We start from the raw sequence: 72,089 nt of genomic DNA, 5'->3' as shown, positions 1-72,089 counted from the left end.
ATTAATATAAATGTATATCATCATCATAATCTTTATCACCATCACCGCCACCACTGATATTGGGAACACAATTCTTTATTCTGCCCATTGAACGGACGTATCTTGTTCCTTTACAAAGTGCAGCTATCCACCACGTACAGCACAGCTGTTTTTAGACTAAGTGTCAGTCCTCCACCCTTGAAATGTAAACTATGTGCTCTTTGGCAAACTTACATAACCAATGATATGCAGGATCCCATCTAGCAGTGGGATTAGGTGACTTCTCAGGATGATCTAATGTAGGACTCAAAGGTATGGCAAATATATCTTCATGTACACAGTATGTACCTCCAGGAGTCCCCTGACACATGCCCTTGAACATGTGATGTTGTGTAGCGTTCTCTGTTGGAATGCTCTTCTGACATATTCTGTGAGGCAACAGGTATTTCAGGTCTCCAAATGACTATATGTCTTCTCATAACAGTAACAGGTTTAATTAAACTCTTGACAATAGCTGTATTTCAGAGGGGACATATTTTGCAGCAGCCTCAAGTAACTTTCTAACAAAATCCTACCGGTCATTTATTGGTGGTGGTCAGGGTCTTATTCCAGAGGCTCCAGCCCACGTAAGTGCAAGTGGCTGTCATTTCTAATGTTGTTGAGCTCTGACAATATGTGGCTTCAAAAAGGAATTGATCGGGCAGTAGACATTTGAAGCTCTAAGGAAGCCATTTTTGCTCAGAGTTCCATACCAAGTTAGACTGTAGGGTAAGAACATTTGTGACTATGGGGCTGAGAATATTGCTAGTTGTGGATTGTGGTTTCTCCAGAGACCAAAACTCTAATCAGTCTTTGTGCTAATTGTTTTCCCTTGGATCTTTTAAAGAAAACAGTTCTTTAATAAAAATGTGAAAGGTCTTTAGTACCAGTGGCCCAAGTAATGCATTCATCTTTTTTTTTTCTTTTTCAGGTGAGTCAAATATAAGTCTTTTGTTATCATGTAGTGCTGATGAGGAAGATAACTCAGATATTTCTGTGGTTTAATGGTCATCATGCATTGTAATCTGTCCCACATGAATGCAATTTTTCTACTTTCTTCTGTAAAAAAATCACTAAATAGTAAAATGTATCAATTCTTCATGTATTCTTAATGTATGCTAGAATAACCTATTATTTTTATGTTTTGTAAGTAACAAATACAATGGTGATGAAAGAAAAATACCTTGGATGTGCCTCACTTTATACAAAAATTAACTTGAAAATTGATCATAGAAGAAAGAAAGAAAACATATAGGACATCTATAGGAAAAATATCTGCAAACTTGGAGATGGTGAAGGTTACTTAGCCAGGACACAAAAGCATTACATATAAATAATAATAATAGAACAAAAATGAGCTTCATCAAGTTTACAAAGACCTAGGGGCGCCTGGGTGGCTCAGTCGTTAAGCGTCCAAATTCGGCTCAGGTCATGATCTCGCGGCTCGTGAGTTCAAGCCCCGCGTCGGGCTCTGTGCTGACAGCTCAGAGCCTGGAGCCTGTTTCAGATTCTGTGGCTCTCTCTCTCTCTCTGACCCTCCCCCGTTCATGCTCTGTCTCTCTCTGTCTCAAAAATAAATAAATGTTATAAAAAAAGTTTACAAAGACCTACATTTGGTTGTAATTTCTTTTTTTCTTCGCAGAAAAAGAAATGGCATGCTTCAGAAATTAAGAGAAAATATCTAGAAACATATTCCTTACTAAACACTTGAATATAGAATACAAAGAAGAGAGGAAAACTATCACAAATGAATGAGACAACATTCTAATAATGCAAAGAATAAAAGACTGAAACAGACAATTCACAACAGAAAATACATGCATGGCAACTAAGCAGCTGAAAAGACATTCAATATCATCAATCATCAAGGAAAAAATTAAAAAGCCCAAGATATCATCATCAGCCCACTAACATGGCTTAAATAAAAGAAAAGCAATGCCAGATGTTGGTGAGAATGCAAAACAGCTGGAAAGCATTATGATGGAAAGATTGTAAATGGTATTTTCACCTTACAACCATAGGACAATTTCTTATCACATTAAACACACATCTACACTTTGAGCCAGAAATTTGACTACTAGGTATTCCTCTGAGAGAAATGAAAACATATGTACACACACACACACACACACACCTTTACACAAATGTTCACAGAATTTTATTTTTAATTTCTGAAACTGTAAATAGGCCAAATAATGGTGCAGCCATTGTTTCATCATATAATGAAATATGACTCAGCCAAAAAAAAAAAAAGAAAAAAGAAAACGAAAATAAGCCAAAAAACAAAACAGATTGCTTATAGCACAACATGGAAGAAGGCTTTGTAATCATTTTCTCCATAAAGCCAACCTTAGTTTCGTAAAACTGTCTGGTCATATCTAACTCTATGCATCAGACTTAAATATGGCATTCCAAAATCTTGGCTATGCAACCAATTTTTCCAATTATGTTCTGTTCTAATGAAGGCAGATTATTATTAAATCCATGTAAATAACGGGGCACCTGAGTGGCTCAGTCAGTTGAGCGTCCCACTTTGGCTCAGGTCATGATCTCACTGTTCTTGAGTTTGAGCCCCACATGGGGCTCTGGGCTGACAGCTCAGAGCTTGGAGCCTGCTTTGGATTCTGTCTCCCTCTCTCTCTTCCCTTCCCCCCCTTCTCAAAAATAAAATAAGCACTAAAAATTTTTAAAATTTCATATGAATAATTATATTGCCATAGAAATAAGAACACTGAATAAGAGTTTCCAAATCTGGAGGGATCCAGTAGGTAAAAAAATAAATATTTCACTGCTGCTTACAAAATTTAGTAGTACAATCTACTAAATGGTAGCTGGTTATAGACAACTTATAAGAAACATAAAGAAGGGGGTTCCTTTTGTCCTGGAAATTGAACATTAAAGAACCAGCAATGTTGGAAAGAAAGCAATAACCATACTTAATTAGTTCATTCATCCCATGCAATTAATTTTTGTTATGTTTCATTTTAGGTTAGCAGTTTTATGGACACATCAGCTTCTCTACCAGTGTTCTGCAAATCCTTACTCAGTCCAGTGATGTAGTCTCAAAGTTATTATCATCAGAAGACTGTACATCAGAGTACCTATTATAGTTCTTTCCATGAGTCTCTGAAACAGTCCCTTTTTGTTGAAAGGAAAGCGCTTTGACCTGTAGCTAAGTGCAAATATTTTCGGGTAGGAATCAGTAAAACAAAAACTATCTATAGATGACAAAAAACTTCAAATGCCCTGGTTAAAGATCTAATGAGAGTTCATTTGAGAAGGAAATTTGGTTATTTTAGTGGCACACAATCTTTTAAAATAATAACCAGGTTTATGGCTGATACATTGCACCACACATCATGGACAGTGAGGTATTAACAAATTTCTAGGAAGTTTATATAATTTCTGAGATATTTATATTAATAGCATTTACCCATACAAATGTAACATAGGAAAGGTTAAGTATCTCATTATTTTATAAGGCTTTTCATGCAACTCAACATATAAACTTAATTTTTTTTTAACATCTCTCTTTCTATAGGTGAAAGAATGAATCATTTGGGATTTTTCTAAGGACCCTTTGGAAAACTGCAAGGTCAAGATCAAGGCTGCATCTAGGAGTTGTTTCTGTGAGAGAAAAAATGTCAAAAAAATATAAATGAAAACCACAATTGAATTAAAAATGAGAAATCTTGGTTCCCTGAAATAATCAAGGACATGAAAAGGTTAACCTAAAACACAAAAAGAAAATGTGACATTAATTTGGAGGAAATTCCCAGTCATTGTTGCTCTGTTATTTTCTCTCTTTTTTTTTTTCGTGGTATCTCATTACCTACACTTTTGTAGTTATCTCAGGGTTTTTGGATATCAGATTTGTTTTAGCCTTTATTTTGTTTTTCAGTTTTGGAAGTTCAGAGATTTTTCTCAGCTATATCCCATGTCCTAATAAAAGGCATTCTTCTTTTCTGTTGCAGTGTTTTTGATCCTTAGCTTTCAATTTTGATTCTTTCTTAGGTTGCCGTCTCTCTGCCTACATTACCCATCTGTTCATGAATGTTGTCTACTCTTCCATTATAGTTCTTAACATATTAATCATAGTTTTTATTTGTTTTCATTTTTTAAAGTCCTAGTCTGATAATTCCAATATTCCTTCCATATTTGACTTGGGTTCTAATACTTGTCCAGTCTCTTTAAACTGTGTTTTTGCAGGGCACCGGGGTGGCTCAGTCGGTTGAGCGGCCGACTTCGGCTCAGGTCATGATCTCACGGTCGGTAAGTTCGAGCCCCGCATCGGGCTCTGTGCTGAGAGCTCAGAGCCTGGAGCCTGTTTCAGATTCTGTGTCTCCCTCTCTCTGACCCTCCCCCGTTCATGCTCTGTCTCTCTCTGTCTCAAAAATAAATAAATGTTAAACAAAATTTTTAAGAAAGTGTGTTTTTGTCTGTTAGCGTGCCTTGTAGTTTTTTGTTGAAAGTAGACATAGTGTACTGGTTAGAACGGAGAAAACAGGCATCAGTAGAATATATTATTAGTACTCAAAGGTTTAGTACTTGTACCACGTTCAACTTTATTTCACTTAATCTATTGAATTTACTTATTAAAATTATATTTTATATTAATAATATATTTAATCCCACGATTAAAATTGTGTTTTCAACAATAATTCAAACTTCAAATTAAGATAAGTCTTCAGAAAGCCTGATCAACTTTTGAGCTGTTATAACACTATGAAAAATTAATCTTCAAAAAAAGTGACTGCAAATAGCTGTCTCTGTCATTTGAACTTCTTTATCTCTTCTAGTTAATTTCAGCCTTGCTTTAATACTGACATCACAACAGATCATTAAGCATTATTAGCAAGAAAAGACCTATGAGTGAGAAAATGGGACAGATTATTTTTTACTGAATAATTAAGATTATTAGTTGACAGTACAAATTGCAGTTAGCTTTTTATGTTCCAGTAAGATAATAATTCAATAAACATGAAAAAGATGATTTGACATTTAATATGTTTGAAAACATTGATGTCAATGAAAACAATCAATTTTATTTGGTATTTTAGTGTAATTTTCCTGTTCGGTCTTCTACTCAGTATCATGCAAGGGCATGTTGTCTGAAATAAGCTAGAAGATTTAATCAGGGAAAAGTCACAGAAAGCTTTGCTTATCATTAACTTCTTAAGAAAACAGATATACACCAAGAACAGAGCTGGTAAAGCTAATGTTTCTAAATATTGCTCAATACGCCTGTATTTGCCATAATAATCCCTTGATATAAATATAAAGTCTCTACATAAAATATGTTGCTAAATATGTTAAATATATTTTCAAATTAACCTGATGTCATATGATTAACAATCTCTAAAACATGATTTCAGAAAACTAAAAAAAGAATATGATTTAGAACACAGCACTATTCTAACAAAGACAGCTTACTAAACAAATTTAAGACTCCTTTCTGTAATGGCAGCTTAGGGAATGTTAATCAATTTCACTTTGGAGAAATTATTTATGAAGTGAAAACAATTATTTTAAAAAGTAAAATAACAAAGAAAGACATTAAAAATAATAACTGTTACGGGGGTGCCTGGGTGGATCAGTCGGTTAGGCATCCGGCTTCGGCTCAGGTCATGATCTCACGGTCCATGGGTTCAAGCCCCGTGTCGGGCTCTGTGCTGACAGCTCAGAGCCTGGAGTCTGTTTCAGATTCTGTGTCTCCCTCTCTCTCTGCCCCTCCCCTGTTCATGCTCTGTCTCTCTCTGTCTCAAAAATAAATAAACGTTAAAAAAAATTAAAAAAAATAAATAATAACTGTGACAAATTTGTAAACTCCCAAAGGCAATCGAAACTTGGAAAGGATTCATGTAAAATATCTAGTTCATGAAGAAAGAATGGCGTTTGTAAGCTTTTGGGCTAGGAGGTGGAAGAGGAAATAAAAACTAATGGGATTTTTTTTTTCTTCTTCTTCTTTTTTTTTTTTTTTTTTTTTGAGAGAGAGAGAGAGAGAGAAAGAGAGAAAGCAGGGGAGAGACAGAAACAGAGAGAGAATCCCAAGCAGAGCCCCATGTGCTGGATCCCAGGAACCACGAGATCACTACCTGAGCTGAAACCAAGAGTTGATTGCTCAACTAAATGAGCCACCAGGTGTCCCCTAAATGGGAAATTTTGAAAGAGATCTTTAGATGGGCTAAGGAAAAACATTCTCTACGCATTCTGGAATGGAGAAGCCAGGATCCCAGTGAAAACTGAAAGCCTGGGAGACTTGAAAACTTGCTGTGGTTGTGCACGTCTTCTTTAATCCACATACACCTCAATTAGCAGAAAGCCTAATTGGCTTGAAGAGTTGGAGCACAACGTTCAAAAATCGGTCTGACCCCTGAACCACAGAAGCACAGGAACTGTCCCTAAGGAGACAAGATAGAGAGACATCAACAAACAATTGTACACATGGGGGATGTAAATTCAAAATTTTGAGTCCAGACACATCAATTGTGTCGGAAATAAGAATTGGGTTACCTTCAAAGAACAAAGCAGAATCTAAATTGTGGAATCAAACTACAATTTATTGTAAAGAAATGCCCAGTCTTCAGCAACGACAACAAAAATTACTAAATACATAAAGGAGTAAGAAAGTGTGGCACTTATTCTGAAAAAAAAATCAGTCTACATAAACGAACTTTAATTAGGCCCAGATGCTGAATTTAGCGAACACTTCGTAGTTTCTATAACGGTATTAAAATAATTAAAGTATTAAATGATGAAAATTAATGCACACGTGGGAAAGCTCAACAAGAAAAGGCAATTAATCTTATAGAAAGTTTAAAGCTGAAAAGGACAGTAATGGATGTATTCATTAGAAGGGTGTAATAAAGATGTAGGATGGCAAAATAAAGAATACTTTCTCCTCAGGAATAAAGATCACCTGCTGCCTCGTAAGGTTTCAATAAATCATTTATTGAAAGTATGGAAGATGAATAAAGACCCAAGGAATTTCATTGAGGTGGGACTGACTTAGTGGGCATACGAGTTTCACTTAGGTTGTATATTCATTGTATGTGAATTCATGGGGGTGAAGATGTTACTAATGGTATTTGAGGACCACCACCAAGTACCTCCTTTGTTCTGTCATCTGTATAGAAAGAAAAAAGTGGTTTTGTTCTACCCTAAGCTCATCTACCGTCCTCTCTTTAAAGGTAACCGATATTATCAGATTCGTAGGTATGTGTGAAAATAATTCAATACAGGTACCTGCACCCAAGCTTTATTATTTTTTGACTTCACTGTGGCATAATTTACATAAAATAAAATCTTTTCATGGTAAGTGTTCAGTTTGATGAGTGTTTATACACACATGTAAAGAAGTATAGGCACCACCATTTTCTAGTAGAACATGGCCGTCACCTGAGATTTGCTGTCAGGCTCTTATGCAGTCAATTCCTCCTCTGGTCCTTAGACTCCGGCAATGACTGACCAGATTTCTGTCAGTGTACTCATGCCCTCTAGATAATCATCTATAAATGAAATCATACAATACATAGCTTTTGTGTCTGGTTTCTTTCATTTGTCATCATTTTTTAAAGATGTCTTCTTGTTATAGTGTTACCAGTAGTATGTTCCACCTTGTGTTTTATTGCTGGGTAGTATTCCATGGTATGGATACACCATATTTTGTTTAGTTATCATTTGGACATTCGTGGCTTATTTGTAGGAGGAGCTCTTACGAATACATTTTCTACGAGTATTCATTTACAAGTCTGTTTATGGATATACACTGTTATTTTTCTTGGGTATACGCATAACAGTAGAAATGCTTAGTCATCCAGTAATTGCACATTTCAGTTAAAAAGGGAAAACCTGCTGACCTGTTGACTGCACATTTTGCATCTGAATCAGTCAAATGGAAAAGACCAATATGGAAACTTCAAAAACAAAACTACCCAACTTTCTGAGGTACTTCCTGATGGTTTATAGGATTTGTTCAGCTGGGAACCTGGAAACGGTGTCATCTGGATATGACTGAAACAATATTGAAGGTTTACATCATTTTTGTGCATAGACTATTTTGATAGTGGCCTGAATTAAATGCTGCATGAATCAACTTCAACAGATATGGTCCCATTCCATGTCAGTTAAATTAAGAGTGTTGTGTTCACGCGAAAAATTTCCAGAAGCCAAGATGGTGTAGCTATGGCGAAGGTAAGTATTGGAGGAAAGACAATTTCCTCTCTGTCGTTCACATTACTGCAGCAAGAGGCATTAACAGATTTATTCCAGACTATTTTCAAAGCATATCTGGTATAGCAAAGAGCTTTGGAAGATAGAGATAAAGCAATAAAGCCTCTCAAAGGCACAAAGTCACTTTTGTTTCCTAACCAGGCCAATGAAGATTATGTCTCTGTCCACAGTGTCATTTGAGCAGGTTGGCCAGCAGCACGTTTATACGATTGGAGATTCGTTAAACACGGACTTTCTCAGCTGTAACATAAACCCAATGTGTGCAAGGCATCAACCTGTACAACCTCACATCAACCCCAGGATACTTGAGGGCACGGAGAATGGATGCAAACGTGTAACTTGAGCTGTCTGCTGTGCTCTGCGGAAAAATGCCTTTTTTCTCTGATCCAGGAGTGAATGTCTTCTGTCACCATCTATAAACTGGTGGCACAATAAACTTACTAGCCTACACGTAAAGTAAATTCTCAGCCCTTCTTGGTTCTTGGCATCATGATCTCATGGGGCTTGCCTTCCAGCTTAGGGAGACAGATACTTAGTACAGGTACACAGATATTAGCCTTCAGGTGATAGAGCACTATGAAAACGTACAATGCTTGGAAGGACAACAGAATGGTGATGAGTGCTATTTTATATGAAGTGCTCCAACATTAACCAGAGGTTTAGAGGAAATGAGAGTGTGAGTTAAGAGAATATTCCAAACAGATGGCTGCTTCTTTATGTAAATCCCCAAATTGCGTTAGTTGGAAATATTTTGTAGCAGTTGGATTTTTTGAATCATACGCAAGTATTAGCATTCTCCAAAACGCCCTAAAATTACACTTAGTTGAAAAAAAAATAAAACAGGTGGAAAAACTTAATTGAAATGGCTTAGTGGAGGTACAGCTAAGACATAACCATTCTAGATGACCACTTAAAGACATCCATGCAAAAAAACAAGCAAGTTGATTTTGGCATTGTTAAAAAAAAAGTGTGCTGATTTATATATTTTTTTTCGTTTTCATTATGTAAGATTGCTACACTCATACAAGACACACTCCCCTCTTCATGAGGAAAAAATCACATATGTTGAAATGAAACTAAAAAAAAGAAATAAAACTCAGTGAGAGTATGTTTTCTATGTTCTGTGGGGAAAAAGATTGAATAGTTGGATAAAATAATCTCTGATCCAAGAGGCATAGAAGCAACTGGATTACAAGTGTAAATTTCAGTACATTACCAGCATTCTGATATACAAAAGGTATTGCTAAGCTATTAATATTGTGGTTAACAAGTCAATTTTCACAATGTTAATGGTATTTTGTATCATGTATATTTTTGCCATGACTGTTTCTTGTTTTACTTTGTTTTAAAATAGTAAATGTACAAGATGGTTTATATGCTTAATTATATTATTAAATTCTAAGATAATTTTGCATTTTTTTCATATTCACAATGTGTGTACTAATTTAAATTCCTTTTTATAAATATTTGTAAATGTACACACTTGCTTAGGTTATTTCCATTGCAGTGTTTTAAAATCTTTAAAATTATTCTTGCTTAGGTTCTTTAAACTGAAGACTGTTTTTCATTTAACATATGAGGTGATAAGTTTATAATGAGAGGTGGCTGAGTGGTCCAGTCGATTAAGTGACTGACTTTTGATTTTGTCTCAGCCGTGATCTCACAGTCATGAGATCGATCCCTGTGTCCAGCTCTGTGCTGATACACACCGAGTACGGAAGCTGCTTAAGATACTGTCTCCCTGGGGAGTCCGGGTGGCTCAGTCAGTTGTGACCAACTCTTGGTTTTGTCTCAGGTCATGATCTCACAGTTGGTGAGTTCAAGGCCCGCATCAGGCTCTGAGTTGACAGTGCAGAGCCTGCTTGGGATTCTCTATCTGTCCCTATCTGTCTGCCCCTCCCCACCTCTCTCACTCTCTCAAAATAAATACATTTAATTAAAAAAAAAAACAGATCCTCCCTTTCTCTGGCCCTCCCCTACTTGTGCTCTCTCTCTCAAAAATAAATAAACAAATACATAATAAAATAAAAAGAATATAATGAGAATTTATATATATAAACAATTCTTATTTAAAAGGAAATGTTTTATGATTTGCGTGAAATCTGTTCTTCTAAAACACATGCGTTCAGCTGAAATGGAAGGTATAAAGCATGGTAAATTTTTTGCACTATGAACCATTTATATATTCAATCCGTCTTGATGATATGAAAATATGTCTTCCTTTTTACTGATGTCTTATTAAAAATGCTGCGGAATTGGGAAGTTTTAATACTTGAGTAGAACACATCAACCTCTTCCCCCCAACACACACACACACACACACACACACACACACACACACACTTAAATGCTTCAACAAAATTAACAAAAACAGCCGGTTGGTATTTTAGCAATGAACGCTACCAGAATTCAAGCGCTCATAATGTCCCCTAGCTAATTCAGCTGTGGAAAATCTGGCGTCAATGTGATGGTATATTTCCTTTCTTCTTTTCTTTTTTTTCTGGACAGGGACATGGAGAATGGGAATGATGCTGTGTTTTCTGCCCTAAAGTGATGAGGAAGCAGGCGATTAGCTGGAAAGGAAAATGCACACCCAGAAAGGTCTTGTCAGGACTCTGATCTATGGAGTTGACACGTTTCAGCTTTCGGCGTACTATCCTCTCTACTCTCCATACATCCAAGGATGACTGGGCACCTTCTGTATTATCGGGGCATCTCCAGGCTTTTAATAAATTTTAGTAAACGCTTTCTCTGGGTTCCTGTAATTGTGAAAGCATCCCAGTGTCAATAACAGATAGAGATAGATACTTGATTCTAAGTTATACTGGGTGGTTAGTAAGCCCCTAGGGGACGACAATCGTCCAGAGCTCTCTGTAACTGGCTCCTTTTGGGGGGCATTAACTAAGAGAAAACAGTAAATGGAATAGAATTCCACAGACAAACAGAGACGGGGCAAAATGTATACATTATAATCTACATGAAAGGAGAAGAGCTTTAGTTTGTGGGAACCAAGAAACAGCAGCTACAAAGGAGAAATTTTATATTCCTGGAAGGGAGATTTGAAATTCCCTGGAAAGGAGAAAACTGAACTGGGGTCTTTTGTGAAGAGAGCAACAAGCAGCAAAGTTTGTGTTACATCCTGAAGGTTATTCCCCTTTCTGTGTGATGACATTCTGTACGATTGAAGGATGCAGTGTTTTGCAAAAGCTTCATGGTCTTTTTATTGCTTTCTAGGTGTTGTTTAAATTACTGAGTAAAACTGAGCATTTGTTTTAAATTTCTGACAACGGAAAAAGCCTAACAAGCATAACGTTGTATAAATTTGGGAAAGCAGAGGAATTTTCGATTACATAAAAGAATAACCACATATCTACGGACATGCAATAAGACATACTGAAACAAAAACTGTTGAGTCAAAATTCTAAAATTGTAATTTATTATACATTTTTAATTCTACAAAGACACAAATAGCCGCTGAGTCATTTTATCAAGAAACAAACAAATAGGTGGGAGCCCTGTGTAACTAATTTATCAAATCTAAAATCTGACGACTAAGCCAGACTCTGTGGTGTGTGTGTGTATGTGTGTGTGTGTGTGTGTGTGTGTGTGTGTGTGTGTGTGTTTATACTTCTCTATGCCCACATGGTTCTGGAAGCAAAGTATTGATGTGAAAGTAGCACAATGCTGGGGGTAAGGGAACAAGGCGACAGGGATAAGGGAAGGTAACATATTCCTTAATAATTTTTTTCAATGCTAATTTTGCTGACTGAGAGTAAAGAAAGATTCCTATGATGGAGTTAAGAAGGTTAGGCTTCACATAAAGCTTAAATGTAATTGAGTTGATAGGATGACAAATTGTCCAATTACCTAAACTCTGCTCCATTCTGTCTTGTTTCCTCCTCTGGTTGATTCTCTGTGCCACAGCCCCCGTCAGCTTCTCTGCACTCCGCTCTCACTCTCCAAATTCAAGAAATAGCATCTTGTTTTTGTCCTCTTAATTTCATAGGAGTAATGGAATTCTGTTATTAGCCCCAGAAAAAGGCAATAATCCTTTTGGCTTAATAAACCCTACACTTTGATTTATTCAATGACCCTGCAATAACCCAAATGATTCATGTCCTCTGTATCTCGCCAGGACTGATACAGAGTAATGGACTGTGATATCATACATCCATGGCAAATTAAGTAATTTGGTCAATTAGGACATCAAATCAATTTGCAGAAAAGTTATTTTTTAAATTGTTCTGAGGGAAAAGATAAAAGAAATAACACAATAAAGTATAAGAAAAGCTATAATTTCTGTGAAGAATATTTTGGCTTATTATTTGTATTGTAGAGTGCCAATACAAATGACATGCCCCAAGTACAACTTTCAGTTAGGAAGATCATGTTATCCCTTTTTGTTTCCATAACTTCCTGTTTAATAAGGTGAGAATTTCCTCAAATATGATCTTTTCCCTCCACTTCAATGAGACCAGTCTTTTGATAATCTTACATTTCCCAATGAGTGACCTATTTATCCTATTTTGGCACAAAGCTAGGGGTGCACATATGTTTTAAACCTTACATTTACTTTGAAAGTTGAAAAATGTTTCCACTATTCACTATCAACATAGTGAATTTATGGTTCAAACCGTACCTTTCGCCCCATTTCAAAAATTGTCCAAACTTGTACAGCTATACTATGAAATAGATTATCCAAATGGCCAAGAAGCATGTAAAAGGGTGCCAGATGCCAACAAGAAGATATAAATGAAAATCACGATGTGATACGATTACACAGTGAACAGAATGCCTAACAAAAACTATCAAGTTTTGGAAGGAATGTCATTTATTTATTTTCCTCCTGATATCTTCCTAGTCCCTTCTCAGATTAAGCCAAATGAGGGAGGATTTTTTTTTTTTTTTGTAATCTCCACCATCATGACTGTCTCAAGAGAACAACTGAAATTAGGGAAGATAGTCAACCATCTCTTAAATGACTAACGGTTCCCTTTGCTTGGCACCTAAGATCATTTCTTACACACAAACACACAGAGAAACATACAGAGATACTCTTGGCAAATCTCGCTGCTCTGAGATTTAATCGCAAGTACCCTTATTTAATTGCAAGTAAAGTAAGGGAGTAACGCTAAGGTGTATGGGACCACTGTATGATACCCTAGAATGGAGAGATCTACCCAAGAAAGGACTTGAAAGAAGTTCAGACATGTTGGAGAAGATGTGGTTCACCTTAAACTCACTTGTTTGGTCAGGTCAGAGATGGTCCAGAGTTGTTGGGTAATCAATGGACCACCAGGAGAGTGTAGGTGGGGGAGAAAGCAATGTGAGCATGTGGTGGGAGACCAGGGAGGGCAGGACGCCTTCAGAGTGTGGGGTTATGTGGGGGCTGCAGAAGGAATGGCACCTCCACATGTGACCCCCCCCAGGCCACCAGCCTGTGGGCTCTATTGAGATCTACAGAACTCTCAGGCTGGTCAGGGGCTGTAGTCTTCAAGTAAAGAGGTAATGAAACGGTCAATGTCAGGCTGAGGCTATGAGGTGAGGGGAACCCAGATTATTGGCCTACCGGCCTCCACCAGATGCTCTCACACCCAGACAAATACACCTTCTCACTCTCGAAATGGCAGAACAATGTCTTTTTCCTGCAATGCCCTTCCTGGGGTCTCTCCTAAGAATGCTTAACATCTTGCTTACTGTAAAGGATCAACACTTTAAATAACTTATGTATCACAGAGCATGTATTGTAGGGTACACTCAAAACTGAGGGGCAACAGATTAATAACGGATACAGGGGGCCATCCAAAATTCTCAGTACTTTGTCAGTGTTGACCTGGAGGTAGCACTAGGCCATAGTCGTGACACTATGCTTGTCTGCTGGAAAGAACTAGTTTTTCCTTTGATATCTCTGAAGGAAGAAAGGGGAGAAGGAAAAATAAAGGATTAAGACACAGTGGAGTGAAAAGATGTATGTATTCTTTTGCGAGGGATGCCATAGCGAAATACCACAGACTAGGTGACTAAGTCTGGACAAATTCATTTTCTCACAGTTCTGGAAGCTAGAAGTTGGCCATCAAGTTGTTGGCAGGTCTCCTTCCTTCTGAGATTTCTCTCCTTGGCTTGTAGATGGTGGTGTTCTCTCTGTGTCTTCACCTGCCCCTGTCCCCACCCTGTGCAAACTTGTGTCCTAATCTCCTCTTTCTATGAGGATATCAGTTTTACTGGATTAATGGCCTCTTCTACGACCTTCTTTTACCCTAAATAGCCCTTTAAAGACTCTGTCTCCAAATACAATTACATTCTGACGTACTAGTGATTAGAGTTTCAGCATATGCATTTTGAGGGGATAAAATTTAGCCTGTAGAAGGATAGTAACTATTTCTGGCGTGATAGGTAATTCTTCTGTAGCAATTTATTTAATATATATTCAATAAGTCAGCCACAGGGATGCCTGGGTGGCTCAGTCTGTTAAGCATCTGACTGCAGCTCGGGTCATGATTTCATGGTTTGTGACTTCAAGCTCCACATCGGGCTCTCTGCTGTCAGTACAGAACCCACTTTGGATCCTCCCCCTCTCCTTTCTCTGCCCCTCCCCTGCTCTCTCTCTCTCTCTCAAAAATAAACAATAATAATAATAATAATTCAGCTACCAACTCATTCTGACTCTGACATCATTCTAAGTATTGGAATTTTCATCCCCAACTTCAATACTGCTCTTATGGTGAGAAGCAGCTTAACGACAGCCCTACTTTAATTGAGCTAGTTAGTATTCCATTATATTTAAGTCATTTTCTTTTAAAAATTACTTTTAGTTCATTTTTAAATTTATTTTCCTCAAAGAATGGGAAGATGTTTCCAGATAGTATTCAACTAGGATTGAAGAAGGACAAAAATCTAGATCAATCTTACCAATTCTCGTCATAAAAAATATTTGTCTATAATGTTCAGAGTACTAAAAGGAAAGAAAGTACAATTAAAATTATCTTAAAGTAATACATAAAACAAAATTTTGGATTTAAATGTAGGCTTGATATGGACACAATATGAGAGGTAGCTTTGCGGGAATATAAATTATATAAAAATTATATTATATAATAGCCAGTAATTAGTTAATCATTACAGAAGAAAAATACCTCTTCTGCATTTCTGGTTTCCATCATAAGGAAACTTAGAAGAAGTATATCTTCCTTTCTTCATCCCATTAAACTTCCATTGGAAGTAGAGGAAGTTAAATCTTTGTTAAGTAATCTCTATTGGTCCTATTGCTGGAGTTAATCTTTCGAAAGCTCCGGGTAGAGTATTTGATCTCCTTTTTGTTCTTTATTCATAGCATGCTGGGAAATGCTTCCCTGAACAAGTATTTTTTTATTTAGGGATTCAAACTTTCCCTCTAGTAGAATGTTCCAAGATTTTGCAGAAGTAAAAAGTCAGGAAGATTATTTGTCTCTTAAATAAGTTTACCTTTAAGTGTAGTGTTTGTCAGTATTAAAGAGGTATTTTTTTCTCTATATATTATTTTGTCTTATTTCTTAACTTATTTAGAATTCAAGCGGGGAGAAAACTTGCCATTTATGTACTCCAGGTTCCTAATAATTATCTACTATTACTCTGGCCCTGAAGCTAAAATAAAAATAAAGAGACCTATAATACATATAATTGAACAACAGAGCTTAGAAATTTACTGAGATTAAACATTCATTTTAGTTTTTAGTATACCACTAGGGTGCTATGAAAGAAACCTAGAGAAAAGTTGCAAAGCATAAAAATGATATGCTCTCTCTTCTCAGCAAATGTGAAATACGTCCAGTTTCCCTTTAAATGGAAATAGATGCAGTAGGGAGTGCAATTTTACGTCAATTAATTGTAGATGTCCGTTCATTATAGAACTTGAGAATTATTCGTTTTAGAGGTACATACATAAATATATTTACTACACAATACAAAGTTTTGTTTTGTTTTTCCACGTAGAGTATGTAACAATTCTTACCATTTATAAAGGCTGAAAGCTTTTCACTGCTTTTTTTCCTCCACAATAACAGCATTTCATGCAGAATTTGCAAGAAGAGGGTTGCCTGGGTGGCTCAGTCAGTTAAGCATCCGACTTCAGCTCAGGTCATGATCTCCCAGTTCACAGGTTTGAGACCCGCATCGGGCTTGCTGACCGCTCAGAGCCTGGAGCCTGCCTTGGATCTGTTGTCTCCCGCTGCCCGTGCTCTGTCTGTCTCTCTCTCTCTCAAAAAATAAAAATTATTTTTTTAAATAAAAATAAAAGCGTCAAAAGAATAAAAAGGCAAGCCATAACAGGAGAAAATATTTAAAGAAGATTTATCTGATAAAAGAACTCCTACCCAAGTATACAAAAAAAAAAAAAAAATCTTAACACTCCTATTAAGATATCCCAACATGAAGAACATTGACAATACCAAAAATTCCCTTGCTGATGGGAATGCAAAATGGCACAGCCACACTGGAGAAAATTCTGGCAGTTTCTTACAAAATTAAACAAGCTCTTAACCTACGATCCAGTGGTTGCACTCCTTAACATTTACCCGAAAGAGTTGAAAATGTATTTCTACACAGAGCCCTACACACGGATGTTTGTAGCAACTTTGTTCACAATTGAAAATCTTTGGAAGCAACAAAGATGCTCTTCAGTAGGTGAACGGATAAACTGTGTTCCATCCAGACAATGTACTAGGACTCAGGGCTACAAAGAAACGAGCTACCAAGCCACCAGAAGGCATAGATGAACCTTACAAGCATTCCTAGGTAAAGAAGGTCAACTGGAAAAGACTAACTGTTGTATGGTTCCAACCATATGAAATTTTGGAAAAGGCAAAAGGATGGAGACAGTAACAAGATCAGTGGTTGTCAGGGATGAAGAGGAGAGGGGAGTACGAATAGGCAGCACACAGAGGACTCTCAGAGCAATGAAACTGCTCTGTGGGACACTATTACGATGTCTGCTGTAACTAGGATGCTATCTTAGTTTTACATGTTATTATGAATTTTTCAAAACTTATAGAATGTACAACACCAAGAGTGAACCTTAACATAAACCTTGGACCTTGGGTGATCATGATGGGTCAATGACGGTCCATCAGTTATAAAAAATGAACCACTCTGGTGATGGATGTTGATAACGGGAGAGGCTATGTATGGGTGGCAGGCAGTGAATATGTTGAAATCTCTACCCTCTGTTCAATTTTGCTATGAACCTAAAACTGCTCTTAAAGTTTTCATCTAGGGGCGCCTGGGTGGCTCAGTTGGTTAAGTGTCCGACTTCGGCTCAGGTCGTGATCTCTCAGTTTGTGAGTTCAAGCCCCACATCAAGCTCTGTGCTGACAACTTGCTCAGAACCTGGAGGTTGCTCTGGTTCTGCCTCCCTCTGTCTCTGCCTCTCCCCCGTTCACACTCTGTCTCTGTCTCTCTCAAAAATAAACATTATTTTTTTCTTAATTTTTTCAACTATTGGGGTGCCTGGGTCAGTTCAGTCAGTTAAGCAACCAACTTCAGCTCAGGTCATGATCTCACGGTTTGTGGGTTCGAGCCCCATGCTGGGCTCTGTGCTGACAGCTCAGAGCCTGGAGCCTGCTTCAGATTCCGTGTCTCCTCTCTCTACCCCACCCCCGATATGTGCAATGCCTGTCTCTGTGTCTTAAAAATAAATAAATGTAAGAACATTATTTTAAAAATTTTCATCAATTAAAAAAACAATAGAGAGAATGCTAAATAAAAAACAAATAGACAAACAAACAAAAAACAAAAATAATGTGTGCACATATTAGGACATATTTCTCTACCCTACAAACACCTTTTTCAGTTCTGCTTCTTATGACATTAGAACACGTCCATGACATATTCATTCATGTTCCGTCTTATAACATGACATACACACCGAGAATTCTGGAAGCAGCGTGGGTCCAAAAGGTTTGAGAAGTCCTGAATTACCTATATTTAAACTTCTAGGTTAGAAACAAAAAGACTTTTACCTTGTTTGGTAAGTTTTTATTTTAGTACTCATTTTAAACGTTACCGACCCCCAAAAAGCTAATTGATTTTTCAAGCAATAGAAGAAACCATTTCTCTTTGGGTGTTTTATAGATATTGACAGTTTAATGCGTTGCTTACTAAAAAGCTCCCCCACCAGGGTGGTTTAAGTGTTAAAATCTGTTTAGTCACCTCACGTCCATATAAGGATATATAGGCTCCATATATATCTTTATTAAACCTTATCACACTTTCGGAGTAATTATTTTTATACTCACTTGTCACCCATTTTTCTCCTACTTTAATCGAAATAACTAATGAAAATACCAGTCGTCTTACTCATGTTTTCAATATCAGAGTCACTGACACAGAATTGGGATTAAAACAAACACACAAAAACGTTTGAATTAAATAGTCATTATCAAGTAGATGCTAGCAGTAGCTAAATAAGAATAAAAGGCTAACTAAAGAAAGCAGAAAATAAGTCATAGTTGAAAACTATTTTATCTATCTGGACCAATATTTGATCTATCTGTGCATGACGACAAATCTGACATCAGATTGATGGTACAAATGTAGCTAGGAATATGGTCCCAAAAGACTGGACTTCAGGTGCGATCTGAAGGTAAATAGGACAGGGAAAATAGATGAGGAAAATAGGGGTGTGTAGGAGGTGGATAAAATTAGAAAGAAGGCTATTTATTTAGAACCCAATTGTGTAGGCACCCTTTTCCATAGCGAACTCACCCAACAACACTTTATTTTTCATTCATTGTTGTCGAGTTTGAATACGAGATTCTGATTTATATCTTCTGCTATTTACAGGCAGCTATATGTTTCATGGATTTTTATCCTACCTGATAAAGCCCTATGTCAAGTGAAGTATTAGGAAGCATGTGGTTTATGCCAGCTTTCACTCTAGGCTTCTCTGGTTGATACAGGCACAAGGAGATTCAGGTTTCTTCTCAGTTCACCTTCACACTGAGGCCCTTAGACGTGATTTCGGATTGGACACAATTTGAGAAAAACAACTTCCCGGTAAACTTCACAGAAAGCAGGAACAATTTTCTCATATTCACCCCACAGACTGCTTTACTGTCTATTTCTTGCTCTAACATATGTCTTCCCATATGTCCAGAGGTTGAATATATATTTTTAAGCTCTGCATCAGCACTGCACCCCTACCTAATATCATTTGGCATGTGGTGAAGGTTTGAGTTTTGCCAAATGATAGACGACATCTGAAGTTTTGAGGCTACAGGAAGTTTGAGCTTTCCACGTATCACTGCATAGAAGAACATGACCTGAATCTTCCCTCCTCACTTACAATATACTATAGTTAGATTAAATTTCTTCACCACAAAATCAGCCTCAGTGGCCCTTTGGAAGTTAAAGATGTGCTAGCTTTTCTCCAGACTTTGTATTTATTCTGGTTATGGCCTTTCCGTATTCTGCTCGGTTATTTTTATTAAAAAAAAAAATTAATCAGAACGCACCAAGTAACTGCAATATATTTCTTTTTTAGTTTATTTATTTTGAGAGAGAGAGAGCACTGCACGAGCAGAGCAGGGGAAGGGCAGAGAAAGAATCCTAAGCAAGCTCTGAGCTGCCAGCAGAGAGCCCTATGCGGGGCTTCAATTCACGAACCATGGATCATGACCTGAGCCAAAATCAAGAGTCAGATGCTTAACCGACTAAGCCTCGTAACTACAATCTTTAGAATCACCCAGTAGCCTGCTTTCAGTATTGTTCCCCTCATGTAATTTTGGAGAATGCATACTACCTTATTCTGTAATGCACATAATATGTATTTATATTTTGATATATTTGTATATATTTACGTGCACACCTAAAATGTATATTTCAAGTATGAATATTTTGCATACACACACTATACACAAGCATGTGCACATGCGTTTACGGGTGTATGTTTCTTATATGGTTTGTCATAGGTGTGCTTTCTTGATGATTTTTGCACTTTCAGGAACAAACGCTTTAAAATTTATGAAAGAAAAATGATACGAGTATGTTCCATTTCTTAATTTAGGAAGATCCTAAGAAATATTATTTTTGAGTACTGATACACTTTATTAAACCAGATGAGTTGTTCTGCCACATAATCCTTTCCTTCTTACTTTAGATAACTCCGTTTGTTTTAAAGACTGAATGAAGAAAGCTGCTGTTCATGCAGACAGCTCAATCTATAAAATATTGGAGAAAATTTCTTCTCAATAGTGTGAATAAGATTACAAAATGAGATTCAGTATACGCCTTATTTTTCATAATGATCTTAAATGAAACAGATGGCGGTTTATTTCTACTCCTTTATGTTTGGCACATAAAATCATTTAATTTTTATATCAATCTTCTTCTTTGAGGTAGAATATGTTAAATTATTAATATGATTTGCCCAGTTTCTTTCTTTAAACCCTCTCTTCACGATTATAAATTTGGTGCTTGAAATATACAGCATGATATTTTGTAATTAGGAAAGTCTGTTATGCTCAAATATTTTCTATTAAATTTTGCATGCGAAGCTCAATTTCATTACCCATTAGTTTACCTAAGATAAACAACCAAACATGTTGGATTCCACCAACTAATCATAATTAATCGTAAGTGTAATCATAGTGAGTCATGACAGAAGCTTCCCTGTATTGGTACGCTAATACAAATAATAAAATGGCTATCTAAATATTCCATAAAATATATTCTCTTAGGTATTTTGTTCGGTTCTCCGAAGCTGTATATAGTTGATATTATTTATATGTACAGTCACCCTTAAATTTAGATATTGAAAAAGATAAGTGCCAAGCTAGGCGGCTGTTGAAAGTAATCAAAATGTCAATTGATCAAATATTGTGTGAAAGAAGTTACTGAAAGAATCCCCATGGAGGATTGGAGCGGGGTCAGTGAACTTAGGAAATATGGCAAATATGGGGGCCATACTGTGAGCATCTGGTCACAACATTTCATCAATCATCAGTACATACCATTGTTTCGTGTATGCCTCTATTTAGGAACAACTTAATATTTTTGTTAATTTATTATCATTTAATTCCTTGCCAGCAACACTATAACTCATCTCTAAACACCACCGATCTGACATGCATTTTCCCTCACAAACTCCATTACTCTTCCTGAACTTAAGAACGCTAGACTGCATCTCAAACACTAGGACCTGGGGACATTTTCAACAGTACAATAATCTAAATAAATAAATAAGTAAATACGAAATGAAAAAAAAAATAAAAATAAAAACTAAAACACCCACATGTGAAAAACTTGTCCTTAATGGCCCACAAAAGGGATTCTTGTTTACAGTAGGAGAGCTAACCAAGAAGGTGGAGCATTGCCCATTACCATGTTGAATCTCATCTGGACATGTGTGTATCAGACAACTCAACATTTTTGGCTCTCTGCCTATGTCCACAAATGAGTATGAAAAAAATGCCACCAGTAATTCTTCAGATTACAAATAAATTTTAGCCTGTAGCTAAATTTGCAAATATGCAATCCAGGAATAATGGCGATTGTCGGTATAAATATCATAATGTACCGTATACCATGTAAATATACACACACAATATATGTATATGTATATCATATAATGATATATATATATACACCAACAGGATGAATTTAAGAATACATTGAGAATGTAAATATAATAGGTTAATTTATAAGACAGTTTTATCTGTCAATCAATAAATAACTCTAATGTTATAGCAAATATGCCAGAATATAAAAAAGAAGAAAATACCATTTCAAAAATTTTCTAAGGTCAATGTAACCTGGATACAAAAATACAACAGGGACAATCTTAAAACAAAACAAAACAAAGCAAAACTTGAACATACTTACAAACCCAGACTTTCAGGTCAACTCCTCCTCCCTTCCTGTTAATATCAGATCACTTCATCAGAGTGGATGTTCTCCATCTGCATTGGGAAGATGTTCTCTGACTGCATTGGGAGACTGTGATTCAGATAAAGCCCCATCCTCGCTAGTCTCTAATAGTTTGCTGGAAGACTTGCAGCTTAGATAAATATTCATGGAATGTTTAAGTCTTGTATTGTTTCGATGAGTGGTTATGATTGAACACTTGACTTTCATCTTGGTGCATATTGGTTTAAGTCATTTAAAAATATTTGACCAATTGAGTGTTATTTTCCCTATAGATGTTTTAGAAAACCTTGTTTATGAAACATTTATTCTTGAGTCTATCGCATATGTTACAGATGTAGAACAAATTAAGAGTTTTAATTTTATATTTTTAAAAAATATGGTGTCGAATGTTCCAGTGCCATCAATAATTTTTCATGTATTAAACTCCTGTATATTATCATACCTGTTACTACTGTCTATATTGTAGCTGGTCTTTAGTCAATCATATCTCACAAATGTAACTGTTTTATAATACTATTCTTTGAAAGAATCTTTATAAATCTTCAATTATTTTGTTACTTTTAAAGTTTTTCAGGTTAAATGGTTTTGCAAACTCAAGAATAAATTAAAAAGTTAGAATTTTGACTGTTAATTTTTTAGTTTACATAATAATTTGGCAAGAAATGAACTCCACTGGGTATCTTAATGTACTCTATCCTGTCTCCTATTTCCATAGGATGTGCTAGTGTCATGAGTAGAAAAACATGCCTCAGGTATAGTAGACTAGAACAACTGAAAATTTGCTAGTTGGGATATAAATTAGGGAACTGTTATAAAACAACACAAAAATACAGTGCTTCAGGTATTTTACATATTTTAGTACTATAGAAAAATACTATAAAATTTTATTTTCTCCCTAATATGAATCCAAGTATCTCCAGGGGTGGACAAAAAGCTTACAAAGACACAGTCCCAGGCTCTTTCTCTCCTGTTGCTCTGCCACGTGCGGCATGATTTTGCTTTTTGCTCTCACCATCGCCTCCAACTGGCTGGAAACAAGATGGAGGCACTTTCCTTTCCTTGAATGGGAGACGCCAGCACTTGTACACATCACTTGCACCCTCTTATGATGAGTCAGAGTCTAGACCTAAGCACAGATGGGACGGGAAAAAGAATTTTACAAATAGAGTCTTCAGTTGCTGACTAGGGGTGCATTCAAAAATGTCATTATTGGGGCGCCTGTGTAGCTCAGTCGGTTAAGCGGCCGACTTCGGCTCAGGTCATGATCTCACGGTCTGTGAGTTCGAGCCCCGCGTCGGGCTCTGTGCTGACAGCTCAGAGCCTGGAGCCCGTTTCAGATTCTGTGTCTGCCTCTCTCTCTGCCCCTCCCCTGTTCATGCTCTGTCTCTCTCTGTCTCAAAAATAAATATTTAAAAAAAAAAATTCATTATTCATCTAATTAGAACCTGTATTGGGAGATAAATATTAGTCTGCACTACAGTAATCATTGTTATAGTCTAATTTTTTTTCTTTAAAAATGCACTAATTTGTAATTATCACCTTAAGTATTACCTGAGGGAGGTTTGTTTGTTTTTCCTAACACTTTGTATCTATTTCCTAGTTTTACTATATATTGTCAGTATATATATTTTTTTTCCTTTTGAGAATTTATTCAGTTTTCATATGGTCTCATATGTTATAAATATATGGGTCCTATGTTTTCTATTGAGGCTTTCAAAGAAAATGTATTATCTCTTCTACAAAGCACTTTTCACATACAGCTATTATATAGGATATTCAAACTTCTAGATATTTTTTCTTGAATTATTTTATGTATAAAAGATTATTTTTAAAAATAGTCTGTTATCTCTTCCACCAAGACAGTGATCGCTAGCCAGGAGACAAATTTATTAATAAATAAATTTTAGTAAATATTGATGATTTTACACAGGTAAATTTATTATGCTTCAAACGCATGACATTTAAACCTGTACATACAAGCTTGTTTATACTCTTTGAAAACATATTCTCCTGCTACACAATAGGAAAAAAAAAAAAAACTATTCTTTTACCTCTATATTTTGTATCAGAAGAAAAACTAAAAATTGAATAGAATACCTATAGGAAATAAAATAATTGGAAGTAAACAAGCTTTAGTTCAAGGCAATCACAAAGAAATCATTTATTCAAACATACCAGGAGTTCTTAAAAAGAAAATCTTTTATGTACTAATTAAAGTAACAAACTTCACAACTTGAGTTACTCAGCTCATTTGTTTCCTGACTTCTTTATTTCAAGTTAAATACTTCTAAGGTAGGTCATATAATTCAGTGACCTTTAAAGTAAAATTGAAATATTTGGTTTTACTGCTTTTCTTTATCTCCTTTTCTTTCACCACATGTAGCCTATAAATGCCAGTAGAATTAATTGCCTAATTACAGGGAATAAAAACATTGCCTTTTGAAAGGTTTTGAATTTGTATATCCTGCTGTGGAGATTTTGCTTCAATACCTGACGGGTATAGTCTGCATTTCTTAAAGAAGGAAAATAAGGGGACTACTTTGGAACACATTTTTAACTTGATAATGAGTGCAACAAGAGTGCTCTGTAATTTTATATTATTTTATACTTAAAGGCTTAAAGTATAAAAATTGAAGCCATTTTACTGTTTAATCTTTGAACATAACAATTACATATACTCTTTAATAAGCACCTTTATGTATTTTCTTTCTTGATACAACTTAATAATATGACAGAAAAGTAACAATAAGGAAAATATTAATCATCGCCAGATTGGGTATAACACAAGTTGTACTTTTCCAGCGTGAGGATTGGATGAGTTTGATTTAAAGGTTGTACAAAGAAGCTGTATAGTTAAGCAACATACATCATTCCTTTTACCATATGCCTTGAAGAAGTATATATTACTAGGTATGCTTTATATTATTTTACCTTTTAGGTAATCTTGCTGCTTCTGGGTGATGTGGGTCCAGGTAAATATAATATAGTCATCAAAATTTTATAAGATCACACTTCAAGTATTTGATGCAAACAGATAGATACATAGGCAAAATTCTAGAATAGAAAGGGGTATTATGTGATATTACAGGAAGACATAAAGAAGAGACATTTTGTAACCAAACTGTGAAGAAAGAACAGAACCCACCACCTAATACTTCCTTCAGATACCAACACTGATGATGCCACATATGGATCAAAAGGTATGAAACACTGTATTTCTCACATAATGAGAATTTTTGTAGAGTGTGCCAGCTCCCAAACAGGTCTGAAAATGGCTTGAGAAAACATGGGGAAATTTCTAGTTTGTCTTTTGTTGTGTTTAGGGTTGTGGCTAGGTTGAGGGTTCTTGTGCATTTGGGATGGGGTGTATGTGGTTTGAACTCTCCACTGGCACCAGTGTAGGGAGGCTGATTACATTATTGGCTTCCTAAGATACGGGGCAGAAGAGGAAAGGGGACTGATAGGGCATGAAAATTGTCAGAAATAAGACAAAAGTGGATTCAAACTCTGTAACAACTTACCCTAATGTTTGAATAAACTACAATGCGCCATGATTCATTTAATTGTATTTGAACGTGTTGAAGTAAGCCATTATGGCACTGTATGAGATTTGTAACATGAGGTTGGTAAGGAAGTAAAACTTCCATTGAATACTTTGGTCATGACTTGTGATTATTAATTTCATGTGTCAACTTGATTTGGTCATGAGATGCTCAGATATTTCCTCAAATATTATTCTGGGTGTGTTTAAGAAAGGGGCTGTGGATCAAATTAACATTTAAATTGGTGGACTAAGTAAAGCAGATTATCTTCCCTAATGTAGGTGAGCCTTATCCAATTAGTTGAAGGTCTGAAAAGAACAAAAAGAAGGTCTGACTCTTCCCCAAATAAGGAACTTCTTCCTGCGTGAGACATTTTAGATTTTTTTTTTTTTACTTTTTGTTTTTATTTATTTTTTGTTCTTCCTATCTTCCAACTCAAGCTGAAACATCTGCGCTTTCTGGGTCTTGAGCGTCCCCAGTCTTAAACTGGGACCATACCACCAGCTGGTTCTGAGTCTTTTGGATTTAGGACTGGAGCTAAACCATTGGCTTTCTAGGGTCTCCTACTTGCTGACTCATTCCGCAGAACTTGGGATTTGCCAGTCTCCATATTTGCTGATTCCTAAAGAAATCTCTTTCCGGGTCGCCTGGGTGGCTCAGTCGGTTGATCTTCCGAATTCGGCTCAGGTCATGATCTCCCAGTCTGTGAGTTCAAGCCCCGCGTCGGGCTCTGTGCTGACAGCTCAGAGCCTGTAGCCTGCTTCGGATTCTGTGTCTCCCTCTCTCTCTGCCCCTCCTTCGCTCATGCTCTGTCTCTCTCTCTCTCTGTCAAAAATAAATAAACATTAAAAAAAAAGAAATCTCTTTCTAATATGGTTATATAGATATAGATAGATATAGATATAGATATTTTATATTAATTATATGTTATATATATTTTATAACTATGTCTATCTAATACCCCCCACCCACACACACACACACACATCCATTTGTTTCTATTTCTCTGGAGAACCCTAATGCATGAGCTCAACTTTGTATATTTTGTGAAGTGTCTTGATCACTACCAATGATGTCTAGAACTCTGAAGGGAATAAAGAGTTTCTTGACAAAAACTTGGAGTGTGGTTCTACTACATGAAGAGATATGTGTGACCTTGACATATATTGTGGGCATTTCCTAAGAGAAAAAAAAACAGATATGGAAATCTTGTCGCTGCAATAATCCTGGACAGATGATGAGACCATTGTCAGTGGACAAATGATTCTGTCAAAATATGCAGATGGAGCCTGTTGTTGTCCAAGATACTCAGTGGTAAAATGACTGACTGAACTTGGGCCAGTTGTGCTGAGCCTTGAGTTTCATCCTTACTCAAGGATATCCTAGTTAAGGGATGAACAGCAGCAGCTATCCAGTGGGCTCCATCATGTGCGATGGAGGTGATTCCATCTATAAATTATAAAAACTATCTTTTCTTTTTACACTGTTGATCCCAAAAGACTCTCCAGTTGCCAGGGGGTCCAGGAGAGGGATGACCATCTTCAGCACTGTGACATCTAGCTGGGGCTGAGGACCGGAAAGGCTGGCTCCTCCTAAAGGTTGTATATGTCTCAGGGTACAGATTTGGCTCTTGCCTGTAGACAGCATTTTCATTTTAGCCAGAGGCTGGCGTCCGTACCGAGGTTGAGGAGTATCATTTCCGTGAGTATCTGGATATAGCGAGTTATGGGCTGAAGGCCTGTGAGAGCCTCTGATACAAGGAAAGCCCAGTTTGCAACCAGCAACTAGCATTCTGATGGCACAAACAGAAGAAAAGTAGTTTCTTGCATCAGAAACCCATTGGCAACATTGTGGGTGGTCTAGAAACTCTAAAAGACATCAAAGGAGCCTGTTAAAGCCTCTAAACAAGTCTCTGGGGGACTCTAATGAGAGTTCCAGTTGTATTGTAGTTTTAACACATTTTACAACCTCTTGTTGGGGAGGGTCCGTTCAAAATGGGCCCATTTGTGAGTATCAGCATACATATGCTTAAGTAAAATTTGTGAATAAAGAATGTGTTGCTTTTAGAACCTAAAAACATCTAAAAGATACTGGGTTTGGGGGCACCTGGGTGACTCAGTCAGTTAAGTGTTGACTCTTGATTTCAGTTCAGGACACGATCTCACAGTTAGTGAGATCAAATGCCATTTCGGGCTCTGTACTGACAGCATGGAGCCTGCTTGGGATTCTCTCTCTCCCTCTCTGCCCCTCCCCTGTTCACCCTTTCTCTCTCTCAAAATAAATAAATATTTTAAAAAAATAAAGGATAACTGGATTTGTATTTTAATGTGGGTATTTAGAATCGAGAACTATTTCTTGATAGTCTCAGGGATGGAATACTCCTTATCTAATCAAATAACACTCAGAAATTTGATTGAGGTGGTGGGACCCTTTACTTTGTGTGAGGAATAGTCCATCACTGTTTGTGAGCTCCTTTGTGGATGTTTGCCTGCCCTGAATGAATATTTACGATAAATTTCTTCAGAGGAGCATTCCATCAGTGTAATGTTGTGTGTCTATCCTGAAATTTGGATATAAATATATATTGCCTTCAAAGATTGTGTGCAATTGTAATGTGGAAGGACTCACATGACAGATTAGAGATTGGACTTGACGCTTTCTAAAGAAGATTTTGAGTTTGTCATTTCATAATGAAATCAACGCTTAGGAAAAATTAACCTAGTAGCTGTTTGCAGATTGAGAAGAGGAGACATTTTAAAAAAGTATAAGTCAGGGGAGCCTGGGTGGCTCAGTTGGTTAAGCGTCTGACTCTTGATTTCAGCTCAGGTCCGATCTCAAGCACTGTGGGTTGGGGAGAGTCCTGCATTGGGCTCTGTGCTGATAGCATGGAGCCTGCTTGGGTCCTCTCTTTCCCTCTCTCTCTGCCCCTTCCTTGCCTTGCGCTCCTTCTCTCTCACAGTAAATTATTTGTTAAATAAATAAAGTTAAAAATAAATTATTTGTTAAATAAATAAAGTTAAAAAAGTAAATAAAATAACAATATAAAGATGATTTATCTAGTCCAGTAATGAGATAAAATTGTCCCGGCTATAGTAATACAGCATGGTGGACAAAAATATATAAACAAAATGAAAAATTTAAGAAACTTGATTTTAGATTCATTGGAAGAGTCAAAGGGCAGAAAAGTGTATAATACTGAGAAGTTTTAGCTCTGGTGATTAAAAAATGACAGAGCCAATGGATTAGAATCGAATCAGGAGAGATTTTTTGAGAAAAAATAATGCCAATTTAGGTCATGCAAATTCCCTGGTTATCAATGGGACAATCTGAAAAATAGTGGAAAATTTAAAAAAACGGAGTGTGTTGGCTATATTGAGAGGGATTAAAGGATTTCTAATTAGAGATTTGAAAAGCCCAAGGGAGAATTGAATTAAAACACTTCAAACATGAAAGTACACCTTTTGGAAGGTTTTCACCTGCTTATTTGTAGGCGAGAGATTAACGGCAATACAAATGGGAGAAAAGGAGAAAGAAAGCAAGAGAAAAACAGTCACGAAAGGAATAAGAGATACCAGAAAGGAAAAGGGATTCAATTAAATTAAGGGAAGGCCTTCAGAAAACCTGGTAGGAATTCACACATGGGGAAGCTATTTATCATGCTCATTAATGCTAGTGATATGAGGCTTTCACTGTTGAATGTGTAATTATCGCGTAATAGTTTACAACAGAATGTGGCAAATACATTGAATAACAGGACACGTTAGTGTTCTAAGAGTTAAAATTAAGTATTCAAATGTTCAAATACTTAAGCAATAGTGGGTATTAACACTTTTTTCATATTTTCTATTAGCCCCATTTTTCCTTTTTGGGGACTTTTATTATTCTATTTGCCAATCCTCCACTTTTTTATGGTAAAAACACACATAATATAAAATTTACCCTCTAAATCATTTTAAAAAAAATTTTTTTCATGTTTACTTTTGAGAGAGAGAGAGACAGAGTGTGAGCAGGGGAGGGGCAGAGAGAGGGGAAGACACAGAATCCGAAGCAAGCTCCAGGCTCCGAGCTGTCAGCACAGAGCCCGATGCGGGGCTGGAACTCACCAACCGTGAGATCATGACCTGAACCGAAGTCGACCACTTAACCAACTGAACCACCCAGGCGCCCCTACCCTCTAAATCATTTTTAAGTGCACAGTACAGTAAAGTGAACCCTATAAACATTGTTTTATAAAGGATCTCTAGAACTTTCTCATCCTGCAAACCTGAAGCTCTATGTACATCGAACAACTCCCTTTTCCTCCCACCCCCCAGCCCCTGGCAATCACCATTCTACTTTCCGTTTCTAAGAATGTGACTGTTTTAGGTACCTCGTACAAGTGTAATCATGTAGTGTTTGTCTTTTTGTGATTGGCTTATCGTGCTTAGCATAATGTTCTCAAGTTTCACCCATGTTGTGGTATATGACAGTATGTCTTTATTTTATAGGACAAGTAACATTCTCTCGTATGTTGGTACCCTACTTTCTTTATTCATTCAGACATAATAGACATTCAGTTTGCTTCCACATTTAGTTTGGCTTTTCTGAATAATGCAGTGAACATGAGTGTATACATTTATTTTCAAGATCTTCTTTCCAATTATTTGGGATAAATCCCAATTAATGGATCTGATGGTATTTCTATTTTTAATTTTTTTTTGAATTAAAATGTTTTTTTGAATTAAATGAATTAAAACCCCTTACTGTTTTCCAGCAGCTATAGCATTTGTCATTTCCATCAACCGTGTGCAAGGATTCCGATTTCTCCATGTGTCCATCAAGACTTTTTACGCTACTTCACTATTTTATTTTATTTTAATTTATTTTAATTAATTGATTAATTTTACTGTTTTACTGATAATGCCATGCTAAGAGGTGTGAGGTGATATCTTATTGCGGTTTTGATTTGTATTTCCCTAAGGTTTAGTGACGTCGAGCATCTTTCCATACGCCCGTAGGCCATTTGTACATCTTCTTTAGAGAAATGTGTATTGAAACTTCTTTGTACATTTTAAGTCAGGTTATTTGTTTTTATGTTGAGTTGTAGGGTTTCTTTATATATTCTGGATATTAAACCCTTATTAGGTACATGGGTTGAAAATATTTTCTCCTAGTACGCAGGTGGCCTTTTTTAACTCTGTTAATTGTATCCTCTGTTGCAAAGTTTTTAAGTTTGGGGAGCCTGGGTGGCTCAGTCAGTTGAGTGTCTGACTCTTGATTTCAGTTCAGGTCATGATCTGAGGGTCATGGGATCGAGCCCCATGTTGGGCTCTGTGCTGAGCATGAAGCTTGCTTAAGATTTTCTCTCTCCCTCCGTCTGCTCCTCTCCCCCATTTGCACTCTGTCTCTAAAATAATTTTAAAAATACAAAAAATAATTGTAAAAAAAAGAAGTTTCTGGGGTGCCTGGGTGGCTCTGTCAGTTGAATGTCTGACTCTTGATTTTGGCTTGGGTCATGCTTTCACCGTTTGTGAAATGGAGCCCCATGATGGGCTCAGTGCTGATAGCATGGAGCCTGCGTGGGATTTTCTCTCTCCCTCTCTCTCTCTGCCCCTCCTCTGCACTCTGCGTCTGTCTCTGTCTCTCTGTCTGTCTCTCAAAAATAAATAAATAAACATCAGGGGCGCCTGGGTGGCTCAGTCGGTTAAGCGTCCGACTTCAGCTCAGGTCACGATCTCACGGTACGTGCGTTCGAGCCCCGCGTCGGGCTCTGGGCTGATGGCTCAGAGCCTGGAGTTTATTTGATAAATAAACATCAAAAAAGTTTTAAAGTTTGCTGTGGTTCCCTATGTCTGTTTTTGCCTTTGTAATCTATGCTTTTGATTTAAGAAAACATTGCCAAGTCCAATGCCAGGAAGATTTTCCCTATGTTATCTTTTAGCAGTTTCAGAGATTTAGGTCTTATGTCTAGTTCTTTAGTCCATTTTGAGTTAATGTTTCTATATGGTGTGAAGGGCCACCTTCGTTCTTTGCACATGGATATCCCATTTCCCAGCATCATTTGTTGAAGAGACTATCCTTTCCCCATTGTGTAGTCTTGTGAACCTTATCAAAGATCCTTGGGCCACATATGTGAGATTTCATTTCTGAGCTCTTTCTTCTGTTCTACTGATGTATATGTCTGTCTTTTTGCTAGTATCGATCTATTTCCATTAATAAAACTTTGTAGCATGTTTTGAAATCAGGAAGTATGAGGCCTGCAGCTTTCTCTCTCTCTCTCTCTCTCTCTCTCTCAAGACTGTTTTATCTATCCACGGTCTTTTGAGATTACATATGCATTTTAGAATTGTTTTATCTGTTTTTTGTTAAAAAATACCATGTGGATTTTCACGGGGATTACAATGAATCTGTAGATTCCTTTGGGTAGTATGAATATGTTAATAATATTAAGTCTTCTAAGCTATGAACACAGGATGTCTTTCCAAAGGTTTGGCAATTATAAATAAAACTGCCATACTCACGAAGTTCCTCTAATCTTTTGTACACATAAAATTCAGGGCAGGGAGAGAACTGAGTAGAATTAATCTAAAGTAAATACCCCATAAAACAGTAACCCAGTTTCCTTCAACTGACTTCACAATTAGAGTGATCAGATTTATTGCTGAGTTATTTATTGGTTGTTATTTTGAGAGAGAAAGGAGAAAGAGATTCACTTTCACCAGTTTTGACAAAGCTGTCCTCAACCCAGAGAAACTATGTTTATAGGGAGTCCAGTCTTTAGTAGGAACTATTATCAGTGCCCTAATTTTACATGTAGCAATCCTGAGACTGCTAAAAAGTTCACTATTGTTCGGTGAAATTTTATAAATTCGTTACAAGGATGTTGACTAGATTTCTAAATCTAGAACCTCCAGTTTTAAAAGTACATAATTATTTATATTTTGGTAGAAAATAATCTTCAGTCAAAGCACAGCAGGCACTTAGTATTAAAATAAAACATGTTAACATCTTTTTGTTCTGGACTGTGACCATGAATTAAGGGAAGTTATTAACCATCCAGAGAAGAAGTAATGCTTTCCAGAAGGGACAATTTGGTGCCTTTGAAAAATACAAACTAAATAGCTTCAGAAAAACATTTTTTTAAAAATGAAGACCAGTAGAAGACTGTCAGCAAAGAAAGGAAGATTTTTAGGCAATAAAAAATGAGAATTCTTGAGAGAGAGAAATGGTAAGGCTATTGGTGACATTAATTTCTGAAAGTCAATGATCTCCTTGAAGGTACATTGTGAGTATGCCACGAAATCCTAATTGAAGAGTAGATATCACTTTGATAGCTGATCAAGGTCATACTTGGTAATGCATAATTCACAATTATCAGAGGGCCATTGATCTTACTCAAGAGGCTCTTTAGGCATAAATGTGCTGGGAAAAAAAGTGAAATTTTGGTATGTTAAAGAATGGTCTGGGGGCACCTGGGTGGCTCAGTTGGTTAGGCAACCCACTTCAGCTCAGGTCATGATCTCGCAGTCTGTGAGTTTGAGCCCCACATTAGGCCCTGTGCTGACAGCTCGGAGCCCGGAGCCTGCTTCGGATTCTGTGTCTCCCTCTCTCTCCACCCCTCCCCCACTTGTGCTCTATGTCTCAAAAATAAATAAATAAATGTAAAAAAAAAAAAAAAAAGAATGGTCTACAATGACATCCCAGAATGTTCTCTCATTTAACAAAAATATGAACTTCAACTATGTTCTGTACACGTATTACAAGCTAGATTCCCGGGAGAGGCTGTATGGTGGTATCGAAGTACTTTTTTCTGTAATTAAACACTTAGTGCTAATACTAGACAATTGAAACTACAGATTAATTATTCATAGGTGAATAGATCATTTGAAATTTAAAGTGAATACCTGGCCGTGAGCATCTCCTAAAGCAGACCTTTATAATATAATAATTAATTAATCAAGCAGTACTCACACTTCTTGGTTTCTTTATAACAGTGGACCTAGAGGGTATTATGCTAAGTGAAATAACTTAGAGACAAATACCATCTGATTTAATTTATGTGTGGAATCAAAACACAAACAAACAAGGGAGCAAATAAGTAAAATCTTAAATACAGAGAACAAACTGGTGGTTGCTAGAGGGGCAGTGGGTGGAAATGGGTGAAATAGGTAAAGGGGATTAAGACAAACTTTAAGGGACCCCGGGGTGACTGAGTCGGTTAAACATCCAACTCGTGGTTTCGGCTCAGGTCTTGATCTCACAGTTTGGTGATTTTGAGCTCCGCGTCGGGCTCCGCCCTGAGAGTATGGAGCCTGCTTGGGATTGTCTCTCTCTCCCTCTCTCTCTCTTTCTCTCTGCTCCTCCCCCAATTGTGTCTATAGTCTCATTGTTAGAAATATTCACTGTTGAGCTTAGATCCTAATCTTTTATATTTTTTAGGATCTACTGATTGGCGTGGAGGTACAGGGTCATGGATATTGTTATAAATACATCCCTAGGTATAAGTACTCCAATATTGCAAAACTAATATTCTTGGGGTGTCTGGGTGGCTCAGTCAGGTAAGCCTTCAACTCTTGGTTTCGGCTCAGGTCTCTGGGTTTGTGAGATTGAGCCTCATGTTGGACTCTGCCCTCACAGCAGAGTCTGCTTGGGATTCTCTCTCCCCCTCTTACTCTCTGCTCCTCCCCGACTCATGTTCTCCCTCTGTCTCTCTCTCTTTCTCTCATTCTCTTTCTCTCTTTAAAAATAAATACATAAATTTTCAAAAAGGTAATAGTCTTACCATTTTATTAGCTGCATTTTGATTTTAAGCATTTTATTAATTTTTTTGTGATAATGAAAAAGATTCTTATCTGATTCTCATAACTATTTGGTTTGCCACTGTAAGATTCATCATAAAAAATTTAACAAGTTTATGTTATTAGATATACAGATCGTATCAAATATTTTATCACCGTAAAGAATACTGTACTAGACATCCTTATGGATAATTTGTTCACATTTTTCATTATTCCCTGGGAGAATATTTGCAGTGCTCATTTATTTTATCAAAATGCAAACATATTGCCCAATCGTCCTCCAGATAGTTTATCATAGTTTTCACACCTACCAGTAGGATTTGAGAGATTTAGCACCCTAATAATTTGCCAATCCTTCATATTAAGAATGTTTAATAAATGCAGTGAACAAATCTGTAGAAATATCTCTTGTTTTTAAAAATCCTGAACAATATTTATGTTGGTAAGTGCTGAAAAGAGCAAAGTGGCATCGGTATTTTGTGGACTTCTTTAAAACCAATGCAACACGATTGTAGGGAAAAGAATTCACACTCACAGATCCTGTGGAACTCTTTGCTGCTCGTAATTGAAAAAGAAATTTTATGACACTGTATTTTCTTCTCTCTTGACAGACTGAAATATTGATACCTTCTCACCAGAGAGTGTCTATATAGAAAAGCAATTATTTTTGTGGCGGTGGTGAGGCAGAAAATCTGTAAAGAATAACTTAAGTATCAAAATAGTCCAATGGTGCAAAGTGGTGCTTTCAGTCTGTAGCAATAAAAATGGTACCTACCTCTCTCAAAAACTCCGTGATGTCTATATTCTCTTAATAATAAAAGCTGAATGAACAATCATAGCCATCATACATGTATTTAGCTCACACGTCTTTAATAGTCTCCAGGAAACATTAAAGAAAAGTTAGATGTCTTAAAGAATATTGATATTCAAGAAATTGAAAAAACAAAACAAAACAAACAAACCTGCAACTGCAAACGATGTGATTGCTTTGATTCATCACAATTAAAATGGATGAATTGAGGGGCGCCTGGGTGGCTTGGTGGGTTAAGCGTCCGACTTTGGCTCAGGTGTTGATCCCACCGTCGGTGAGTTTGAGTTGGAGCCCCGCGTCCGGCTCTGTGCTGACAGTTCAGAGCTTGGAGCCTGTTTCGGATTCTGTGTCTCCCTCTCTGTCTGCCCCTCCCCTGTTCATGCTCTGTCTCTCTCTGTCTCAAAAATAAATAAACGTTAAAAAAATTTAAAAAAATAAAAATAAAAAAAAATAAATAAAATGGATGAATTGAAATTGTAGTCCAATGAGTGATGCTATGTAAGTGAAAATTCGGGGTTATACTACCACCTAGTGGTAAATGTGCTGCTCAAGGGAAACTATTGTCTTTTTTCTTCTTTTTTTTTTTTCCCTTCCAAATAAACACCAGGCTGATAGGTGATTGTTTTAGGGTTAAATGAGGTGTGTAGTAATTAACAAACTTTTGCATGTGTTAGGTTCTTAACCACAGCACACGTTATTCTATTTACTTCAACAGTTTAAGCATTTACACACAAAGAAGGTAGATTTTATGATAGATATACATCTAAGGAAAAAATAATAAGCTAGTTTCCTTATGGAATGATCAAAGATAAATTTTGATGGACAAGGTAGTAACTGATACTCTAGACTACTTAAAAAACTTTGAAAGATAACGTTCCATTTAAAATATTTTTTGTTTCAATAACTATACATTCAGGTTTTGTCCACATAACACTATGGTGGAGATTTCAAGATCTGGATAAATAGTAGGTTAAATTAACAAGTATAGACGGAAAACATTGAATACCTTAATGAAAATTACCTCTTAGAAATAAAATATGTGCAGTTTAAGAACTCGAGTTTTAAAATAAAAATAAATAGGACGATATTTTTTTACATTTATCTTAAAAATGTTATGTGCTATTTAAACAGTATGTTTTCTAAGAAATAGTATGAATCTGCGTATCATTGTGATTATGCGTGTGTTCGTATATTGTGTAAAATACAGGTTCTTTTTGTTAGATTGTACAGTCATAAAGCGATACCCGTGACACATGAATACAAACAGACATTATTAAAAAATAATATACTTGAATGCTTTTGTTGCTTGCTTGATAAATTATTAAGTTTGGATAGGTGTTCATTCTTTTCAGAATTGTAGTATATTCTTAAGAATAGTTTTCCTTTTGTTCTGCATGTTATCTACATTTGCACCGTGTATGTACTAGGAAACAACAGAGGAGGAAGATCTTTTATCATTTCAAAACCCACTGAAGGTTTATTTTATCATAAAATAATATTCTGTCATAACAACACACCTGGAAGCCAAAATGAGTTTTATTAGTGTCTTATGCTATTTAACCAGGAAATAAAGGATGCTATTATAAGAAAATACCTGATGAAACATTAATTCACTAATTTGTTTATTCACCAAAAACTTTTTTGTTTGTTTGTTTTAGAGAGAGAGAGAGGGCTCAAGTGAGCTAGAGGCAGAGAGAGAAAGAGAGAGAGAGAGAGAGAGAGAGGGAGGGAGGGGCTCATGTTTTTGCCCAAAGTAGGGCTGGAGCTCACCCGAATTGGGGCTCATGTTCACATGATGTGGGACTCGAACTTGCCAACCGTGAGATCATGACCTAAGCGGAAATCAGATGCTTAATGACTGAGCCACCCAGGTGCCCCTATTCACCAAATACTTCTTAAATTAAAGATACTTATATTGCCATATATGGTTCCAAAGGTGGCTCTGAATGGACAGACAAGGTCCTATCCACATAGGAACTTCTGCTCATTCTATAACCTGCTCCTCCTCTTTCTCCTTTTTCTAGTATCTTAAGCAACAGATTAAAAAAAAAAAAGTTTGTTTGATATCCTTGATTGTCTCTATTTAAAAAAAATTTCCTCAATCCTTGCTGTCTTTATTATTTTCTTTATTCTCTATTCTCTTTGGGGTAGTTTGATCTTATTTTTCTAGATTCATATTTTGAAAAGTGAAGTCACTAAGATTTTTTTTCTAGTAGTATTTAAAGCTCTAAATTTCTTCTAACTTCCGTTTTATCCACTTCCCATAAATTTTGATATGTTGCATTTTAATTGTAAGTTTCTTTAACTTTAAAATACATTTTAATTTCTCATTGAGGTGTTTTCTTGGCCTTTGGGTTATCTAGAAGTATGTTATTCAGTTTCTAAATATTAGGTGATTTTCCAGATATTATTTTGCTGTTAATTTAGATTATCATTGTAGTTGGAAAACATATTGGGTATGACTTGTTTTATGTCATAGAATCTGGTGTATCTTTCAAATGTTCCTTGAAAATTTAAAGAGTTTTCTGCCAACTTTAACTCTAGTGTTACATGAATGCTGATTAGATCGATGTGTTTGATGGTGTTATTAAATTTTTATATACTTGTTAATTTTTTTTCTAATTTTACTATTGACAGTGTTTAAAAATCTCTGCTTTTAACTTTGGACTTGTGTTTTTCTCTTTAAACATCTATTAAATTTTGCTGGATGAATTTTGAAGCTTTGTTATTAGGTAGGTAAATATTTATAGATATTATGTCCTGTGTTAAATTGACCCTGTTATCACTATGAAATGGCCCTCTTTTTTATGATGATCTTCTTAGCTCTAAAAATTAATTTTTCAGGGGCACCCGTGTGGCTCAGTCGGGTAGGTGTCCAACTCTTGATTTTGATTCGGGTCCTGATCTCATGGTTAGTGAATTTGAGTCCTGCATCGGTCTCTGCACTGGCAGTGGGGAGCCTGCTTGGGACTGTCTCTCTCTCCCCTCTCTTTTTGTCCCACCCCCACTCATGCTGCCTCTCGCTCAAAATAAATGAACAAATAACTTAAAAAATAAAATAAACACTATTTTTACATATATAAACATAGCTACTTCAGCTTTCTTTCTTTTTGTGTTTAGCATATGAGAGATTTTTTTCATCATTTTACTTTGTAACTTGTGTCACATGTTAAATTTTTTTTTGTTAGAACCATATAGTTAAGTCTTACTTTTTTAAAAAATCAAATGTGATAATGCATGCCTTTTAAATGAAGTATTTAGGCCATTCATATTATTGTGACATTTTCTTTTGTTTGAAAGCCTTCTTTAAAATGTTTGTATTGTTTTTGTGCTGGTTATGAAGATTTTAGGTTTTTATATATTAAATAAAATCTTAATTTCACTTTACTTATGAAACAAATATTCACTAGGCAAAGGTCGGGTGACAGTTTTGTGTTGTTTTATTTTGGTTTGGTTTTTCAATGATGTTAGAATAATTCAGATAAAAGAATATTTTTGTTTTGGTTCTTTGAAATATGTATTTTAAAAGTACTGTAAGACTTTTCTACGAATTTTATTATTTATACCATTTCTTTGTTAATGTTGTTTGATCATATTTTTTTTCTTTACTGTGAGTTATATTTTCCTGATCCTTGGAATGCCTGGTGATTTTGATGGCATGCCAGATAAAGCGAATTTACCTGGTTGGCTGCTACATATTTGCATTCGTAAAAGATATTCTTGAATCTTTTTACTTGTTTTCTTTCTCTTTTTTCGGATGCAGTTAAAATGACTTAAAGTCAGTCTCCTTGGGTCTTTGTCTGGATATTTCATAGCTATCAAGGTAAGGTCGTTCTTATTACTGGATCCAATGTCCATGAATTAGGAGGCTTTCCACCGGCCCTGGGCGTGTTTTGGCACAGTTCCTTCTAATATTTAGACTTGTAGTTTTTTTTCTCTGGCATCAGGTGACTTTGTACCTGTGCCCTAATTTGTACTCAGATCCATAATGTATGATGAATTTCAGATCTTCAGTGTTCTCTCTAGGCAGCTTTTTCTTCTCTACCCTGTGCTACAAACTCTGGCCACCAGGACTTCCCTGAATTGCTATTTCAGTTTCCTGAACTCAGGGGACACCTGAACTGTGGCTACTTCCTGGGTTTCTCCTCCTCATGTTTGGGATCTCTCCGGGTAGGAAGCTGGGACAATTTTACAACTCAACGAATTTTTCTTCCCTCCAACTCTTAAACATCACCAAATTTCTCTGCCTGTAATCAAGTGTGTTTTGTGGACCACTGTTTCATACATTTAGGTTACTCTTTCGGTTGTTTCCGATGGGAATTTGTTTCCTGTTATTCCATTAGAAACACTTACTTTCATTTTTTTTGGTTCAAATTTCAATTTTCAATTTAAAAAGTATGGCAAAACTTTAAAAATATAACCAACATCTATATCCCTTTCACTTAGATTATTTACTTTTTAGTATGTTGCCATATTTTCTCACTACATATTTTTAAATCATTTTTTCCTGAATTATTTGAAAGAAGTAATAGAGAGCATGATCTCTCACTCCTTAATACTTTGGCAAGTAGCTCATAAGGAGAATCATGTAGCCCAAATAACAAAAGCATTCTGTTATTCCAATGATGTAAAAGCAAACATCGCCTGATGTTTCTGTTTACCAAAAGAGAGGAAATAAATTCATCAAGCCAATAGTTGAGAATCAGAAACTAGGCATTGAATTAATTTGTTCTGAATTAGATATTGACATCTAGAAGATACACGCCAGCTAATGAGAGTAGGGGTGATAGAAAATAATAAGAAAGCAGAGCTTAAAACATGCAGTCTTTCAGTCTTTATAAATTATGTGATAAACTCTGCATTGCCAAGAATCTGAGGAGTTAAATATTAACAGAGTTTAAATGAAGTGTCTTTGTATTCTTAACTTCTCTTATTTGCTAGTTTGTAGAGAATACATGTAAAGTTGCAGAAGAGCAAACAAAGCAAGACAGGGGTCATAAACTGTGACCCTAATCTAGGGGAATTATGGTTACCTGACATAAATTACTTGCTGAGAAACATAGAAATATTTGATTTAATAATTATGAGAAATTATAAGGCTCAATTGCTGACTAACCAGATACATAGAGTAGAGGAAATAAGGAAAGTTTCAGATATATTTGAACTGGATCATTAGTGGTTTTACTTATTGAAATGAAGAAGATAGATTGGGTTTTCTTTTTTGATGGTTAGGAGTAATGAACGTTGGTTTTTGAGATGGGCAATTAGTAACACCTCTCTAGTAGGTATCTGTCACTATGTAACAAATAGCTCCCAAAATTCGTGTCCTAAAAATCAATGAACATCTTTATCTCACACATTTTATTACAGTTAAGAATCCAAGAGTGGTTTAACTGGACACTTCTGGCTCTGTGCCTCTTATGACGTCACAGTCAAGATGGTGGCTGGGCCTGCAATGATCTGACTCCTTGACCAGAGCTGGAGGATCCATTTCTAATGAACTCAGTCAAATGTTTGCATGCTAATGTTGATTGAAGCAGAGACCTCAGTTTCTCACCATAATTACTTCTTTTTAGAGCTACTTGAGTGTCCTTATGAACAGCACCTGGCTTCCCCAGAATGACTCATCCGAGAAAGAGCCAGGCAGAAGCCACAATGACACTTATTACCAAGCCTCAGATGTCACACAGTATCATTTCCACAATAATATCCTGCTAATGACACACGTCGGCCTCATTCAGTGTATGAGACGGCTACACAAGGCTGTGAATTTCTGGACAATAGGGCCTCTTGAAGGCTGACGATCATAAACCCTGTTTTCCCTACATGTTTATAACCAACTGAAAAGTAGATATAGGAGTGTATTGGCTGTTGAAACTAAATGAGCAATTAGCAGGATATTAGTAGGATAGTTAATATATCCTTGAGTTGGGGAAATGGCTATTTATTCATTGCCATGTCTAGGTAATAGCAGGCTCCTCTCCTGGGTGCCGCTCCGGAGGACAAAGTAGAAAACTGACCAAAACACATAAATATTGTGGAGAGCCTGGCTGAATCTCAAGAAGAGAGCTCAAAGCAACCAAAGAGATGCACGAAAATCCTGTCTTTTCTACTGGAGCAGGAGTAAGAGAAGGACAAAGAATAATTTACTTTAATATTTCTAAGAAAATGACTTCTAACTAGAAGAATAAGGTCAGAAACAAAACAATGATCTTGAGTTTGGTACTTCAATACCATGTCTTGATCTCATTCAAGGAACTAAACTGGAGATAAATAGATTTAAAAACATAACACCCTATACACAACTGAGATTATTAACCTGAGAGTATAAGGAGAGTGAAGTAAAGAGAGAAAAGTGTCTGGTAAACACTTTGTTACAGAGAAATATTTATACTCTCTGTTCTTCAATATGGGAAAATCACAGTGTAACGATCACCAAAGCATTTCACATGACATTGACGGACTTTTTCAGTCATCTTTACCGTGTCTTGCATAGTAGTTCAGAAGTGAAGCTCAGTTTCTTTTACATAAAATAACAAAGATGATATGGCATACAGGTTTTTGTGCAGTCGTGCATACACATGGATTAGTCTTCGGAAACCTTTATGAAGAGATGGCTAAAAATTGATGTCTGCACAGGGCTGATACATGCTGGAAAAGGAAATAAGTTTTTGGTGAGTAAAATTGACAGGGTTTTTTAAAACAGAAAATTGTTTTTAAACATACATTTTTGGGGGCGCATGAGTGGGTCAGGTGGTTAAGCGCCTGACATCGGCTCAGGTCGTGATCTTGTGGTTCCTGAGATCGAGCCCCACATCGGGCTCTGTGCTGACAGCTCAGACCCTGGATACCTCTTCATGTTCTGTGTGTCTCTCTCTCTCTGTTCCTCCCCTGCTCACACTCTGTCTCACTGCCTCTCTCTCAAAAATAAGAAAAGAATAAAAAAGAAATTAAACATACATTTTAATCTACGAAGGCGTTTTAAAGTATTTATATATTTATTCTTAACATTTTGGCTTGGCATAAGCAAATGTATGAATTTAGTTTGTGTATTTGATGATCATTGGTCTCTTTTATCATTTTCTCCCAATTTTAAGTAAATACTGTAAGTTTAGAATTCCTCTGCCAAGCATGTATGGAGAAAAGCAGGCTGTATGTGTCCAAACAAAGAGCAGAGTCTTGTGCTCTACAAATTTTGTCATAGTCATTATGTATCACAATATGGCATAATGCAATCATTTTGCTATTTCTATCTCCATGTAATAAATTTGTAGTTATATTTGTTGTACTTTTTATATAAAATTATGCGTCAAATTTCAATAACACTTTCCTATAATTAAGTTAATTGCTCTGTTGTTTTTAATTCAAGGGTCTCTTTCATTTCATTGTGCCCCCGCTAGTGTTTTGTCCTTATAATATTTAAACATAAAAAAGAGCGTTATGTGGCCAAAAATATTTGTGAAATTCTAGACTAAAGCATGTACTGTCTAACAGTGTTCTGGAAAAGAGATGTGAAAAGATAAGCAGTGTCCAACAATAGGTGGGCTCAATACCATGCAAAGAGAATCGGGGAAATAGGGGATATATTTTTTCTTTGTTTTTTTTTTAATGTTTATTTATTTTGAGAAAGAGAGCAACCACTCAGTCAGGGGAGGTGCAGAGAGAGGAAGAGAGAGAGAATCCCAAGCAGGCTCCACACTGTCAGTGCAGAGTCTGATGTGGGGCTCGAACCCACCAATGGTGAGATCGTGACCTGAGCGGAAACCAAAAGTCAGACGTTCAGCTGACTGAGCCGCCCAGGCGCCCATGTATTTTGTAATTTAATATACCATTGAAAAACTTAGTTTTCAGCAAAGTCAGCATCAAAAACTTATTTTTTTTGCTGGAGCAATTGTTCGAAATGATTTAAATAAGGCAGCTATTTGTGACTGTCCATTGAAATGCATAGTATTTTGGGGGAAATTACTCACTATTATCATGTTTAGAAGATTAAAAGTAATTTGATATGCTGAAAATGCCCAGGAAATTGGGAATGGTTATTATATTTATTGGCATCTAGAGACATCATACAGGATTTCTGTAAATAGTATAAGAGTATACTATAAATAGTATAAAGTATAAATTGTACAAAGGATCAACTGCTATAAATTTGTTTCTTCTAGATCAGGTTAGCAATTTATTTTTTGTGTGTTTATGTTCATATTTAATTAGGAAAATTCAGTATATATTTTGAGATGACTCACTTGCAATTTCTCTATTTCTTTCATTTAAGGGCTTAAAATCTGCTAAAATCAGCTGACCAGTTTGCCACTTACTTTTGCATTAGAACTTTTTAAAGTTTTTAAATTCCGGTTAGTTAACATACAGCACAATATTGGTTTCAGGTGTACAATATAGTGATTCAACACCTCCATACAACACCCGGTGCTCATCACAAGTGCCCTCCTTCATCCCCATCACCTACTTAACAACCCCCCTCTCTGGTAACCAGCAGTTCTCTATAGTTAAGAGTCTATTTCTTGGTTTGCCTCTCTGTCTCTTTCCCCCTTTGCTCTTTGTTTTATTTATTAAATGTCATCTATGAGTGAAATCGTATGGTATTTGTCTTTTTCTGATTGACTTATTTCATTTCACGTAATAATCTGTAGCTCCATTCATGTCGTTACAAATGGCAAGATTTCATTCTTTTTTTATGGCTAAGCAATATTCCATTATATACATGTATATTTATAAATATGTAAGTATATAATGTATATAATATATAATAAATATATATTTCATATAAATATTTTATAAATATATTTTAAATATTATATATTGTAAATCATATATATTTCTCTATGTATATTTCTCCCTATATATACATATATGTGTGTATATATACATATATATGTGTGTGTGTATATATATATGTATGTATGTCACATCTTCTTTATCCATTCATGCATCAATGGACATTGGGCTGTTTCCATAATTTGGCTGTTGTAGGTTATGCTGCTATAAACATCAGGTACATGCATCCCTTTAAGTTAGTATGTTTGTATTCTTTGGATAAACATCTAGTAGTGCAATTGCTGGATTGTGGGGTAGTTCTATTTTTACCTTTTGAGGAACTTCCATACTGTTTTCCAGAGTGGCTGCACCATTTTATTTTCCCACCAATAGTGCAAAAGGGTAACCCTTTCTCCACATCCTCCCCAGCACCTGTTGTTTCTTGTATTGTTGGTTTTAGCCATTCTGACAGGTGTGAGATGATATAGTTTTGATTTGTATTTTCTAGCATCATTTCACAAATTAAAAAAATTTAAAAAAATTTTTTTAATCTTTATTTTTGAGAGAGAGTGACAGAGTGTGAGTGGGGAAGGAGTACAGAGAGAGGGAGACACAGAATCTGAAGCAGGCTCCAGGCTCTGAGCTGTCAGCACAGACACTGACGCGGGGCTTGAATTCATGAACCGTGAGATCATGACCTGAACTGAAGTCAGACACCCAACAGACTGCGCCACCCAGGCACCCCTCATTTGACAAATTTTAAAATGGTTTCCTACTTCATGTTTCCTTACAATCGCCTTTTTATAGAGTTACCAATTCTTTAAACCCACATACTTTAAATATCCCAAAGCTTTTGTATGTTTTAAAATTGTCTTGAATCTTATTTTTTCTTTCATTCAGATTTTAAATTAATAGTTGTTTTTGTAGCAGAAGCATGGAAACAAAATGACTTCTAAGATAAGTTCAGTTTGCACAAAGATGTATTGTCTTGCCTAAAGCATGGTGATAAATGTTTAAGTTGCTCGCTCATATTGTTTTATATTTTAATGCCTCCCAGACCATGCAGCAGCACATTTAAAACTTAACAGGCATGTGCAGTAATGAATTGAGACAAATATTCCATGGTATTTCTCTAAGAATAATCTCACTTCTAGCAACATCTACTGAAGTCCTCATTAAATTAAATGATTTGTTACTTTCAATAGGATTCACGTGACTTCAGAAATGTTGAAGTTTCCAAGACAAATAAAAATTTAGTCTACTTCTTTAAGGAAAGTGTGCTCTTAAAATTTAACCAATCTCATATAGTACAGGTACAGAATACCTTGAAGTCTTACAAATACCTGAAGAAGTTACTGTTAAACCTCAAGAAGTTATTCTGTTTCTTAAACTGTGATTATATTGGCATGTTTTTTTTTCCCATGGAATTCTTTAAAACGTTTTTTTTTTCAGTATTTAGTCATAATTAAAATCTCACACTTCAGAGAACTTTCTAGAAGTCTTCAAGATTAGTAACTCATTCCTACCCATTGTACAAAATTACCAAATTGTATTGAAACAGTTTACATATTCAAAAGGATGTATATGCAAAATACTAGAAACCAATTTAAATGTATGTACTCTTACAGAAATACCTCATTATGGCTTAAGAAAAAAAAAAACCTACCAGCTTTAATAACTGATAAAGCATACAGTTGAATATAAGTTTCCAAAGTATAATCAAGAATATAATCAAGCTTTAGCATCTTATGAGTAAATATCTTGAATTTTATGAAACCACATCTATATGTATAGGGTAGTGTTATCGGCTTCATTACCATTATGAAAGTTGACTTGTTAAGCTGTCAAGGATGTGATATGGTAATGAACAGATAATTTCAGATGAATTGCAATCAGTCAATGTTCCCCATAACTTCCCAGGCTTTTCCTCCTCAGATTATTAAGTTAGATATTATAATGTTGTCACTTAATGAATTCAGATCCGTGGGGTCATTTTAGACCATGACAGGAATTTAAAGTAAAATTAATCATTTAGTTATTTCAAAGAAAGCAATGCATTCAGTGTTCAGCATGAAAATGCAAAAAACTTTGTTAAAACTATTGAATATTCCACATTTTTAATAGATTATTTAAATGATCATGTGTAAAGAAAACACTTGTTCAGCCATATATGCTGTATCGCTGTATGAAAAAATACCTATGAACATAGAAAATATTTGATATATGAAAATTATATGCATGAATATTTATAAGATGTTTATAAACTTAAGGTTCATCTATGAATTCCTTCATGCTAGTACTCAGCGAGTTATTTTGAGGGTAAAAGGAAATAATGTGTGTGAGATAACTTACTCACAAAATTAATTAGCTAAATGGTATATGCTGATGGTTGGGTTTTAAGAACTCTAACGACTAGGAGACGAGGTTTGACGCTGAGCATCACGGAGAGCATGGCAGCGAGCTGCTGGTGACAAAGGAGCCGCCATAACCTCGTCAGTATTTTCAGAAATAATGACTGTTCTCTAGTTATAGGAGGATTGTTTCTGCTCCTCTTGTTTTGAATATTTGGACTTTATTAGTCATCCCATCACTCCTCGTTTTCCCCTATTCCTTTAAAAATATACTGTTTTGCTGTATTTATATACTGTCTTTGCTGTTCATTTTTTTTTTTTTTATTTTAGCAGTTGTATTTGGATTAAGCTAAATACTTCTAAATGTACAAAATTTAAGGAAATACACTTTCTGGAAGCTTAATATGTAGACTACTCAAATTGGGATGATGGCTAATAAATAGGTTAACCAAATTATTTCCCTTGACACTGTAACGAAAGTATGATGATAAGGTTGATTCTCTGGGGAAGAAAATAGAAGCGTGCAGCACTGAGCTATATTAATGGTAGGATTGCTGTTTAACAAAATTGTTTTGTTGTTAACTCTCTTTCTGTTTCAAAATTAATAAAGACTCATCTGTTTTCTTCCCTCTCTGTCTCCCATTCCACCCTGATCCCTACCCACCTTTTAATTTCCTTTGTCCCTATGACCTTAGTCATGCGACCTAGTTTATGACATTTGATTGATATGGTTTTGTGCAAGAATATATACCCACATAACTGTGTGTGTATGTACATGTATATAATGAAATACTAACATACTTGAAAATGGAAAGTGATAAACTGATCTTTAAGTTAAATTCTTGTTTTGTTTTTGTTTTTATTTTATTTATTTTATTTTAGATGAAACAAAGGAAGAAGTGAGAAGTTAAATTTAACTTTTAATTGGTGGCAGGATACAGCCGCCTCCCCCCCCCCACCAATGCCTTCATTGGCACTTGTGGGTTTTTTTTTTTTTTTCGTTTGTTTATAAAATTCTTTGATACTAAAAGTTATTGAAAAGAAACTTTTGTATTTCTGTACTTCATTAACCGTTAATAGTATGGTGCAATATTCAATTAGAAAATCATAGAGAAATTGTTAGTAAGTAATTTAAAATGATATCGAGAAAATGAATCGGGGTTGTATTGTCCGAATGTAACTCCTCTTAGCAAACAAATCCCTTGGAATAAGGGACCAAAATTTCCTAGAATACCTGACATGGAGGAAAACTTGTGTTTGGAAATGAACAAGAGAGGGGTTTGAGGAAATTATGTATAGATTATGCAAAAGTAGACTGATTATCTTGTACATTACTGATGTAGCTTGCAATTGAGCAGCCGTTCTTCCTATTACAGTTGAAGATGAATTGGAAGGGTGCTTTAATCATTTCCACATTTGAAAGCTTTTATCTTTCTCCATGCTGGCCGGCAGCTCTAGCTTAGATCAGTAAGGTCTGTGCCTGTCCAGATGCACCGTATAATCAGCGCGGGAATCTACCAGGGGATCAGACAACAAAAAGTAATTGGCATGTCCATGGCATTTTTCTCTCTGGCCTTCAACTGCTGTATTCATTCATTTCCTGGTTGTGCTTTTAGTATTTGACACCAGTACCAAAAAGTGGTCATTTGTTCTTTAGTAAATAGGATAATCGTATACAACACCGAAAAAATAGACATCAAAATGGGCAGCTCAATGTCAAAAGAGCTCTAATCCTCTGATCATTCTCATTCTCTCCTAAACAGCTGCTAGATGAACAAAATCATTTTTTAAAAAGTCAGTGTTCAGAGTGTAGAATTTATTAGTAAGAACCGACCAAGTTAACGCTCCCAAGAACCACTACTAACAACATGGCGGGAAAGCTTCTGGAACGGTTGTCGGGTACTTCTGTGTGCCATTGCATGAAGATAGGTTGGCGTTGCAGAAAGATGTGCTGTTTTTCAGCTGGCACGTATTTCCTTGGCTTTTGAATTCTTAGGGAACATTCTAATATGGGGGAGAAGGGAAAGGCAAAGGGCAAAACGTTGAAAAGTCAAGTTGGCATTTTCTATTAAGCATGGAATCAAGTCTACTCAGCGTGATATAGCTGGAGACATGGCAGGACATGGCAGGACAAAGGAGGAGGCAGTGTGGCTGGGCCCTACCTAGCTAGCATGTGCTGGAACGGCTCCATATTGGCTCCAACAGTGACTTTTGGAAAATTTTACAAGTTAGTTGTTAAAAACACTCATCGAACACTGAGTTTTACCAATTCAAAATAAATTAAAATACACTAAACACGAAAAGAGTAAGCACTCCAACTTATACGTCTACTCCACGTTCAATAAAGTTACACGGCTTAAAATCATGCATTGTGGTGGTATTTGCACCAAGGACACGAGCAAAATGCATACTGGTTTATTTTTTTTCCTGTAAAACCAGTTACGAAATATTTACCAGCACATAATGGCTGGACCCGGAGCCCTACGCTGAAAGCTCAGACCTTATTCTTCAGCTTCTAATGCTAAGATGATCTTGCAAGCTAGAACAATAAATCTCCGTGGCAAAAGATAAAAATGCATGACTACAAGGACGTTTATCATCAATGGAACTTGGATGTGGAATTAAACTTATATATATAGGAATTTAAAGTGACTTATATTAGGTGTGCCTGGGTGGCTCAGTCAGTTAAGCAACCGACTTGGGCTCAGGTCACGATCTCACAGTTTGTGAGTTCGAGCCCCGCGTCGGGCTCTGTGCTGACAGCTCATAGCCTGGAGCCTGCTTCGGATTCTGTGTGTGTGTGTCTCTCTCTCTGCCCCTCCCCTGCTTGTGTTCTCTCTCTCTCTCTCTCTCTCTCTCTCTCTCTCTCTCTCTCTCTGAGATAACTAAATATATTTTAAAAAATAAATGAAGTGACATATTCTAACATATGACCCGTATCCAGTAAAACACCATTGTTTAAATATAAGTCATCCTCCTTCTGAAATTTTTGATGGAAAAGCCTTTCTGGATTCTAGTCTTTGTTAATTTTATCATGCCATGAATTTATTTTTAGCAGATAAGAATTAATTTTCTTATATGATCTTATTATGCTGTGATACAATTATGGCAGCTATTATTGTGCTAACATTACAGATTAGGAAATTAATACTCACTGAGATAAAAAAAAAAATCCCCCAAATTTAAACTTTTTAAAAAAGGTACATGCTTCTTGACAAAGACAATAACCAATCCATCTTTTTCCCTCATTGAGCAGGCATCCCTTAGAGGGAGGCTCATGACTACAGTATATTTATTATTCATAAATAATAAATAAGACATCTATGCTTTATAAATGAATACATTTATTAAGCAAATTATATATAATCTCTGCTCTTCTGGAGTGACTATAATATTGGCATAAAAATCAAGACAAGTAAAACAAAATAACAATCAAATCAATAAATGAAATTTCACAAAGTATGGAAAGAACAGTGAATTAAAGCAAAGAAAGTTATACAATTGAGTATCATTAAAATGAGGCTATGAATTGAATTAAATGAGTCATTTTTAAAAGGCCTCTGATAGAAAATGATACCCCTAGATGGCTTAGTCACCTTCTTCCCTTTAATAAAACTTAGATGTCCCCTGAAGATATTGCTCTCACTAAAAGCTTCTGGGGTAGAGACTTTGTTCCTCTCACATGTCCCTACCTGATATACTTTGTGCCAGGAAACCCTGTCTGTCCCCGAGCCTCAGGGAAAAGAATTCTTCACAGACAACCACTCCCATTTCCAAATCATTCCATTTCTTTTCTTCAGATACTGTGGTTGGGATTCTTCCTTAAGACTGTGCCATCATTGATTATTCATAATCGATCTAAGATAATAATTTGCTCAAAATAATATTAACAGTGTATATGATTATTTATGTTCATGTGTATATCTTACATATTAAGTTCCAAAAATGCCAAAAGAGCTCCCTGGGACTATCTTAAGTTGTTAGAAAACCTAATTCAATAGAGTATTTGTTTAAATATTTCCATTGTGCTAAACACAGAAATCCTGAAATGCGATTTACAGACTTTTTATTTAAAGAATCTCCTCCAGTTTCCTTGTTATCTATTTATTTAATCAGACAGAGGGAAACATAAATACCATTTTTCTACCCTAACAACTGATTTAAAAAGTTTGTGGATTTCTCGTGACTAATTAGAGATGGAAGTAAGGAAATAATAAGTTTACATTTAACAATAAGAATGCTAATATCTAATTCCCTGCTTATCTTCTTTCCTTCCTCCAAAATTAAACATAGTCAGAAACATTCATATATTAAGATGATTAGAAAAGTACAGCTAATTGTTCATCATTTAAAATGAAATGTATTAGAGCCTCAAAGACAAGAGCTACAGGATGATTAGTTTTCAATAAATATACTTGCACGTCCATCGATGTATTAGAATTCTCTAGTTCTCCAAGAATTTGACTTGGAGAACATTCTGCTCACTCCAGGTTTGCTCCCCGCTATAAAATACAGCTTTTAAATCATAAATATTAATCAGGCCCCATATCAAGAACTCCAAAATATTTTAAAATGATGTTATGAATAAATATGCTTTTATCCTTTTTTTCCTTGGAAGGTGGGTAATATTTTAATATGTTCAAAACATGTACAGTTAAGATGCTTCACCAAATACAAAAATTACTAAAACAAGCTGATATGGTTGTGATAATTTGCAAGCAGCGTATTTTTGCGGATCCCATCTCTACTTCATATCTGGGAAATATCTAGAAATATAAAAACGGAGAGAAACGTAACGATCTTCTGAAGATGATGGACTTGCCGTGTCACAGTGAAAGCGATACATGTTTCAATGTCTGTTTAACAACTGAAAAGCAGATATTTTGAACAGAGGTGGCTTGATTGCTTTACATGTTGTTGTTCCACGTAGCATTTTGGAATATTTCTAAGTGGGAAGAAATAGACGCAGGAGTGACGTAAGTAAAATGATGTAGTAAGCAGCTTCAAGTACTTCTTTTGTGCATTCATGTTACCAAGAGAGTGAAAAGAGAGCCTACAGAATGACAGAAAATATTTGCAAAAAAATATCTCTGATAAGGGTTTAATATCTAACGTATATAAAACTTATCACAATTAAACAACAGCAACAAAAAAGGACAAGCAAACTAATGTAACAAAAGGTCAAAGGACTTGACTGTACGTTTTTGTAAAGAAGATTTATAAACAGTGGCACCTGCGTGGCTCCGTCGGTTGGCCTTCCAACTTCAGTTCAGGTCATTATCTCCCCGTTCATGAGTTCGAGCCCTACGATGGGTTTGCTGCTGTCAGCGCAGAGCCTGCTTGGGATTCTCTGCGCCCTTTTCTCTCTGCCCCTCCCCAGCTTGCACTCTCTCAAAATTAAAAAAAAAAAAAAGCTTTAAGAAAAGATATATAAACAGACAATAAACACATAAAAAGATTCTCAGCATCATTAGTCACTAGGGAAATCGAAATCAAAGCCACAATGAGATAACACTTCTCATCTACTAGGATGGCTATAATTAACACATACAAACAAACAGCATGCTTTAGTAAAGATGTGGAAAAATTGGAACCCACATACATTGTTAGGAATAAAAATGGCAGGTCCACTGTGGAAAATATTTTGGTAGCTTCTCAAAAAGTTAAATATAGAATTACCATATGACACAGCAATTCTATTCCTAAGGGTTTGCCCAAAAGAATTAGACACAGGAACTCAAACAGGTATTTGTCTCCAATGCTCATTGCAGCATTATTTAAAATAGCCAAAGGTAGAAGCAATCCAAGCGGCTATCCACAGATGAATAATAAATGAAATGTGGCAATGGAATATTATTAACCACAAACAAGGAACGAAATACTGATAAATACTCCAACATGGGTCAACACTGAAAACACTATGCTAAGTGAAAGAAATCAGATATAAATGGACAAGTGTTGCACAACTCCACTTCTATGAAAAATCTGGAATGGACAAATTCCAAGGACGGAAATGATTACAGGTTATCAGAGACTGAGGGAAGGTGAGAGTGTGGCTTCATGCTCAATGGATACAAAGTTTCTGTGTTGGGTAACCAAAACTTCATGCCTGTTGCACAACAATGTGAATGTAGCTCAAGTCACCAAATTTTACACTTCGGATGTTTAAAATGGCAAATTTCATGTTATATGTTACCAGGGTAAAATATTTAAAAATGGGATTGATACAGAATCAAAAACTTGACAGCTAGAAATTAGCCCAGAGTGTTCAGCCAAAGTTATATCAAGTGTAAAACGTATAAAATGCAGTTTGACGTGAAGATATTTTGAAAGTAAGGCAAGCAAAAGTAGCTTAAGAGCCATGTTTGTTTATTTTATGGATTCTGGAAAATCACAACTCAGAGCATGTTTCTCTGGGATACCTTTCTTCAGATATGCATGAAAGCAAGCTGTTCCACTGTATACGCACACAGATGAGGTCGATTCAGAGGGATGCAAAACAAGTCTCAGAATGTAAATGTCACATTGAGGGCGCCTAGCGTTTGACGTGCTGGCTTGCCTATCGCAGTGGGACATCTAGGGGGCACCTCAGTGAAGGGAACGAAGTGTGTGAACTGACTCCATAGGTTGAATTTGTTCTCCTGGCTTCACCACCTTCGTATCCCAATGTGTTTTACGATGTTTTCTCAAGATAAGGTAAATTTATATCATGTGAACCTGTTTCTCTGGAAGTTGGCATGAAAACTGCCAAAGATGGATTCAAAGATGATGTCACTATATTAGCAAGCCTCAATGTCACCACTCCAGAGTGAACTTATAAACATATTCCCTCAGAATAGGCAACAAAAGCATTCTTTTGAGGTGCTCCGATTACATCTCATACCCTTTCTATTGATTAATCTACTCCATCCTCCCTAGACCCAAATCTTCATCACTGAGTCAAAATATGTAAATCGAAGATTTCTATGTGTCTATAAATCTAGGTTTATCTTCATTTTTACACTGGAAATGCATCTAGGTACATAATACATTTTAAGTGCAAATTAACGTTAAAAAAGTACAATTGGAGAGTCGATTTACCGGGGGAGGTGAATCTAGCAACACCCAGAACAAGAAGGCTCATAGAAAATATGGAGAATGTTGACTACAGAACAAAATTTGAGAACAGGAAGAACAAAATGCCACCAAAATGTCATAAGTAAATTGCAAATGATATCTTTATAACATATCTTAAGCGTTATATTCACTTACTTAATCATATTTAACTTATCACGCATATATGGAGCTTAAGAAGAATTAACATTTAAAAAATCAAAGCAAAATAAATGTGGGAACACATTATCATGGATTAGTTATCAGATATTACTGAAACAGAGTTAAGGTAATAAACAGTCGGTCCTCAACTTTTGCCCAGCTTCCTGTAATAAGTTAATGTGTAAAATATGTTAAAAGAGGATGCAAGGAAAATTGAGTAAAAGAATGATAAATGGATTTCACATAACTTTTTTTGTTTTAACTAAAATATAAGAAAAATATTTTACATATCCAAATTTTAATAGCCATGATTAATAAAATATTAGAAGACTAAATCCTTTATTATTAGCACTGAACCATTTTCCATCACATTCCTGTCTGACTTCCCTAGAGGCAGTTATTACCATGAATCAGGTAAAGTACCTCTTGACCACTCACCCCACGTCTTTCTCCCTGTGATCTGCACAAGCCAGCAATGGGTATCAGTTAAAGCTTTCATAGAACACACATTTCTTCTGTATGAAAGGCAATAGTAAGCATTATTTCAGGAAATCTGCAAGAAGAATAAAATAAATCTATTGGAGAAGTAGGTATATACCACATCTCTAAAGATAAACAGATACTAATTTCAGTTATAGTTATTATTTATTAAATATCAAACACAATTTTAAAACAAAGTACATGTATTAATTATTTCATTATATTTCTCTTTAAAAAATGCACAATGTAAGTAGCTTTATTATCTTTTGTTCACATAAACTTCTAAAGATCCAGTATATGAGAAAGGCTTGGGGTCAACCACAAGACTATCTTATCTTACTTATGAAGTGGGTCCTATGGAAAATTCTGAAATAAATTTGGCATCAATTTTAATTTTTCTTTTTAATTAGATTACGTGCGAACTACTCTTTAAGGGCAACTTATTTATATTTAGTTAGATACTTCTCTTGTTTTAGCTGAATATCTTGGGGAAAATAGGATAGATAGGAGTGGGATGGATTAGAGACAAGGCAGAAGACATAAGAAATTCTCATAATGGCATAGATTTTGGAGTAATTTCAAACATGTAAGTATCCCAAGATCTTTCATAAGAATTCATTGGCGGTGGTTCAGTAGCTTAAGTGTCTAAATTCGGCTCAGATCATGATCTCACAGTTCGTGAGTTCGAGTCCCATGTTGGGTTCTGTGTTGACAGCTCAGAGCCTGGAGCCTGCTTGGGATACTGTGTCTCTCTCTCTCTGCCCCTCCCCCACTCATGCTCTGTCTCTCTCTGTCTCTCAAAAAATAAATAAATGTTAAAACAATTAGAAACATAATTCATGGGTTAACCTTTTAAATCACTATGAAGCTGTCTCTGTTTATTGTATATGAAAAAGAGATATTTTATGTCATTAGTAGACTTTATATATTTTTTTCCCTTTCCTTTTAAGCTTGCATACTACTTTATGTAGGAAACCTACTCCTGAAAAGACGACCAATTAATAAATGAACTTTTTTACAGGTGACAATGATTGAAAACATATTTTACAAATTAATATGAAATTACCATTGTAAAACTTGAGTTTGAACATACCAATTATCTTTAGAATATGGAATATGTTTTAAAATAAAGAACAAGAATGAGCAAGCATAATATTGAGGTGGCTTTATCAGTAGCTTTTCATACAAATCTCTAAATCATGCTTCAACTCTATGTATTTAACGTAATCCAGTGCTCCCACTACGTTTGAATGATGAAGCAACATGGTACATTTCTACTGATGCAAATACATAATTTAATCACATTGTATAGAATGCCAGCTAAAACAAAAATAGTTCAATATCAAGCATCAACAAAAAATGCTACCTTGGAAAATTATTCAAATAAAAGTGATGTGTGAGAAATTTCATGCTTCGGTAATTTGTCAGAACAACTGATATATATTTAGACATACGTGAATATACTTTACACCCACATTTTACCTAACCTGCTCATTTTAACACATAAGCCAATTAAATTAAGTCATTCTCAAAGTGATCTTACATTGCTAATTTTCACAGAAATAAGTCAAGTTTTTCCTAGTCTCACTATTCTTTAAGTGGTGGTCGCATAGTGGAAGAAACTCAAAGTGAATAAGCACGTAATTAAAGATAAGACATAAAAATAAAAGCTACAGTTTAGTAGCTCTAAGTTTATTGATTTTTGTATATTGTACTTTTTTTGGTTGATAATATTGTGACATTCAGTAACAAATTTCTTCATATAATGGACTCACTGCTAATATCCAAGTAATTCTAGTATTTTCTATAATATTTTTTCAAAAATGTATAATGAATGCCTTTCTATTATAGTATCCCAGTGTGCTGATAAGATCTTATTGGTAGGTATAAAAACTCCTCTGCTCACCAAGAAAATCACTATGATCACACTTATTTTTTTTCTGATGAAATTTACCCAAATTGATCTTGGAAAGGCAAATGTTTATCATCCATTTATTCACACATTCATTCATTTGTTCACCAAATATTCCCTGGAGATTTTCTCTCTGTCAGCATTGTTCTACAGCCCGTTTTTAGTGCTGGGACACACACAATATTGCCCCCGTGACTTCTGTGGGAATAGCCCAACATTAAACAAAATAAATATTTGAACTACGTAGAAGTTTACAAATATATTAGATCTGTGGCAGGATGAGAAATAGTGTTTTGAGAAGTCAGAGTTCATTAGGATATTATTAAGGTGATAAAGGAATTCCTTTGAGAAGGTAATATTTTATCAAAGAAGGAAGTGAAAGATAGTGATGTGATTCTCTAGGGGAAGAGCATCCAAAGCAAAGGAAAAGAACGTACAAAATGTCTGGGTTGGGGGGCATCCTCTCTATTAAAAAAAGGCTTCAAAGGAGTGGGCAAAAGGGAGAGAGAAGCAAATACAGACAAATGATGCAGGGAGAAATTGTATTGGCCATCTCAGGCCTCTGTATACATTTTGGTGTTTACTTTCAGGAAGAAGGGAAGGGGGGAAGCTATTGGTGGGTTTTCCACATGACATGGCTTCTGTTTTCTCAAAATTACTCTGACCGCTGGGTTGCGAATAGACGATGAGAGAACAAGGAGGGAAGCAGGGTGACCAGTTATTACCTTCTCTTGGATCCTGTGAAACATCATGCAGACTCTCCATCAGGGATAAAGCACTCATTTCACAAGTTGCTGAGAGGGTTGGCGGCTGATGGCTTCCAGATGAGTCGGTGTGAGGAATTTCCCTTGGCTGGAGGAAGACGCTCACCCAAGGCTTACACCTGGCCCCCGAACTTCATTTCAGTTTGTCTCTGAGGGTTATCCCAGTCTAAAACTTCCTGGATGGTTGGTAAAGACTTCTTGCAACTGAGTCACATTCCAACTTTCTCCCTCCCCCTGGTCATGCTCCCAATTATTTTTTACAAGTGTTGTTCTAGAAAGCCCTCCTCAATAAAATGTGTGCATATGTCTCCATTGCAGGGTCTGTTTTCAAGGTAATCCTACCTGGGACAGATTTAATTGCAATAATCCAGGCAAGTCATCAGGGCGTGACCAATGATCTTTATATTGCCTGATCCCTTGCTTAATACCTGCCCATCACCAGGATTTGACACTTCTGGTTTCTCTCTTCTTCTGAGAGGGATTTGCTCATTTGGTCTTCAGAATATTAACTTCATCTTATTTTCCACTTACACACATGGCCAATCCTAGTCAGTGTTCTATTTCATTCTTCTTCACATTCTGGATTCTAAATGTCACAGTGTCTCAGGGTCTGGTCCTTCATCCCTGTCTCTTTGGTAGCTATCCTCATTCCCTATACATTGACGAAGTTTCAAGTTTCTCAATTACACAGGTGAAAATACTTGCTGTCATCACTTATTCTTTTCTTCCTTTCATACCCTATGATGAGTCTTTCAAAAAATCTTGTTAGCTCTACCTTTGAAATATATCTGGAATTCATCCACTTTTCATCATACCATTGTCTCCATACTGTCCCATCGACCATCGTTCCACACCTGGGTTATTTTAATAGTTTCTTAACTGATCCCCCTGCTTCCATTTTTGCAGATGATAGTGAAGCCATAACTGCTCTTTGAAATCTTAAGTTAGATCTTGATACTTGTATTTACAAATTTCCCGGTGGCTGACATCTGACCAAGAGCAAAACCCAATTGCCGCGCCATGATTTACAAGACCACGTCTGATCTTCTCTTGATGTGTAGTTGCTTGAAAAGCTGTATGAAGACCAGAGGCTGTAGAGAAACCAAAGCTCTCTCTAGCCCACATCAAATACCAAGATTTTATCACAGACTTCTGATTTCAGTGGGGTATGTGTGTTTGTGTGTGTAGGATGCATCTAATTCTACCAGTGCCAGAAAGATGAAGCTGGGGTGAAGATTCTGTTTTATCACATTGTTATAGCTCAGCACTGATTTCACCAGGTGTGAGAAGTCAGTGATTGATTGCTTCCTTGCGCAGCATAAGACCCAAAGGCCTGGGTGGATTCCTGGAAATCTGTCGTCTCAGATTTCCAGGTCTGTATGCACCCCCTAAGAGTTAAGCATGGGAACAGTGAGCCACACGTCCACCAATCCTGTCTCTACAGCTGTTCCTTAGCGAACGTGCTCAAGTAGGTCAACATGTAGGCTGCTTGGACACTTGCTTTTGGCCACACAATGGCTCTCTACTTTACTTTGTGAACTTTATTTCTTGGCATCCTTGTCTTTCCTCCAGTGTGCTCCAGATTCGCAGCTTCCTTGGGGATTTTTATGCTTAATACACAAGATCCCCGCTGAGGACCTTTGCTTTTTCTGCTCCTTCTGCCTGGGATGCTCTCCTTCCAGTGAATCTGAGACCTAACTCTCTTGGTTGCTTCAGAATTTTAAACAAAATATAATTCTTCGAGAGGCCATACTATTACTTCAAGGCTTTTGCCCTGACTCATTTCATTATCATATGATTTCTTCCTTCCCGCTGTTAACCTTAACAGTAAAATTTAGTTATTTTTACCAGCAAAAATAAGTTACTTAGATACAATTACAATTCAGGATAAACAAACTACGGTGAAACCATAAGCCCAGAAAACAAAGGAGAAGTACAACCCAGTACAGCGGAAAGGGAAGAGTTGAAAGGGCTATTATAAACAAAACGCCCCTTGGAATAAACCGAGAGCTTGAAATAGAACGACTTTTCATTGGCTACCTCGTGACAGTCTCTCACTAGTTGGGCTGTGGTCAGAGGAGAAGGAAAGTTTTCTTCTTCTTGCAGGGATAGTATGTAGTTTGGATTTTCAAGGTACACCTCTACCTGTTGGTCTGCATTTGACTAGGAGCGATAGGGTGTAACGGCTCCCTCGCTGCTGCCCTCCAGACTCCATTCCCTTTATTAATTTCCTCACCACATAACCATTACTCAGTATCAGAATTGTGTGTTTTGCCTCTTAGAGCCAGCATCGTTGTCTCTTTTACAGATAACTTCTTATAGCTAACTGAGTCTACACTGTAACACCTAGGATGACCCAGAAGTGCCAGAGAATTTGTATCCCTCTTAAAAGAGCCCTTAACTCAAAACTGACCTGCTTGCAATTGCATAAGTCCCAGCTCCCTTTTCTCATATCAGGACAAACATGTAGTGTAACATACCCCAGAGCTCTGCAACAGATTTACTATAAAGCCGGTGTTTATGGGAGTGTGACTTTTTGACCTTCTCCCATTCCATACCTTGCTTTGCCATGTCTGCCTTTACTGGTCTCTCTGGGAGTCTCTCCCTAATAAAGGGCTTGCAGATGAAGCTTGTCTCATGTCTGCTTCTGGGAAATCTGACTTAAAACAGTGGGTAACAGAGGTGGCCTGGGGGCATGGAATATATTTATATGATTCTGAAATTGGTTCTCTCATCAATCACATAGCAACAGGTTGGCCAATGGATGGTACTAATTTCTGGCATATTATAGGATCACAATTGATCATTATTTTATATGTCCTTATCTGAGATGTGATCAGCTGGGATGTAATACAAGCATGAGATCAATTTCAGGCGGTATCTATAGAGAGATATAGGAAGAATGACAATTACAAGGACTATGGGATTGATGGTCGCTGTGCCCCACTAATGCATTAAACAAAGAAAGTGATAGACTCAAGTAAACCAATTAATAATCGAATTTATGGTAGGAAAGTTATAAAGTATTCACATAAGCATTTAAAGATATATACTTTCCTGCAATTGAAAGAAAATTGATTTGGATCATCTGACAGATCTAACTGTACAAGTAGAACTTCTAACTGAACTGTTTGCTCAGCAAGTCAAAAACTGACTCAGAAATGCAAGGAATAAGACCGTAAGACTCGGAATGGGAAAATCTGAGTGAATGGATTAAAAACTATGGAACAAGCCAATCTTGAGCCCTCTACACATGTAGAAGTGGCTTACTTTCCTTTCTTAGACTATAGGTGATTCCTGGAGACTCTGAAGTGGGTCCATCTGAGACAGATTTCTTGCAAAGCAAAGCAGGTTCTTCTCCGACATTCCTTCTTGGCCATTTAGCCAAAAGTTATTATTAAGTTTTATCACGGCTTACAGGAGTTCCAGAATCCATAAGTGAGGAAAGAAATCATTTGTGATTGGAGTTGTTGGACCTGGCTAATATGTACCAGCAGGAAACAGAAAAACAATCCTACAGATTATAAGAATGAAAGATTTTTTAAAATGTATATTTATTTTTCAGAGAGAGAGACCGACAGAGCGTGAGTGGGGCAGGGGCAGAGAGAGAGACAGAGAGAGAGAGAGAGAGAGAGAGAGAGAGAGAGAATCTGAAGCAGGCTGCAGGCTCCAGGCTCCAAGCTGTCAGCACAGAGCCTGAAGCAGGGCTTGAACTCATGAACTGAGATCACGACCTGAGCCAAAGTTGGATGCTTAATTGACTGAGCCACCCAGAAGCCCCAAGAATGAAAGAGATTTGAAGTGATATGGATTTTTGTGGTAGGAAAGGAACACAAAATTCAGTGGATTTCAAGAACATCTGGGCTCAGCCCTAGTACACTTTAAGGATGGCTCCTGGAAGTATTATGAGGTACATCACATGAGTTAACTTTCCAGATACAGCATGCTAGAATGCGTAAAACCAATAAAAAGTCTGAGGGACTGGTCATGCTAGAATGACTGTGTACTTCAGGATGAACCAAAGGACATTAGCCTTACTAAGGTTATAATAAATGTGCCTGTTATATGCTTGACAATGCCTATTGTTTGTAGGCCAAGAATGATTAGCAGGTGGTGATATTTTGGAACTAGTGTCAATGATGGCACACAATTCTGGAATAGCAAAGGCAAGGTGGTAAAACTTAACCACTACCAAGAGATAAGGAAGAACACACTTCCCATGATAGCAGGATCAACACAACAAGAAAGAGGACTTGGTAGGCAGGGATTTATGGGCGTGGCTAAAAGACCATCCTAGTTCCCGGGGAAAGATAGAAAGACCACCAACAAAGGTCTCTATGTATGCACACATATGTTAAAAATATCCAGAATAGATGAGCAGAAAGTTGATAGCCACTCCAGTGGATAGCCTTATTCCCTCAACCTAGTTTTTAAACCTGAACCAATTTACAGACTCAGGTCCAATGACTAAAGCAGGGCTGTGTCCTGAGAAGCATCACTGATGCCAGAGCAAGGGTATACGGTAAACATAATTTCATTCTTTTACCCCAAGGGTCTATAGCCATAGGCATATGTGGAAAAGGAAGCACGCACCTCTTTTGACGCGGTGTGAATTAACACTGGTATCAGGTGAACCCAACTGTGATCATAGACTCTTCTAGGAGTATGTATGTACATCCGGTGGTAAATTTGGCCCAATCCTGTGTTCATCTCAGTGGGTGCAAAGAGTCCGTATCCTCACAGCGCGTCAGTCCCTATTTTCTAAATGTTTATCTAGGTGGGCATATATACTAGCAACTCACAGACCCTCACATCACTTCCATTTTATGTTGATAGTTATTGTTATAGGAGAGGCAAGGAGAAGACCTTGACAAGATTTCCTTTCACATCACAGCCAAGAGAATAAATAAAAGCAATACTGCCTCTGGGGTAACAGCAGAAATCAGTGCCATTGTGAAAGGCATGGAAAGTTGCACAAATGGTGATCCCTACTGTGTTCTTGTTTAATTCACTTGTCTGACTACTACAAGAAACAAATGCATCATGACACGCTGTAGCGAACTACAGCAAACTAAGCCAAATGGTAACCCCATACACAGCTGCTCTGGAAAGTATGGTATTCTTACTAGAACCGGTAAACAAACTCCGCTTTGTTATATATTTCAGTTTTTATTTTTAGTTCTAGAATTTTCGGTTTTCTTTTAAAATTTAATTTTCTACTCAAAAATATCACCCCATCTATCTTGATAAACGTAAAACTCTGTAGTTTTTCTCTTTTCTACTGATGACACTATTTCCCAGGTTTATAATGATCAAATTTGGTTATCCATTTGACTGCCAGGGAGTCGTTGAATTTTAATATTTTTAGACAGAAAGTTTCAAAGACATACTCATTTTTGATGAAGAGGGAACTCTTCTGCTTGGATAGACAAATAAAAACTGGCAAAGGGTCGAGCTAACTGTTGTTTTGTATCACAAGTTGTATTATCTTGAATCAAGGAAAAACATTTAAAAATCTAAACTCGTTACTGAAATTAACACATACTAGTGTTTCCAAGTTTTGGTTACCAACAGTCTCTTGTAAGTGATGTATAAATAAAAGATTAGAAATATTAGAACGTGTTGTCAAACCTGACCCCATACATCCCTTAAGATATTAGTTGAAATTAACTTGATATAAAGGTATAATTGAAGTACCATACATTGCAAAGAGAAACATATTTAGATGAAATTAATTCGGTAGTAATAAACACCATCTTCTTCAAAATTATTAACACTATTAGAGGTTATAAAATGTCTTTACTAAAATCAAGCTTTTAATGTTTATTTACTTATTTTCGAGAGAGAGAGAAAGAACGACCAGGGGAGGGCAGAGAGAGAGAATCCCAGCTAGGCTCTGTTCAGAGCCCAGTGCAGAGCTCAGACTCACGAACTGTGAGGTCATGACAGAGCTGAAATCAAGAGTCCCACGCTTAACTGACTGATCCACCCAGGTGCCCCACACTAAAATTAATTTAATCAGCCATATCACCAAAGTAGTTATCATGCAGATAAATATGTAATCATACAAAGACCTATTCAAAATAATATGAAGTATTAATTACAAATTTTATGTCATTCTTTCATTTATTTAACCTTTCTGGCTTTTTTTTTCAATCACATATATCAAGCATGTTTTTAACTTGCTTAAAATGAAATTTTACTTGAAATAATATGGGCATAAAATGGAAGGCTATTAATATTTCAATTTTTTTTTCCTATTGCACCATGATCTGTGTTTAGTATTCCCTTTGCTGAATGTTTACTTTTCCAAACACAAGACAAAAAGACCTTTGAAGATCCTAAGAAAAATACTACAATGATTATCTATTAGTACTATTTAAATACAGCTGTTGCTTTCCATTTTTTAATAACCTAGTGTGATTTCAGTAAAATAAAATTAAGTTAATAACATTTAAATAGATGTTTCAAGCCTATAGGATTTTTTGGTTTGTTATTTGCCTTTTGAGATTATTTTTTAGGGAAAGAGAAGGTAAGAGTTGGTTTATACTGGGCTTGGCCATATATTCCCTTAATACTTTTTATTTGAATAAGCGCCTAAACAAGTACATGAATAAACTAATTAATAAATGCCTTCAGCTAAGTTGGCACACATACTATAAATAATTTTAAAATACAATTTTTAAATACACCCTTTTAGATGATGTATGCAGGATAAACACTCTGTCTCATGGCACAGGTTTAGAAACAAATAATAATAATAATAATATTTGCTTCCTAAATTCTGACCTTCACATTTTTGGTACTGTAAAAGATACAGCAGCATTTTCTCCATTTACTATTTCAGGATGAAATAACACATTTTTATTTAACTATTTATAAATAAGACACATGAACAGGTAAATTAATACTCACTTAATGAAATAAACAATCAAATGAAAGTGTAAATATAAAAACATATTAAATCTAATTGAACAGGTAACACACTATGGGCTAGAAACATTATTTATTGACTATAGGTGAATCAATGTAAATATTTCCTAACATACCACACGCCTCATATTTGTGAGGATTCAGAAAATAGAATCTACGAAAGAAAATATGACCTTGCGAGATATTTTTCAATAGCACAATTCAGCGATCTTTGGGTTTTGATGAATAGTGTTCCGTTGATCAATATTTGCTATGACAGAGAAAAGATCCATAATCAATCTATATCAAAAAATAAAAATGTGTATTGATTTTTCTATTCCATCTATACCTTTTTAAAGGCTTGAAGATTCACACATATATGTGTGTGTGCGCCTATATATAGTTAACATATAATTAACTATAGTTAATTAACAAATAAAAGTTCATCTTTACTCCAAAATACAATCTGAAATAATAGATGGGGTAATTTTGATATTGTGATGATGTTATTGGTAAAGATGAAAAAAACATTTTGTGAGCCATCTTCGGCATGCATAACCCACAGTTATTTTTTTCTGTTTGAAAATATATGTTACCTTATCCTGGGAAGATGCCAAGAAAGCCACTACAACAAAACCTGTGACTTGCTAAAGAGATACCAACACAAATTTAGCACACCTAGAAAATCTTTACTCCAGTGTTTCTAGAAGTTTCTTTACCTTTTTTTTTTTTTTAATGCTTCTTTTTGAGAGAGTGGCGGAGGGGCAGAGAGAGGGGGACAGAGGATCCGAAATGGGCTCCCCGCTGACAGCAAAAAGCCCGGTATGGGCTCAAACCCACAAAATTGTGAGATCATGACCTGAGCTGAAGTCAGATGCTGAACTGACTGAGCCACCCAGGAGCCCCTCTTTACTTACTTATCTACCCCTCCTCTAATCTTGATAGATTCTCTTTGTTCTGGACTGTGTTCTAGAGCAAATCGGTATACTTATATATTTTTCCTTAAGGGTATATCTTATTATATATATATAATATATATATAATATATATATATATAATATATAATAACTTATATATTATTCCTTAAGGGTATATTCCTAAGTATATCTGATAAAAATAAACATTAATTTTTTGGTAAGGTATACAGAGGCATTTTGATGCAACATTTACAAAATTATACACTTCCAATTGAATTCATCTATATTAACTAAGCTGCATTCAGCTACTATTCCCTTACATTCTTAGAGAAGTGGTGACTGAGGGAGAAATATTTTATTTTTGTGGCAGTTCACTGAACACTAACTTCTTACATTAGTAGTAATATGTCAGTCCTAGAGCCATTTTTCTTCGTGGGAATTGGCTTCGGAAGCATTCATAATGGCAGCAGGAAGCCTGAGTGTGGCTGCTGAGATCCATGCCACTTCACAGCAAAAATAAGAATATAACCATAAGATAAGCCTTGAAGTTTTTAAGCTGTACATTTAATTTCCATGGGGAATGACTCTCTCTACCGGAACAGTAGAATTCAGACCATAAACAATGCAGAAATTTACTACAAGCCAAGTTTTGAAAGAGAAAGCATGCGGGTCCTTGGTAAATTGTATTTTATTTTTGGTTGGAGATAAAAAGAATACGTGGACTTTCCCATAACTTTGGAAATTTTGATTCATATTAAAGTCACACTTTGCAACACCTGGTATAGGCTCAAGATGAACAAAATATTCTATTTTTATCCCTTTAAGAATGAGTTTGGTATTTTTCTAAATCTGTATTGCTTCTTATGCCATTCAAACCTTATAGAGTAGTTTTTATTTAAATTTTGCCTAGAGGTGGTATCGAATTTCTGAGTGACTTTTCTCGAATTTTCTATGAATTCCAATCATACACATAGCTTTTTTTACTAACAAATATATTTTATGTGTTAACACAGAGTTAAACTTCCCTAAAGACTCTGAAAAGTGGAGGGATAGAAAAAAGAAATGTTTTGAGAAATATTTTTAAAAAGCAATTATAGAATACATATGTGGTGAAAAATATTATTGATTTGAAATTAACTACCTATATATCTATGTATCATCTCTAACTATGTATCTATCTGCATGTTCATCTAAATATATACCAAAACATAAAGAACATGTCTCATAAATTATAATAATTGATTAAAAAAAAGTACAATTGTTGAGGTCAGTTAATTCTGTAAATTACGATTTCAAATGATTGTGAATAAAACATTTCTTATAGAGCATGTTGAACTAGCCTTTGGATGAAGGCTTCTATTCTATAGAAGAAAAAAATAGATCTGTAAACACAGTATTAGTTCTCAAAGGTGGACCTGATGAAATATCAAAAATATTATTTGGCGGGGCACCTGGGTGGGTCAGTTAGTTGAGCGTCTGACTCTTGATTTCAGTTCAGGTCATTATCCCAGGGTCATGGGCTCGAGCCCCATGTTGGGATCTACACTGAGCATGAAACCTGCTTTAAGATTCTCTCTCACTCTCCCTCTGCCTCTCTCCCTGGCTCTCTCCAGGGAGAAAATAAATAAATAAATAAATAAATAAGAGGTTTTCTTGTAAAAAAAATATTATTTGGCATATTACAAAATGGACAGCAGACAAATTACAAAGTAAAGGGAAGTTTACATGTAATTGATTTTTGCAATATTGATGTACTATAATTTAACAAAGAAAATAATTTCATTTTTGACAAGTTATGAAAACAAAGATGAGAGAAGAAAAGATCAACGATAAATGAAGAATCTTATATAATGACTTTGTATAGTATATAAAAACTTCACTTTGTGATTCGCACACTACCAATACATGATTCACAATCATCAGCTGATCAAAACTGGGAAATGACAAAGAGGCAAAATCTCAACACTGAGATGAAAAAAGATCTAAAAACACATCAGGAAATCCCAAGGGAATTTATTCAGGGGCTAAAAACAAAACAAAACAAAACCACAAACAAACATACAAAAACAAATGACATTTTCTAGTTATAAAAAAATGTCGGCCGTGTCAAAGAGGTACTGACTGGGACAAATACAGTAGGCTGATCACGCAAGTGATGTAAAAAGACGAAGAGAGTTGATTCAGTGTCGTGCATAGTTCATCATGGATAAAAAGGTTAAAATACACTCCATATTAATTGGCCACTGACAAGCCATTTGTTATAATTCCATGTCAGGAAGTCACAGTGGAAGATTTAATTTAATTTTACTTAAAATCTAAACAGCTTTGGGTCTCTATTTATATGACCTAGGCAGATAGCTTGGTCATATGTCCTGAGCCATGTGTACTAACAAGCAGTTACTTTAATTTTTGTATCATAGAGTTATTTTTATTGTATAATATATTGAATAATACAGAATTAAACACTAAGCACACACACAGACACACAGACATTAGAAAACTTGTTATTGGCCATAAAAGTCTACCCTAGATATTACTATTTTACTATTAGCCTATTCTTACAGCATTTTTAGATACAAGCAAGAATCTTAAATTATTTGAAATTGGCATAAAAATTTGAAGTAGTAAAACAATAGTAGACAAGAGAAATAATGGGAATGGAATCCAATATTTAAAAAATATAAAAAGCTATTTGGAAATAATGATCATTTAAACTGAAAACCAGAGGTGCCTGGGTGTTTCAGTCAGTTAAGCGTCTGACTTCAGCTCGGGTAACTATCTCACGGTTCATGGGTTGGAGCCCTGCGTTGGGCTCTGTGCTGACAGCTCAGAGCCTGGAGTCTGCTTTGGATTCTGTGTCTCCCTCCCTCTCTGCCCCTCTCCTGCTCAGGCTTCGTCTCTCTCTGTCTCTCAAAAATAAATAAACGTTAAAAAAAAGAGGAAAACCAAATAAATTACACATATGTAGTTTATAAATGCCATGTTTACATGTGATTTCTTTTTAATTTATTTTGAATATGGATGGAGGATTAGGTAGATTATTGAAAAAAATAAACATTATCTGGCTTTCCAAACAATGATGAATGATATACCTGCAGAAAGTAAACTTATTTTACAATAAATATTACAAAGACTTGTGAGGAAGTAAAGGCAATTGATGGAATAACTAAACAATTCTGGAAAAAAATAATTAAACACAGCATTGCCATGTGAGAGTGCTTCAAGATCAAATTAAACAATCAACTCCTACTTAGTTTATTGGGATCCCGTCAGGTCACATGACCTTGAGCCTGGCTATCCAGTTTACTGAGAACAACAATGGAAAAGTCCTCTTGAGCCTCATTGGAGGGACATTACTGTTAACCACAAACATGTCAGTAAAATTCCAGTGAATGGATGTCTCCCAGTAAAAAAACTTCATACACTCACCTCCCAGATTTCCAGGCTGATGGTTGATCTAAAACATACTTTCAGCAGTCTCCAAAAGCAAAGTTATCAAAAAAAGAGACATTATTCTCAAGAACTTCAGATATTAGATAACTAAACATGGACCTTTTCTGCCCAAACCTTCATACAGAGAATCCTAGGTGAGGGTACTCACTGATGGCCATGCTCCCTTTTGTCTCTTTCTTTTCTTTTATGCTTATGTTTCCATCTTTCTGTTGGTTTCAAGTTTTTAATTGCTAAACTGATGCTCTTAAGATGCTGTTAACCTGTCATTTTGTATATCAGAAGGATGACCACATTGTACACAAGCCTACTGACATCAGGCCTCATTTTCTTACAGACTTGGGTTAGGATGGGATATGTTCTCCTCAGGGATTTCAGGCTGGGAAGATTCTTGGCTTAAAGGAATTGTTCAAGACTTTCTAATAATTCTGATTTTTTTTTTCTGGTATTCACAGGTTTCTCTTTTCTTGCACTTTCTTCAGAGACTTAAAGTATTCCAAACAGCAACTTGTTAGAGAAATTATTAGAACTCAACTGCAACATGTAAAAGTCATGGAAAGCCCTAATGGCGGCCATCATCAATGAGCCTGGGTGTTTGACTGATACTAGTGGTAGGGATTTGGAGGAACTAACAAAATTTGTCATATGATGAGACTCAATCTCTCCTTTGACCAAAAGGAGAAACTGTAAGAGGTTGTGAAGGACTGAAGAATGTCCACTTAGTCACCCATCCCCTCGACATTACTCTGGCCATGTGACTTTTCTCTTCCACCTCTGATATTTGCACGACCCTAACCCTTAAATACTTCTTCAATCCTCTTAGTAAGGCCACATAACCAAACAAACAGCTATTAAATCCCCACACAATCTCTCCCTCTTTTGAAATCCATATTTAGCCAACTATTCTCAAAACCTAACTGAACACTTGGGTAAAGCCCTATGGAATACTACCTATCTCTCCCAAGCTCAAACACATCTTTGAGATCATTGTTAAGCTGTCACATTCTAAAGAATTATGGTCAATAATGCATCTGTTTCTTTTCTTCCACTGATCTCACAACTTTCACAGCCCTGAAGCCTTTACATGGAACACTGCCAAGAGATGATATTGTCTTTAAATGTGTGTTCTAACACTTCCATCCCAATGACACCGAATACCAAGTGAAAATACAAATGTAGTACCTCACTTGATTTTATTCTTTCTGTATTATGAATAAACTGAAGTTTTCAAGGTTCTCCATGAGGCATAATAAGCACTCTTGTTCTAAATATTGTGGCATTCTCAGACCACACAGAAGTTTGCTGGTCCTTTGTGACACACTGACCAGTCACTCTTTGTAGTCATTCTTTTGACCTACAGGGAAAAGTCTGGAGCAGAAGATGTTTTCAGAAGTTGTAACTCTCCTCCCCTCCCCCCCCCCAAAAAAAAGAGTAAAAAGCCAGCATGGAGCTTGTAGAAAGAAAGAAGGGCCAACGATTTCTCCTTCAGTATGACTGTAGTGATTTGGCTTGCCTTTTATCCAATCCATTTGTCCCTATGGAGTTCATTACCACTTTAGCTACCTAGTAGGAAAATAGTAGTCCTTAATGGTACTATACATGCACAAACAACCAACTTTCCTTCTCCTGTTGACATGAATTTTTCTGTCTCATTGAGGTAGTCTTCTCATTGGAAGACATGTAACACATGGGAAATGTAACCCTCTTCTTTATAACTGTTAGTTTAATCTCGGACTTGATATATTATTCATTTGGACAAAACCTTCTGTTTTATTGCTGCTCTTTTACAACCCATCTTTCAGTCTGGGATCAGAACAGAAAAGCTTTTGACTATTTCCTGCCCACTTTGTATTGGCTGCTTAGGCGCTTTACTTTTTCATTTTACAAACACATTTTTCACATTCAATAGCTGACTTATTTTTACTTAATCAGAATAATCAGGGCCCTTGGAACACTATTTATCATAGGATAATGTAGAGACATTTTTCAGGGGTACAGTCCTTAATCATCTAATCCTTTTCTTGGTTTGCTTTGAGTCATAGTAGGAGAGTACAACGATTGGATGTTTAAAGTTTTTTTAAGTGTATTTATTCATTTTGAGAGAGTGATGGAGAGAGAGAGAGAGAGAGAGAGAGAGAGAGAGAGAGAGAGATCATGAGGAGCAGGGGAGTAGCAGAGAGAGCAGGGGAGAGAAAATTCCAAGTAGGCTCCACACTGTCAGATCTTAGAAAGGAAACGGAGAGCTGTTTTCTTCTCCCAAAGTACAATTATTTGTTTTGGACCTTAAGAAAAAATTAAACCCACAGGTTTTCTTCAAAGCAGTAGGTAAGAAGACACAATAAAGATTTTGAAAATTAAATTTAAATTGTGTATGATTATGAGTGGCAGGAAAACAAATCCATACTATGGTGTTAGCTACTGCTGTTTGGGTTAAAAAATAGGCATTTAGATTTGAGAAAGTGGTCAGGTTTACAGAGGGCTGGGAGAAAGAAACAGTTCTGAAAATTCTTCAAAATGTCCTAAGAATGAAAAGGTTGTCAATATATCTAATGTCACACTTTGTACGATTTACTATTTTGATTGGTTGCACGTGGTATTGATGAAAAAGGGGAGAAAAGCCAAATATGAAATCTGATTAATTATTTAAACTCAAGAAAAATGATTATAATCCTGTTTGTAGTTAGATTCATATTAGAATATCTCAATAACAATAAAGAGGTCTTTAAAATATAAGAAAAGGTAACATGATTGTCATATAATTGTATAATGTGCATATATATTTTATATTTATATGTACTTGAATAAAAAATATTTTATTAGGGGGTGCTGGGGTGGCTCGGTCAGTTAAGCATCCAACTCTTGGTTTCGGGTCAGGTCATGATCTCGCGGTTCGACAGTGTGGAACCTGCTTGGGATTCTCAGTCTCCATCCCTCTCTGCCCCTTCCTCACTCGTGCTGTCTCTATCTCTCTCCAAATAAATAAATAAAATTAAAAAATATTTTATTAGCTTACATGTATTTGTAAATACATTTGTAAATTTAGAACATGTAGAATCAGAATAAATAAAGAGACCTACCATTCAATGACAAAGATTGGAATGGAGAGAATGTATTACTGCTAGAAAATTCACCTCAACTTCTTGCACAATTCAAAATTCTAAAATACACAGCTCCAAAACAGCAGGAGTTTTCCAATACACTATTTTGTAGTGTCGGAATGCTTTTCAGTTTAACTATTCCAGATGTTTAATGATGAGAATTTTTTAAAAAATTAATTTTCTGGTTTTATTGAGATACAATTAACATAACATTGTGTTTAAGGCATGCAAAATAATAATTTGATATATGTATTATGTGATTACCATGATGAGTTAATATCATTACCTCACAAAGTTACAGTTATTTTTCTTGTGATAAGAACTTCTATATCTACTCTCTTAGCAAATTTCAACTATACTATACAATATTTAAAAAATTTTTTTTAATGTTTATTTATTTCTGAGACAGAGAGAGACAGAGCATGAGCAGGGGAGAGGCAGAGAGAGAGACACACACAGAATCAGAAGCAGGGTCCAGGCTCTCAGCTGTCAGCACAGAGCCTGACGCAGGGCTTGAACTCACAGACTGTGAGATCATGACCTGAGCCGAAGTCGGTCACTCAACCGACTGAACAACCCAGACGCCCCTATTATACAGTATTTTTAACCACAGTCACCATGCTGTACATTACATCCCTGGACTTCATCTTATAACTAAATGTTTGTACCCTTTGACTACCTCTACCCATTTCCCTTGCCTCACCCCTGCCTCTGGCAACCATGAATCTGTTCTCTGTATTTATGAGTTTGGCTTCTTTAGATTCCAGTTATATGTGAGATCATACAATTTCTGTCTTTCTCTGCCTGATTTATTTCACATAACATAATGCCCTCAAGATCCATCCATGTTCTCAAGTGGCAGAATTTCTTTTTTTTTTTTTTTTATGGATGAATAATGTC

The 72,089-nt window shown here is 36.0% G+C and overlaps 1 long non-coding RNA gene across 2 annotated transcripts; it reads right to left on the bottom strand.

Annotated features, from left to right (window-relative positions):
- Positions 1-36,957: 36,957 nt before the first annotated feature.
- LOC122230507 lies at positions 36,958-57,350 on the bottom strand. 2 transcript variants are annotated; one of them, XR_006207498.1, is made up of 4 exons: positions 56,774-57,350; positions 54,095-54,209; positions 41,762-41,930; positions 36,958-37,111 (listed from the first exon to the last, which is right to left on the bottom strand). It is a non-coding gene; the product is annotated as an uncharacterized LOC122230507 (long non-coding RNA). The 2 variants fall into 2 exon arrangements; XR_006207497.1 differs by lacking the exon at positions 36,958-37,111 and having other exon boundaries at positions 41,741-41,930.
- Positions 57,351-72,089: the final 14,739 nt, after the last annotated feature.

This window comes from Panthera tigris, chromosome C2 (genome assembly GCF_018350195.1).
Source record: "Panthera tigris isolate Pti1 chromosome C2, P.tigris_Pti1_mat1.1, whole genome shotgun sequence".
In the NCBI taxonomy this organism is placed as follows: domain Eukaryota; kingdom Metazoa; phylum Chordata; class Mammalia; order Carnivora; family Felidae; genus Panthera; species Panthera tigris.
This window is presented reverse-complemented; position numbering and strand designations above follow the sequence as displayed.